General features: G+C 33.4%; 2 protein-coding genes across 2 annotated transcripts; both read left to right on the top strand.

Moving 5' to 3' along the window:
• The first annotated feature begins 16,331 nt into the window (after window positions 1–16,331).
• On the top strand, window positions 16,332–55,766 carry LOC133194114 (ATP-dependent translocase ABCB1-like). The gene is made up of 25 exons (XM_061330087.1): window positions 16,332–16,580; window positions 35,214–35,368; window positions 35,719–35,985; window positions 37,354–37,525; window positions 38,647–38,771; window positions 39,530–39,707; window positions 41,093–41,323; window positions 41,608–41,733; window positions 42,217–42,420; window positions 43,199–43,369; window positions 44,287–44,448; window positions 44,875–44,902; window positions 47,411–47,589; window positions 47,952–48,107; window positions 48,284–48,385; window positions 49,490–49,567; window positions 50,015–50,098; window positions 50,613–50,816; window positions 51,164–51,264; window positions 51,480–51,617; window positions 51,739–51,895; window positions 52,283–52,480; window positions 52,797–53,003; window positions 54,594–54,740; window positions 55,089–55,766. The coding sequence occupies exons 1-25, from the start codon at window positions 16,332–16,334 to the stop codon at window positions 55,287–55,289; spliced, it is 4,020 nt and encodes a 1,339-aa protein (XP_061186071.1). The 3' UTR covers window positions 55,290–55,766.
• Window positions 24,167–24,760, top strand: LOC133193861 (uncharacterized). Its single transcript, XM_061329780.1, has one exon. It carries the CDS (start codon window positions 24,167–24,169, stop codon window positions 24,758–24,760), a length of 594 nt encoding a protein of 197 aa, XP_061185764.1.
• Window positions 55,767–72,089: the final 16,323 nt, after the last annotated feature.

The raw sequence follows: 72,089 nt of genomic DNA, 5'->3' as shown, positions 1-72,089 counted from the left end.
CTTATGTGGAAGCATCCTGGGGGTAGTGCAGTTTCTAAATTGTTCAAATCAGGGCCCCCGGGGGTAGGGCGGGGCCACAATAGTGAATCCCAAGTTTTACATTGAAATATATAAGAAAAATCTTTAAAAATCTTCTTCTCAAGAACCATTGGACAAGAAAAGCTGAAACTTATGTGGAAGCATCCTGGGGGTAGTGCAGTTTCTATATTGTTCAAATCAGGACCCCCGGGGGGTAGGGCGGGACCACAATAGGGAATCCCAAGTTTTACATTGAAATATATAGGAAAAATCTTTAAAAATCTTCTTTTCAAGAACCACTTGGCCAAAAAAGCTGAAACTTATGTGGAAGCATCCTCAAGCAGTGTAAATTCTAAATTGTTCAAATCATGACCCCCAGGGGTAGGGCGGGGCCACAATAGGTATTTAACAAGGGGGAAATCTGGTAAAGAACAGCATGGCCAAAGTGTAACTCAGGTGAGCGATGTGACCCATGGGCCTTTTGTTTACCTTTTAACCCACGGCCCAATGTAGCCAGAGTTTGGCAAGACTTTCTCGCAAACATTTACATTAACCTATTCGACTGGTGTCCGTACAATCCATCTTTTTTCTCCTGTCGAACTCGCTACTCTCGACCAACTAAGCGCTGCCTTGTCGAAAAGTTGAATAATATATATCCCTATGAAAAAGATTAATGCACTTATGAACTCCATGCAGAGGAGAATCAAGGTTGTGACAGATGCGCGAGGTAGGCATAGGAGATAATGAGAATTTTCGATTTTCACTTTTGGGGGGTCTCGTCATTTGAGTTTCAATAAATCATGAATTTGAGTTTCAATAACTCATGAATTATCGGTCAAAATCGAATAAGATTTTGCTTACTTGTTGATAAAAGATGAGGTTAAATGTTAGATTACAATACTGGAAAGCACGTTCGAAGAGATAACATTAAATCACTTCAAAAGTTTACCCTGCGTTTCTTTTTCCTTTCAATATATATATACCTCATTGCCCTGTACGTCGGAGACCCAAAAAAACTTTAACCTCGGTCATAAATTTTTTTTTAAGTTTTTACTTTCAGAAAACGTTAAAATTTATCCTAAATTTGCACTAGAAAATATTCAAAAATATAGAACTCTTTTTATTAGGATTGAGAGTAAAGTCAGGACATACTAGATGGTTACAATATGACATGTGACATACCTGTACATGTGAATTAGCGCATCTCAACCAATATGACCCCCGAAAATGGGTGACCACAATTCTCTGAATTTGCTTGTTTTCTCCTGTGAAAAATTCCATATTGTGGACCAACCGTAGCTCAAAGGGGCCCTGGCTTTAGGTCTGACGACACGTTCCTCAAATGTCTGTATTGTATTTCTTCGTAATAAATCGAGAACTCTTTATCATTGTCATTCTCTTGTGATTTCTAAATTGTCAAAATGTATTAAAAGATAAGTATACCAAAAATTGTGATATTGGCAACTGAAAAGATTCCCAAAAAGAATATATAGGAAATACCGCTCTCTGGTACTGTAGTGCCTGGTAAGGTACCTTTTTTGTGAGGAAACTTGTTCAGTAGAAATACAACACAAATTCTTATGATAAATTATATCATTGAGAAACGTGTCGTCTGACGTTAACCAAACTTGAATCCACAAAATTTGGGGATGCATCAATATGATTAACATATCATACCCTACTCCGGGAGGGGTTGCTCGAGTGACGCAGTGTTAGAGCATTTGCTCTAGAGTCACGGAGAAAGGAGTTGATCCTTACGTTGCGGGTTCGAATCTTACTGCAGGACGAGGAGACCGGTCCTTCGGATGAGTTCGTGTAAACCGTGGTCCCATGTCGCAGTAAGTGCTGGCACGGAAAAGATTCCTTACTGCTCTAAGGCCGTAAGATCCGAATTCAGGTTAAAATTTGCAGCCCTCTTTCGGCAAATGATGGCATCTCAATATGAGTGAAAAGTTCTCGAAAGGGACGTTAAACAAACAAAATCTGGGAGGGGGAATGATTTGGATAAACTGGATATCCACACTGCATGAGATTGCATATCAATATGACTTATCATGGCCCTGAACATGTTTGAAACATAAAATAGATATTACATTACTTTTTCATCATTCAAACGGTTATGAAGAATAGAGACCTGGTCAATTCTTATTCAAGAATCATTTTTTAGCATACTTCAATGAAGATTGGGGAGTTTATGTAATACCCTCTGCGTCGGCGTCCCAGGTTAAAGTTTTTGAAGCATATTTCTTTTCAATTACTTCTATGCCTATAACTATAAGCCCTATGTTGACCAAACTTGCATGGATGATACACCTAAGGATGCACGCTACCAGGCTATCTTCGGATGCTGGATCTGACGTGCATTTTCTGTTTGGGTGACCTGGTTAAATTTTTGGAACATATCTCATTTCCAAGTAAATATAAGCCCTATATTGATCAAACTTGTATGGATGATACATCTAAGGATGCACACTACTGGATTTGCTTCGGATACTGGATCTGACCTACATTTTCCGGATGAGTGACCAGGTTAAAGTTTTTGGAGCAGAACTCGTTTCCAAGTAAATGTAAGTTCTTTGTTGACCAAACTTGCATGAATGATGCACACTACGGATGCTGGATCTGACCTATATTTTCCGGATGAGTGACCAAGTTAAAGTTTTTGGAGCAGATGTCGTTTCTAAGTAACTTTATAATATCCGGATGAGTGACCAGGTTAAAGTTTTTGGAGCAGATCTCATTTCCAAGTAACTTAAAGCCATATATTGATCAAACTTGTATGGATGGTACATCTAAGGATGCATACTTCTGCACTTGCTTCGGATGCTGGATCTGACCTACATTTTTTCGGATGAGATCTGAATATTAGTTCAAATCATTAAACTGAAATTATTTTTGAATAACAATAAAGACATTTGAAATTGTAAAACTACAGACAGACAACTATGGTTTGTGGAGCTACTATCATATTGAGTCTGTCTTGATACAACGCACTTTGAAAAATTACGCACTTTGAAAAAAAATTTCAAAGTGCGTTTAATTTGGGACTAAGTTAACGTACTTTGAAAAAAAAATTCTTTTCAAAGTGCGTTGATATCGACTATATTAACGCACTTTGAAAAAAAAATGTGCACAGCTTGGTAAATATTCTTGCAAATTTTAGGTATGATAAATAATTATTTGAACCTGGTTGGATAATTTTTCGATGATGACGTCACTTCAGGATCAGAAGATAGACGTTTTAAAGATTTGTAGGGGTTGTCTTGTTCCCAAAGGTTCTCGTAAATTATAAAAGGCATATGGAGGAATAATTGTTTAACAGCACAATTTCATTTCTTTTTTATTTTATTCAATCTGTAATAAGTTCGGTAGATGTAGGGGTCGATAAGTGACTTAAAGCATCGCATATTTCTTAAGGAAAAGGGAGCAATTATGATTTTTCCATACCATGAAAATGCGCTCTCTCTCTTTAATCTATCTATCTATCTATCTATCTATCTATCTATCTATCTATCTATCTATCTATCTATCTATCTATCCGTCTGTCCGTCTGTCTGTCTGTCTATTGTGAACATATATGAAACAATGGTTGACTCATTTATTAGTCACATTACTCACTCGACTGAAATTTTTTTCCCCGTTCAATAATAACTTTTTCTCAATAAAATCTTATAAACAAATATTTGGGTAGGGTAGATAAAGAAGTGGGCTGAGGGACCTTCTACCTGTCTTCTCCTCGTTCTCAAAGAGGGTAGATCAATTCATCAGTTTTTCGAAAAAAAAATGTAACAAAATAATGATGTTTATTACTCAAATCTAAGTCCAGAATTTTTGTTTTATACATATTTTTATCAAGGTGCGTTAAGTGTCTCCATGGTAAAAAATGTTGATGTACACTCTTAACGCACTTTGAAAAAAAATTTCAAAGTGCGTAATTTTTTCAAAGTGCGTTGCCACACTGCCTTTCTATGTATTGCCGGTGTAACGACGAATAATGACCCCCATAGAATAATTATTCGACGTCGAAAAATGACCCTTTTGCCCGTAGAAAAAGTGTCATCACCCTAAAAACATGCATACCCCACGTGAAGAAAAATGACCCCCGTAGAATATAAGGACCCCTTGTGAATTAAAGCTAATTAAAGTTGAAACTTTTATGGGGGCAAAATAAAAATAATAAATCCAAAGAGACCTGTTGGCCAAAATGCTCACTTGAGCTTCATTGGGAATAAATCGATGATATATTGATCTCATTACATTATACAATTATTGCTGTTTTTAAGGTCAATTCAATGATTCAGAATCTAGTGGAGGTGAAGATTTATCGAGTCCAAAGGACGAGGAGAGCATAGTTTTTCGATGGTAGAAAATCACTGATCGTCCTGACAGAAAAAAACAGCAATAATTATTTTATTATATAAATCAACGATTAAATTGATACAAATTGATTAAGCAGACATGTCAAGTTTCTTGTTTACATTTGCTCAAGTCCTAACCAAACACAGTGAAAGAATAGGAGTTAACATAAGCATAACCAGTATTAATTTTGCATTTGAAATCAAGTTTTGGTGCAATGTAGAAAAAATAAATGTAAGGCATAGCATCGAAAGGGTATATGGCGCATTATAAGAGGCAAAAAATACTTGTAGTTAAAAATATCTTTAATCAACCCCTCAAAAAGTGTATTGATGTAAGTGGGATTTTCTTTTACTCTACTGTATCCAAAAGTTGGGGACAGGACAACCAGACTTGCAAAGACCATTTTCAAAAGAAAAAAATACGTTCATGGAAATGGAAGGGGGTGGACACCCCATCCTTGATTCTATGTGCCTGAATGTTATGTTCATCTTGTTCACTCAAGTAGGATCGAGAGATTTTTTAACTATACTGTGTAAGAAAGAGGGGGTGGTTTCAAGACTTTCAATGAACATTTTCAAATTAGAAATTGCTAAAATTTACATTCAGAAAAGGGGGAACAATACCTCCCTCTTCTCCGATTCTTTGTGCTTGAATACTATGTTCACTTGAGTAGAATTCAGATGCAGGTGAAATAACTTTTCAGAATTGTTTTCAATCTATTTTTAGTTCAATGTAGGAAAAACAAATCCTTATAGATGTGTTCACCTTGAAGGTCAATAAAATAGTCTGTCTTTTATTATAAATTGAAAACATTAATCTACTTCAATATACACTGTATTGAAAATGTTTCCATATTGATTTGACAAATGTATCACTGTTTTAAAGTGGATTAAAAAATATTCCTCTTACATGTATGTATCCTATTCTCAGACGACCATGTTAACAGACTTAAATGTACATTACACTGAGATTCTCCTGTATTGCTTCTATATACTTGAAAAGAAATTCCCATAGAGTAGACCACTGTTTATAAATAAAATTGAATGCACATTATAAGATTGTATATATTTCAGACATGCAGAAATTTTATGTCCTCTTATATTTGTCACACCTGCTTCATATTTGAACGTTCTACTGACTATAGACGATAAAGACCAACAAACAACTAAATTGTCTGACAAACAAATGACTTCAGCCTTTTCTATTGTCAATTTTCCTTATTTATGAAGTGATATTCTGCAATCATTTGCATATAATGGTTACGTCTACCAACTTATTCGATACCCAAGAGCACGATTAATTTTTAAATCGAAGCAGGCTATTGACAGATACATGTAAGTTGATAATACAGGGGTTTCAACAACTTCGTTTAAAGTCAGCATTTCGTAGATTCAATGGTCGTATCAATGACCCTTTCAACAAATATAACCTATCATCGGGTCAATTGTTTGGCCCTTGTTTTTATACTAAATTCGACAACGGAATATTCCGTTTACCTGATTTATTCATAGCACTCACGGCGGGTGTGACGGTACAACAGGAGATGCTTACTATTTCTAGGCACCTGATCCCACCTCTGCAATTTTCGGGGGTCCTTTTTTATGCCCTGTTAACAAAATTGTACTGCTTGTGGATATTTTAAAATCATCACTGTTCGTTATCTTCACCATTTTTTTTATTAAGAAATATATATATCCAAAGTATGGCGTTCGCACGAGCTATTACGTCTTTTTCGATACATTCTACCTCATTTGCACGACTTTTTATGTCATTCAAAACATGCATATATATTACATTGCATAACTTTCCGTATTTATTTCTGAAAACTTATCTCATTCTTTTTTTCCTTCATTTTTCAAAAAAAGTTGATCCTACTCAAAGCATGCTGATTCCTTTGGGAGACATGTTTACCAATGAAAAGCCAGAACATCCCGCTTGTCTATTATTTAGCTATGAATGTCTATAAATAGTCAAATTACCAAATATGAAGCAAATGGAAGACAGTCATAAAGGGAAATTACGTTAACAGTTATAACCAATAGTAGCCATTTTGCGATTTTCAATATGTGCTGAGAACACAATAGGCTTTAAAGATAGAAATATGCAGGTAAATGTAATGCGGTTTTATTGCATTTTAATTGCGCGTTCGTCCAATGTTGGTCAAAAAGAGCATAAAGAAGAATATCAAATATTGAGGTTCAAACCTTGGCATCAATCACCCGTTATAAATTTTGTATCATGCACTCTGTTGGAAAGGGGGTCATTTTTCAACGGTGGTCAATTTTTTATAGGACGGACACATATAAAAATGACCCCTAGGGCTCTTTTTCTACAAAAAATTAAATTTTTCTACGGCTAGGGGGTCCTTTTTCAGCGACAAAAAATGACCTCCCGGTCATTATAAAAAAGAGCCCTAGGGGTCATTTTTTATATATATATATGTATGTCCTATAAAAGATTGACTCCCGTTGAAAAGTGACCCCTTTTCCAACAGAGTGATACAAAATTATAACAGGTGATTGATGCCAAGGTTTGATTGATTTATTGATTATATATTGATTTTCGTCCCATTCGAGAATTTTTCACTCATATAGAGACGTCACCATATACCGGTGAAGGGTTTCAAATTTAGACCTTTTCTCGGCACTCAGGGCCATTGAGCAGTTAGGGCTCTTTATCGTGCCAATGTCTTCCGTGACACGGAGCCTTGGTTTTTAAGGTCTCATCCGAATTAATGACCCACATCTTTCACTTCAAAGTTCTGAGCGCTTCTGAGTTGCTACCTATTTTTATTGACTTTGGTCAGTCGCAGCCGTGATTCAAACCTTCCGATCACGGAGCGAGCGCTCTACCTACTGAGCTACCGTGACGGCCGCCAAGGTTTAAACCTGTGTTTAATTCTTTTTTATGCCTTTTTATGACCAACACTGGACGAAAGCGCAATTAAAATGCAATAAAACATCATTACATTTACGTGCATATTTCTATCTTCTAAGGACTTAAGCCTATTGTGTTCTCAGCACATATTGAAAATCGCAAAAAATGGCTACTATTGGCTATAACTCTTAATGTAATCTCCTTTTATGACTGTCTTCCATTTGTTTCATACTTCGATATTGACTGATTAGAGACATTCATAGCTAAACAAGCATTCTGAGAGTATTGCATTAGCAATACAAGTCCCCTACCGGAAAGTGTAATATGGTTGCCGTCAAAAAATGAAAATGCCATAATTCCGTCAAAAATCCATGAAGTGGAACGCTATGCAAACTTGATTTATAACTCATTAAGGAAAATTCACATACCAAAAATCAGCTCAATATCTGCAAGCGTTTAGAACAAAATTTTGGAAAACCCTCAAAAGGTCGTAATTCCGTCAAAAATCATTGAAGCGGAACGAAATGCAAAGTTATTCTGTAACTCATCAAGATACACCCACATACCAAAAACTAGGTCAATATCTGCAAGCGTTTACAAAAAAAGTGCGGAAAACCAAGTGGGACAGACAGAGGAACAGCCAGACAGAAGGACAGACAGACTCAACCTATAGTCCCCTCCGGTTTCTCCGGTAGATGACTATTAACAGACAAGCGGGATGTTCTGGCTTTTTAATGGTAAACATGTCTCCCAAAAAATTCAGCATGCTTTGAATATGATCAACTTTTTAAAAAAAAAAATGAAGGAAAAAAATGAATGACATAAATTTTTGGAAATAAATACGGAAAGTTATGCAATGTTATGAATGTTATGAATAATAAGGTATACGAGACATTCCGTTGTCAAATTCAGAATAAAAACAAAGGCCAAACAATCGACTCAATTATAGGTTATATTTGTTGACAGGGTCATTGATAAGACCATTGAATTTACGAATGCTGACTTTAAACGAGGTTGTTGAAACCCTTGATATCCCCTTTTCCTTGATTTCATCTGAAAGCCCTTGTAATTTCACACAACTTTTCTTCTATCTGTCCTAACAAAATATTTTTAGTTTAAAAGTTATTATACAAAAAGCAACAAAATTTCATGAAAAAAAAATTCTTAAAATTTGCCATCAAATAGTATACAAATTTGAAAAGTTTAGACAATAATTTTAACAGTTGACACAACTACAATACGTTAGCTACATTTTCTTAAAATTTCCATGCATCTATCTTACGTACTTCCCGAGATCTCAGCCGGACAAGAGACCCTCCAAATATCAAAGAAAGGGCAATAACTCATAAATAAAGGCGTAATTCAAAAAATTGAAAATTTTAGGCCTTAACATAATGTATCTTTCCTGAAAGTTTCATAAAAATCAGGCAAAAAATCTCCGAGAAATCAGCTGACAAAAATTTGTGGAAAAAAAGAAACAGTAGAATAACAGAAGGGTCTTCCGAAGCGGAAGCTCGGAAGACCCTAATAAGAGACAGTAGAATAATAGTAGGGTCTTCCGAAAGGAAGCTTCGGAAGACCCTAATAATAAGAAACAGAGTAAAAACAATATGCTCCCATACTTCGTTTGGGGAACATAATTACAGACTATTTATACAAAGTTGTTTTATTCTGTGCTATATGTCATGTACGTTTTACTAAGTGCTCATTTTTGGAACATTCTCCATCTTAGACAGGTACCCTGACATTATTGACAACTGTTGTTTGGCATCCAATTGTGTTCTTCTGTCTGTCCCTCTGTAACCTTTGAACTCCAATTTGTAAGTTTTCAAAAAGTTTCTTAATATACACTGCATTTTGTATCGGTGGTGGTTGTGGTGAGGGGTTAATATGCAATGCAATTTTAAGGTTGAAATGGAAACATTGGTAACCCAGAATGTAAACAAAATAAATAAACTGAGAAAATTCAATAGAACGGAATGGTCTATGGAGTATAGACTATATGAATCTGCAAGCAATATTCTGCTTATTAGGCCCCGCCTCTTTATATGTGTTATATGTACCTTTAACTGAGCACTGTCATGAATATTTAGAACATACCAGAACTTTTCATATGATTAAAAGAAATTGCGAGGTGTTCAGAAAAGGTTTATATTAGTTCATCAAAATGATGCAAGCTTTTGCCATGTTTGCAGGGAATCAATTTATATCGATTTACTCGTATTTAGTGAAAAATCAGTAGAGGCGGTATATAATTTTTGTGTTATTACACTTGATACAAAATGTAATAAACAAAATGTAATAATTTCAGTTTATTACATGTTGCAACTTTATTACAATAAGGGTTGTGACACTCTGCTATAACCTTACAGAACAATGACTATGAATTATATCATAATTACTGTTTATAAATTTAGTAACATTTCATAAATTTTGTATAAAGGTATTAATATTAAATTGATAGTTTAGTTGAGTTTATGTGTTGAATGTATGGAGGAAGTCGTAACTATTAACCTATGATACAACATTCTAGTTTGTGAACCGAGTTATAAATAAACGTATAAACCTCTTGACAATAAATCACTGTTCATATTCGTTCCAACAGATAATTGTATTTTTTCCACCAATAGAACTTTTAGACTGGCTTTTCCTAAATATAAAATATAATTACAACTAGATACTTATTGCCTAGGCAATAACAGGTCTTCCGTTTTCTTGATTCTTTTGTCAATTGGTTTGAAAAAAAAAAGCTGAAACTGAAAAAAAAAATATTCTCCCAGCAGGGATCTAACTCAAAACCTTTGGTTTGTAAGGCAGGCACGCTAACCACTAGACCACGTATTCCGATGAAAATGGAGGTAGTAAATTAATTGTTTAGGAATAAATAGGAATAAAAGCACGTGTTCTTTTGTTTGTTATGGAATGTAGTGATCAGAATTGAATAGATTGAAAAGCACGATTGGTGTATAATGCAAATACAGATTTTCGGTTTAAAAAAATATTTGAGTTTGTCTATAATTGGAATGCATTGAGTTAATCATTCAGAGCCTATGATGCATTAGAACTGCAGTGTCGATTACAAATATATGAAAATGTCGGATCGGGTTCGGATGTGACTGAATATCCTGAAATAATAGGTAAGATTAAAATAAGCATCGCTGTGTGGGTTGAATTAAATGTAAGTAATAATTAAAATTTCATATATGCATTTTAGGAAGAAAAAGGTGTCAATGAGAGCGTGAAAATTTATTTGCTAGTAAAAAAATCCCTGTTTTCGACATTCATTCGATTAATATTAATTCTAAATAAAATTGAAATAAATTCCACATACTAGAGAAAGCAAGAATGCTTGGTGTTAAAATATCATATCATATCAAGAGAATCGAGTGCTATTCATAACAACTGAAGAAATAAGCGAGAAAAGCTTTAATTAATTTTTATGTTCATCGGCAGCTAAATTTCAGATACGAAAAAAGATGCAGTGTTTGCCGTTAACATTCATAATTTCTATATACTTCAGAGATTCACCATCAATTTTTCAGGAAACTTTCTTTCAGGTATCTTCTGCAAAACCCCGAAATTTCATGTCGATCCGAGTTGTTGTATGAGTTCTAGAGAAATATTCTAGGCTGATATTAATCTGACTTTTTTTTATTTTTTTATTTTTTTTTTTTTTTGGGAAGGGGAGGGGGGAAAGAGGAGTAAATTAATTATTGATTCTGACCTTTTGGTCAAAGGTCAAGGTCATCAAAGGTCAAGGTCAAAGGTCAAGATCAAAGGTCAAGGTCATTGAGAAAATCCCGGAAATAAATTTACTTTCTATGTTTTTTTTTTCTTACTTCATCAAGACTGAATTTACTCCAAACAAATAAAATGTTCATTCTACACCTAAATCATTCAAAACTGATTCTCCCTAAAAGTTTCCATGAAAAACTACTCATGTTTGAAACAACTTCCAGTTTTTCGGCCGGCACTTCCAGCGAAAATAATTTGCACGGTTTTAGTCTATCTAACATATGCATTATCCAAACATTTCTGTAAAAAGAAAAAAAAACTTGGAAAATTCACTTTTTTTTTGCATCAAGACGGAAACTGACGGCAACGTACGATTTTCACATGATGTAAAAAGACTGGTGACTGACTATCAGTCCTGAAGTTTTAGACTTCAGTCGTTCACTGGTGCTGAGCAATTAGGTGAATAAAATCTCATTTTGAGGGCAGGAAAATACGCAACCGGAAGTGAATTTTACTAAGATGTTTGACGTCAATCTAGACATCTGCAGTCTCAGTAACATATATACAAATCATTTAAAGAACTCTATCTATAAGCGATAGTATGGGAAAATCCAAAAATCCTATCATGTAGTTTTTCTCTTATAACCGGAAGTTGTTGTTTTTTGTTTCGGGTGGGACCAACACATATCAAGACTGTGAAAAAGATACAATTACATGATGCAAGTCTTATTCCAAAAGAGAAAAGTTGAAATTTTTGATTTCTTTGATCACTTCCTGTGACGACCGGAAGTGACGACTGACGCTCTTAACCCAAATGGTTTTGTCTACTCCTCAAGGTCTATTATTCATAAAAGTTTGGTTTCTAAATCTCTTACCGTTTCTGAGATCTCACTCCGACAATTTCTCATTTTGCGGACATCTAAACGCGCGACCGGAAGTGAATTTTACAAAGATATTTGACATTACTCTAGACATTTGCAGTCTTGATAACATATTTAAAAATCAGTTCAAATGCTTTATCTATAAAAAATATTTATGGGAAAGTAAAATACTCAAATTATATAGTTTTTCGCTTACAGCCGGAAGTTGACGTTTTCGTTTCCGCTGGGACTAACATATTTCGAAACTACAAATGAGATGCATTAAAGTGATGCAAAAAAAGATTCAAAAAAGAAAAGTTGAAATTTTCGATTTCTTTGATCACTTCCTGTGACGACCGGAAGTGACGGCTGACGCTCTTAACCCAAATGGTTTTGCCTACTCCTCAAGATCTATTAACCATATAAGTTTGGTGTCTTAATCTGTTACCGTTTCTGAGATATGACTGGGACAAAATATTTTTGAAAAAAACGGAAATCGGACATATCTGACGACCGGAAGTGAATTTTGAAAAAATGAAAAAAACGCCTGGGGGTATTTTCATTCTCTATCATCCCTGAAAATTTCAAGAAAATCCGTCCAGCCATCTCTGAGAAATCGCCCGGAAAAGAAAAGGGGAAAAAAAAAATAATAATAAAAAGAAACAGTAGAATCGCTATAAGGTCTTCCGTCTGAAACGGAAGACCTTAACTAGCAGATTGACTTATATACATTAATTTTATATATAATTACATGTATGTATTATCAATTACTTATTGCATACAGTTTTCTACCTATTTGATTTTAAGGATGGCTGAAGACAATTCACATGTATATACACATGTATATCTTGAATGACTGCAGGTGTAAGTCATTTAAGTTATAAATGTGATTAATTCTTCTCCCTATTGTGATGATTTAAATATTTCAAAGTCTTATTGTTACCTTAGCATCAAGGATCAACGTTTTGAAGGGAGTCACATTGCAGAGAGTGGTCACATGATATTTCGTTTTTAGGAAGGATATAAAGGAATGTCAAACCAATTGCATTTGCTTCGGTCCACTTAGTCAACTTTTTTTTGGTCACAAAAACTAACCTTCAAAACAACATAAAAGAGCTGAGTTAAACTAGGGCAAAAGGCAGATTCATCTTTACACTGAAAGATGTTATATTACCCTGATATTGTTTAATTTAGTGAGCATATTTAAGTGTTTTGTATATTTTTTTAAAACTGTACATAATGGTATGTTCCGTTAAAAAGTGAATATATGGAATTATCTCTCAACAGATTAATAAAGATATTAATTGGACATTATATTAGTTGGAATTTATTAAAATTTCCTAAAGGTAGGTTATTTTTGCACTTCATGTACTGTCTGTGCACAGGTGCACAGGTGCACGGCACCACAGATCAAGCTTCATTGAACATACTGTAGGATAAGATTAAGTGGGCTTGATATCTAAATAAGCAAATTTTTTCCCATTAATTTTTAATTTGGATTTTTTGTGTTCAGAAATCATATTAAATATATTCAATATAATATTATGTTGCAGAAAGATGTCAAACACTGATCATGCTGATAGCAAAAGTTGTTAATGATTTTTTTTTTAAATGTTAATAAATTGATAGGAAAATTCACTGATGGCAAGTTGGATTATGTGTTTAAGGTAGTCTGTATCATCCAGACGTTTGCGTTTACCTCGGAGGTAAACGCAAACGTCTGGATGATACAGACTAGTGTTTAAGGAAGCAAGGCGTCACGTGATCGACTCATGTGATGTTTAAAAAAAGAAGATTTACGGTAACCATTTCCGGAATAACAGCTGAATAAGGAGCGTGATTATGATTACGCCCATGACAAAAGATCTTCGTGGCAATATTTTTAAAGCAGAGAAAGAATAATATAAAGATGTGATGTTGCAGAGTGTTGGTGAGCGTCGACGCAGACTTTTTTTTATCCCTGTGTTTTTTTTTTCGTTTCGGCACGTCTATCTTTTGTCGTAGTTCTGAACACTGAAATCTATTTCATGAATAAATTTAATTCATATCTGAATCTTTATGTCCTCTAGTTTTATTTAAAATATTAGAATTTTATTTGAGATCGGTTTCTTTCCTATAGGATCTACATCTATGAATCGATATTCATTTCCTAGAAGCTTCAGACGGCGTGATTTTCTCAGTGATTATAATGAATATAGGCCTATATGGATCGACAGATAAATGAATGCGATTTTCATATATACGTGTATATAGACCAGTTTGAGGCCGCATGCTGGACATGAACGTATTTTTAAAAATATCGCAGAGGAAATTGTTTTCCTCTGTAAGATCTTCTCTAGCATTTCAACTCTTACATCGACCATGCAAACATTGAATCGTCGGCACATTATTGCGTAAACATTTAATTGTTGTGGTAAAATGTTTTATTCGTCGTATTTTGTAAAAAATTGAAATTTAACACACTTCTTCTGACAGAAAAAAAGTTTCTTTTTGCAAGTTTTCACAAATCTAGCAAAAAACACGTGTAAGAATGACAGACGAAACTAAAAGAGGTTAATTCTGACAATCGAGGTACTACGGAGGTACCAGGTATACCAGAGAGAGAAAATTATTTTGAGCATATTACATTTATATAAAAAAAAAAACATTTCAACTCTTCATGCTCACGGGAATATATTTGAAAAATGAATTTGATTTTTTAAAATTCACGAGGACATAAACAAAGACGTTTCACCTCAGCATATTTAATGAACCGCGTGAGCATGAAGCGCAAATTTATAAATGTCATTGAAACAAAACAGTTTGCACTATAGTTTTGACGTCAAGTGTGGCATTATGGCGTCACAATGGAGATATGTAGGCTTACCTTGTTCATGAAAAAATGAATTATTTTCTAACTTGCAATGAATCTGAAGGAAAAATATTTGCAAAATGTAAATATTAAATAGCAAATCATAAACTTTGTCAAATAAGATAATAGTTAGGATTTTTATATACGGTATATATTGCAGGTACAAGTTCTCTGAAATAACCTATTCATTCAATGTATTCAAGTGACTCCCCCCCCCCTTTCCGATTCCAAGTCACAGTGCAGAGAACTCGATGAGTGTTCAGAGCATGAACAATTTGGCCCTTAGACCACTGTGCACTGGTTTAGAATGTATATACATCTACGTATTTATTATATATTAACGGAATGAATATTTCGGAGATAGGGAAATAAAAAAAATATGCATATTGTTGTTTTTTGTGTACATTATACTTATATCATTCTGCTCTACGTATAAAATGAGCAACCACTACAAGATTTTCAGGAAAAAATATTTATTAATCTATACATATTTTCTATAGTTTTTAACAGATTATGCATATTAAAGGTTCAGCAACAAACCATCAGATTAAAATTTATGAAATCTTTTAATATTTTAGGAAGGGGGGCGGGTATTGAAATGCATGTAGCTTAAAAAAGAATGTGATGACCCCACTTCATATTTTAACCGTAAGTCACTTAGAATAATTGTTACAAAATGTATTAATTTTAGGAAAATTCATTGGGCAATTTTTTGTCAAGACGTTGAAAACTGCTCTTGGGGTGAAAATATTACTGAAAATTTACAATGACTACTCCCCACAGCAACTGTGGCATTAATACATCTATCAATAGTTTCCGATACAATTTTTATTTCCGATGAATATAAAGCATATTATTTAATATCTGGTGAAAATTATTTAATTTGTTTCAATTTTGATACCTGTATGGCATAATTAAAAATTCACTACATAAATATCAAAATATTGAAAAACGGTGGTTACCATGGCAACCATATCTTCCTTTTAACCCTGATGACCATGGTTGAAATTTTCATATTATGATACCATTAACGTAAGGCAAATTATATGTAAAAATGAGAAAAATTCATAGAGCGGATTTTTTTCATGTACCCTTGCAATCTCTTCCTTAAATATGGAAAAAAAAAATAATTTAACATTTTATGACTTATGAATGTTAAGATTGTTCAATCTACTACACATGCGTCAGTCTTGTCATTTGCTTATCATTTGAAGATGTGAAATGGAAAAGCAGAGATCGTATAATGTTATATTTGAAGAATTTAAGACCCTCTCAGCATTTATATATCATTCCTTATTTTACAGGAATCATCGAAGTAAGACCTTGAAGTGTTAGCAGCAATAAGCCTTGTGTCCCTGATAAAGAGGATTTATATGCATTCATTTGTCTACAGTGGAATTTGCTATATTCATCTATTGAGGGAGGAAAATCAATCGATTTAAAGATTTTTAAAAAGTGAAAATAAATTGAATTGTGGTCAAGACTTTATTAAAAAGAAATCTGCCATGTTTATAGAGGAAAATTTTGAAGAGGACCTCCTACATTTTATGAACAACTGATTTCACAGATTTAATTAAGAAAAATTTTCATCTGTGTAGGCTACATCTAAACTGTGTGTCAGTCAGTTCATGATGGAGAGGCAAGATACACAAATGTCTACATTGACAACCAATGATGTCATCATGAACACTGAAAAAATGGTGAATCCCAATGGTTTGTCAATGCAAAATGGACATGCTGTAAATGGGCATCGGGAGAAGGGTATTCCTGAACCAGAGAGAGGCCAGAACAAAGTAACCATTAACCCTGATGTTGAGGTGAAGACAGTCAAAAAGAGCAGTGGGAAGGAGAAAACACAACACATTGGATTCTTTCAGCTGGTAGGTCTTAAATCATTGACACAAAACACAACCACCCTGATGAGAGCTACATTGATGCACAGTCACACAGAAGCAGTAAAATTATCTGCGTTATTGGAAAACGTTGAACTTTTTTTTTAATGTCAGTTGTTACATAATGATGAAAAAAAAATCAGAAAGGAGAAAATAGTTTCTGTTGAATATTTTTAAACCTACAAAAATTTTCGAGCTTTCTATTGAATGTGAATTGTTACATAATGATGTAAAAAAAATTCAGAAAGGAAGAAATAGTTTTTGTTGAATATTTTTAAACCTGGACCCATAATCTTGCTAACCAGCAAGTGGGTTTTGCTGAAGTGAGGATTGTATGAAAATTAATATGGCTTGAGTGATGAAATTTCCAAAGATTTTATCAAATTTCTTATAAGATAATACTGTAGAAGCACAAATTTTCATGGGGATAAAATTTTGTTGATTTGTCGTCTAAGAAGGTTTCGTGGGCATTAAAATTCGTTGTTTCGAAAATAACCCTATTCTGTATATAGTCATATAAAAATTTCGTGTTGGATTTTATTTCGTTGAAAATTATTGACAACGAAATAAACAAATGCAATTACAGGGAGATAACTCTTATGAATCACTTAAGCGTTTGAAACCGGTGAAATTTAAACAAGCAATATACTAAGCATTCAATCGCTAATGAATTTCGTCTGTCAAACACATGACATGAGACATGAACATGATGATGGGAACACACAAAGAAATCATATAACAATTTAAAAGTGCAGGAATCTCGGAAGAATTTAGCGGACATTTCTAGCGGACAAATGTAAGGCGTTTAGCGTGATGCACGATTGATGACCCAATAAAAGAGGACTATAGTAAGTTTATTTTCAATACGGAACTGCGCAAGTTGCATAGTTATTCAAGTCAGCAGGAGCAAAGAATCAGATGAATTGTAAATCACGCACTTCACCGCTTCACTTAAACATGTTAAATGACATCACGAACGAAAGAAAGAATAGATGTGGGAGCATCGATATCCTGTTAGTGTTACACTCTGCATGGTCTATGCAGTATGCACTCCGAACAGAGAAGAGAAGTCACGGATCATTTGACAGTTTGATATCTACAGTTGCATCAGACAGGTAATTATTTAACTGTTAATTTTAAGTATTTGTAGTTCATAATCTCGTATTACAACAACGAATTACGGAAAGTTGTCAATGACCTAAACGGACATAAACAATAATGAATGAACAGATCAGGGTGCATGTTAATCCGAGATTCCTCTGACTTTAAATCCTGCTTTTATCTGTTTATACATGTATTACAACATGTGCAGCGAATCTCGGATTAGGTGTATGTGACTGAAATCCCACAATGTTTAAAAAGTTGTCATCCAACTTTTTTTAAAAAAAAATCTCTCACTCTCTCTCTCTCTCTCTCAATTTTTTTTTTATTAAATCAGGAAAGCATTTCATCATTTTTTTTAATGAAATAGTTTGAATTATTGATTGACACATTATTTTTTTTTTCACTGAAAATTAGTTCTTATTGAAAAAAAGGTCTGGAGCCCAAATCCATTAAAAAAAATATCTGTCTTGAATGCAGTATATAAACAAATAAATGTTCTTCTCTTTTAGTCAAAACATACAAAGTAATATTTAATATGCTGCACATGGATTTTCTCCCTAGATAGATTTTAGTATGAATTTTATCATAAACTTTTATAATCTCAGAGGATTTAAAAGTAGGTTAAAAAGAGGGGGGGGGGTTAAAGTTATAAAGTCTTGGGCTCAGTATCAAGATATTTTCAAAACGTTTCCTAATATGCACTGGCTAGATATATGTTCCAGTATTGATTAATAAGTTTTACTGATTGCTAACTGCTAAGCTCAGTTGATTGTCCTACTCTGAATTTTGGTTCTTTCAAAATAAATACATGGTTAGTTGGTACATGTACATGTAAATACAAGTCTTTTTTTCAATTTTTATTTTATCATTTTTATTTATTTTTTGTTTAAGTTTGAAGTAACCTTTGATGCGGGCTTATAGAGACAGCTGGTACAGGTTGGTACAGGTGAGCTTTTCTAGAGTAGTTTGTATTTTTTTTTCCTCACCAAGTGATACATTAGTATAATGTGGATCAGGCCCGTAGGAAGCAATTTCAGTTTGGGGTGTGTGTGTGTATGGGGGGGGGGGGGTGTACAACAAAACCCAAACATTTTCAGTTTGGGAGAGCGATGTAGTAGCTATGTTTTCTATAGTATTCTATATATATGCAAAATTATTTGGGGGGAGGGCAAACCTCCCCCCCCCCCCCCAGTTCCTACGGCCGTGTGGATAGATTTAATTAGAATGAATTGTTTTAATGAGGGCCTGGGAATACTTTCTGTAAATGAAGTTCTATTTTTATTAATATCTCATTTTTTAAATTAAAAAAATCCAGATTATGCATGACTATTTATGAATAATCTTAGGGTGTGTTTTACAAAATAAACTCATCAGGCTTATATCATTGCATTTATTCAATTCAATCTATAGAAATGTATACATTTTTTTAATAATAGTTGTACCATTATTAGTTATAAAGTGAGGATGTTGGAAATTCATTCATTTTATCTTTTTTTCATTCCTTTCATTATTTGAAAATGAACACACAATTTCAGATTTATATGGCAGGGTTTGACACTAAGCCACGTCCGACCGACCCAGTCTAGTAAATGAGTGGTCCGGTGTCGCATAATATTTGGTCCGCCTCGTTTAAAGGTCCGGGGGGACCTAATACGATAACATATAAGGTCCGCCTTTTATAAGAAAAGGTCCGGCCCGTATAAGAAAAGGTCCGCCTTAGTTTAAAGGTCCGGGTGGTGCAAAAATGTTTTAATCTTGACTTAAACACATAAAATTAAAGAGAGTTTGTTTACATCATATGGAGAAAGATTAAGGATTAACCCTTGCTGTTGTGTTTATTTTTTTGTACAATGTATCTCTTAGGGCAGGAATTGCTACTCCATGTTTAGTGTGCTTTTAGCAATACTGTTTAGGGCAATGATTTAAAAAAAATGTCGCATTTATTGGATTTGTGTTTGTTTTTCCCCAGCATTTGCTTTATGTAAATTAGGACGATTAAAGGTGTGAAATCTGCCGGTGTGTATAGGCAATAAAACAATGGGGGTGTGAAGTATACCTGACAGGTACCCGCAGGTAGAGCCCGCGGCAGATAGCAATGACAATGTAATGGTCATGTGTTTGCTTTAAACCAATAGATATGAATTCTCTATTTTAATAAATTATGCTGAAGAACAAATTATAATACTGTTATGATATTCATGCGTACACATCAAAATTCTAATATATATAATTATATATAGTCTATTTTTATTACAATATTTAAAGAAATTTCTTATTCCAAGTGTAGAGTTTAATACTAAGACCAATAAAAAATAAAAGTATGTATATGCTTCCCTTTAGTTTTAACAATTAACTTGTTTTCAGTTTATAATATTTTGCCCTTTATTTGTGGATAGGGTAATATATAGCCTAATGTTGTATTCGATCTATATTTACTGCAGAAACAAAATACATGTAATGTTAAAGCTTAAAACAGGTAACTCAATGTTGAAGACATATACATCAGATTTAAAGTATAATCATGGTTTGGATTCAATTCTTTCTTATAAAAATATTACTCTTCCTCGTCATAATGAACTACATATGAAATAATGTTTCATTTTTGTATTTTTTTTTTTTTGCCAAAAGAAAAAGAAAGAAAAAGAAATTACACATTTTACTGTGACTACATGTATAATAGACAGACTGTGGGATAATCTAGCAGGCTGTATTGCATGACCGATTAAAATTTGAAATCATTATTGGAAAATATTTTCTTTTATTACTGACATGAAGCATTTTGGGCAAAGTTGAATGTCCAGTTCTATATACAAGTCATTTATGTATCTCACGTCTGTATGAACGGGGGAAGGGGGAGGGAACATCAGTTGATCCTCTTCCTTTTTTTGCGTATCAAAGAATTTCTATTTTCTACATTAATTTGTGGAATAAACCCCCCCCCCCCCCAATGCACCCAGAAATATACTGACTGACTGTTTCTGGGGACGTAGTCAAGCGTGCGTCACATTTCCCATTTCAAGCTACATGATATGTACATTTTCGTGATGTCGACTAGAAGCGTTTCAGTCTAGTTTTAAATCAAAAATATATTTCTTTTATAAAACGCTGATTATTTATGATTATTTATTTTATTCATTTATGGAAAGTGGCAACTTACGGTTATCCGGAGAAAAAAAGGTAATTCATGGGATTTTCCATCATGAGAGTCCAAGCTGCAGACAGCTCAGTATTACGTTACGCTACAACTCCATACCAAGTAGCCCTGGAGAATTGACACTGTATGGAGTATGACTGAGAGTCATACTCTCCGGGAACTACTTTCCCTGCGAATAATGATATGGAGTAATACTGAGCTGTCTGGAGCTTGATTGAGAGTGATCTCCCGTGTAGAATTTTACGCATTATAATAAAAGGTCCGCCCTCTATATTTCAGATATCTTACTATTAAAAGGTGAAAATTTTGAACAGGGTTTATTTTCGTAGCATAAAAACTAGAGAAAGAGGCAGGGCGAACCTTAAAACGCAGTATAATAAAAGGTCCGCCCTCTGTATTTCAGATATTGTACTGTTACAAGGCGAAAATTTTGAACAGGGTTTATTTTCGTAGCATACAAACTAGAGAAAGAGACAGGGCGGACCTTAAAACGCAGTGACGTTACGCACGGTGTTGGTGACGCTTTGAATTGATTTTCCTTCTAATGAGAATATCGGCATGCATTACTCTATAATTGTGTAAATAAATAATACCTCTTGAGTACTTTGCTTCAAAATAAATTAGAAAATCTTTTGAAACTCGGAAATATGTCATTATTTTTTATTTTATCTACATTAAGATATTAATACCTTTGATATTTATGCATAGACACACATGTAGACTGGTAACGTTTGAGGCATATACTCAAAATTGTAATACATATATGAGCGATTTATAAAATTGTAATATTGATAGTTTTTATATCAGTCGGCGGGAAAAAGCATCGTCTTTATGACATCATAAGTAATTTGACGTAAAAATCGTTAGATCTGAGTGAATACGCCCTTTAACGCATGAAGATAGAAGGTAGACTTCGGAAAAAAAAGAGGGGATAAATTCAAAGTTTGATCAGGTAAGGGTGTTTATGGAGATGTGTTGTATATTTTTAAAGTACTGGAAATTTGATTTACACAAATATCTATCAAAAACAGATGCTTACAAGAGTTCTTGAAAAATTTTAGGTTCATTTTTAAATCCTTTTCAAACGTTTTAGCATTTATTTGAAACTCATATCATATAAAACCCCTATGTCACGTTATGTTTTTTTTTAAACATTGTGATTCCATATAATCCTTACTGTTTGATTTTTTTAGTCCGTCGTATAAATTTCAGAAAAAATATGCAATTTAATTCTGAAAGGAGTGTATCAAGGATCTGCTTAAACATTATTTTATGAATTTCAATGCATAAAAATAGCTCATGTGGAATTTCGCATGTTTTTACTTGTCCGTCACAGGAAATCTTTCACGGTTTCATGGCGTCTCATAATATAAACTAGCCCTATTTAGTCCAAGTTTATAAGACTTATTTATATTTCAATTCCTATTATTTTACTCATGGTCTATAATCTCCTACTATGCTTTTTATTAATTGGTTCCAAAACGTTTTTTGTCTCAAAATATGATACGAAATTCTAACTGAATCTCTGTCTACTCAAATGTCCTCGACAGTGTTTCTAATGTTTTTTCTGTGATTTTAAATGCTATGGTACCGAACTCGTACTCTTTGAAAACAATTATTTCAAACACTTGATAAGTTTTCAAAAAAACTCTTTATTCTCTAAAAATTATACCCATATTAGACTTTCCTGTTCCTTTGTTTTGCAACAGAAATGATATTCAATGAATTAATGAAGAAGTTTAATTGTTCTACTAATTTGTCTATCTACAGGATTTTGACGTGATCTGCACTTATGACGTCTCGCGACAAAAAAGCGCAGATGTTCACGGTTTAGATTCACCTTAATTAAGACACATCAACACATTCATTGTTAAACCCAGAAAATTGTAAATGGAGGGGATGCACAAAATGAAAGGGGGAGGGGGGGGGGGTAGAGGGAATTCACAACCTGACTGCTTAGACAGTTTTTACAGTCTACATCCCATTTACATTTCCTTTTCCTCTTTGGGAGACATGGGAAAGTTTTAAGACTTACAATTCATCAGTACATACTAATTTTTATGAAGGCTTTTGTTCATTTCTCAAGTGTAGTTTTGTCTGCAAAAAGATGGAGGTGGTGGTGGTGGGTGGGTGGGGGGTTCTGACCACTCCTCTGGATCCGCCCTTGGAATGACGCACATGTTACGTATACAGTATGATTATAAACAGATAACGATATGGGACAAACTTTAAATTTTAAAAAATCGGAACAATACGTGGTATGTATATTTTTTTTTTATATTGCCAATTACCGTCGGCAAATTGAATTCAAATACCGAAAATTTCTGCTATCTAAATCAAATATGAATTTGATTACATTAGATATAAATGTATGTTTTTGCTGAATTGTGGCAAATGAACAGTTTATAAGGGGTTATTGTATACAGTTGTCATAGACAATATGAAGGGAGCGAATCAAAGAAATACATGTATAGCTTTCATTAAAAGGTAATCAATTTAAAACAACAATATATTATGCATACCAGCGCAATTTTTCATGTCGACAAAACTAAGGCCTATATACTAATTCTTCAGTGTGTTTTAAGAAAAAGAAATGGTGTTATCAATGTTGAATTGCTAGCAACGCTCCCGTCCCGTTCGATTCAGTACGATATACAGAGATGCAGAATCGGCTTTAAAAAGTTTAGGGAGGGGGGTAAAAAGTATCAAATTAAGACAATTTTTAGGACAGAAAAATTCGACGAGAACAAAAAATGTTTTGGAAATAAAGTATATTATTATCATTCAAAAACATGCATTAGTAAAGGGAAGAAAATAGTTTCTCTCTCTCTTTTATTCAGTCTTTTACATTAAAATATTTCGGGGTGAAGTCTCCTCAGAGACCCCATTTTAATCCGCGACAGGTGTGCCTACGGCTCTTTGGATTGGATAGCATAGATATTATACATTAAAATTAAGGATTACATTTTTTTTTTTAAAGAATTAAAAAAAAAAGAATAAAAAAACCCTTATTTTTTTTCTAAACATATTTGGTAAATTTAATCTTCTTGGCTCTAAACAAAATTGATCTAAAAGTATTCCTTATTTTTCCCCTTGTTGGGGGGTGGGGTAATCTTAAATGATATTGTTTCACATGTACCTAAAAGAGGACCCCCAGCCATTATGTTGTCTATGAAACATTCAATAATAAATTCAAATTTCATTCCTTATTGGATGACATATGTATAGATATATTGTATGATAACTATTTTTATCGTTCCTTAATATATTAGTTTACATATAAATTATAAAATTTGTATCATATATTGGTACAGGTATGTCAAATTGCTCAACGATCAAAGAAAAGAGAGAGGAAATACGCAGAGAACAAAAGAGAAAATGGAAACAAAAACAAAAATTATTGAGACCAGCAAAGGAGTTGTCTCAATCTATAGCTGCTGTAAAGAAGAGGCAGCAGAGAGAGAGGCTTGCTCGGAAAAAAGAGGAAGAACGTGAAAAAAGACAACAAGCTACAGAAAGAAAGCGGAAAAGTAGGGCAGTCCTTAAGAGTAAACAGATTCAAGAGAAATTAAAGAAGGAAGAAAAACGCAAGAAAAACACAGAGAAACAAAGACGATGGCGAGAAAAGAAAAAAATACTCAAGCAACACAATCTTCCGCTCACACAAGAGGAACAACAAATATTTCAAAATAAAATGAGCAAATCCCGTGCAATAAGAAAGTTAAAGGAAGCTCTTCCTAGGACACCTCTAAAACGTATTGCAATTGTAAAGGCGTACTTGTCCTCAAAGAAATCACCCACGGTTAAGGAACTACAGCGTAGAAAGGTTGTACCATCACCGGAAGAACGCAAAGAATTGGAAATGAATGAATCGGTTATACAGGATGTGAAATCTTTCTTAATTCGGTGAAATTTAAGAGGAGTGATAAGTCGCGGGAAGTCGTCGACATTCTAGCTGCATCTGTATCAGGACCATTAGTTCAAAAATCGAGGGCCAAAGTTGACCTTGCGAGAAAACTCGGAATGCCAGTTAGAAGGATCTCAAAGGGTGTTCGAATCCGACAACGAGTTTTGCATTCAGAACAATCATCCTTTGAGTTTACAAAAAGGAAAACAAGGTCAGATAAACTAACTGAAGAAGTTCAAAAAACAGTATATGATTTTTGGTGTCTACCTGAAAATTCGCGGCACACTGGAAATAAAACTGATGTCAAGCGTGTCCGAATAGGTCCAAAAACTTACTGTAGCCATGCTATTCAAATTCTAGAAAAAACACAGAGTGAACTGTTCATGTCTTTTAACCAACATTATCCTGAAATTCAGATTTCACAGAGAACAATTGAAAAATGTAAGCCATATTTTGTCCGATCTGCAAGGAAAAAGGATAGAACAACATGCTGCTGCAGGTATCATCTAGAGAGCAAGTTTTTGTTCAACGCTTTCAAGGCACGTAGAAATCAGTTGGCAAACGATGGGTTGCTGGACGAAAACACATTTAAGGTTTACAAAACAATTTCGGAATTATGTGAAGATACGATGTGCCATACGGAGGATGGAAATTTACATTTGAAAGACTGTTTAGAAAGAAGCTGTGAAAAATGCGGTGTTCATTTGCTGAAATTTTGTGACGCTGAATTAGATATGTGTGACGATTCGCCAGATGTAAACTGGAAAAAATTCGAGTATGTTGACATCAAAACAAAAAATGGCACCAAGAAGAAACTGACATTGGTAGACAAAATAACAAAGTCCGGTGAGATGATAAAGTATTTTAAGAAGGTGTTGGGGTTTTTCCCAGGTCATCATTTCAGGGCCAAATGGCAAACGGATCAGCTGAAAAATCTTGCCGAAAACTTACCGGAAAACGAATGTTTAACAGTTCATGATTTCTCGGAAAACTACCGATGTAGTGAGCAGATTGAAATCCAGTCAAACTATTTTCAACGAACTGAGGTTTCCATTCACATTTCACTGATTTATAGACATGCTATTTTAGAAGTTGACGGTGTATCGAGCACCCCCGATGACCCTTATATTATTTGTGAACATTTTTTTCTTATTTCTCCTGACGAAAAGCACGACCATCATTTTGTTAAATGTGTTCAGAAATTGATATCTGAATATTTGCAGTCCATCAATTACCCGCTCTCTACAATGCATGAGTTTTGTGACGGATGTCAAAGCCAATATAAAAGCAGGAACTGTTTGGGAAATCTCGTTCATTCCGTTGACGAGCTTGGATATCAGAAAATGATACGAAATTATTTTGAAAGTAGCCATGGTAAAGGACCACAGGATGCAGCGGGAGGTTTACTTAAGAACCAAGCTGATATGGCTGTTATCCGCGGGAAAGCTCAAATAAGATCTGCGCTTGATTTATTTAATTTTGCAGAGGCTAATCTCAGGACACCGCGATCTCATGCCTGCAAAAGAAGAATATTTCGATATATTGAAGAAATCCCGAGGTTTGAAGAGAACTTTCAGCCAATTAAAGGAATTCGAGCCGTACATCGAGCAGAAACATCTAAAGACGGGAAAATCATATTACGTAATATGTCGTGTTACTGCGACAGTTGTCTAGAAGGGGAAAAGTGTGAAAATTTACCTCAAGTTGGACTTTCCAAAGAAATGAAAATGAAGTCGAATAGCGAATCTACACATCAGGATCCTGACATTTCTGAGGAAGAATATACCGAGGCAGAAACACTCTCAGATTTTATTACTGAAGGAACAGTGTTTGCTGTTCTGTGCACAGGGGATGACGACAATGACTTTTATCTTTTACAAGCCACATCAAAGAGCAAAACTCTACGGAAAGCCAAAACAGACAAGTGGGGTGGATCGTTTGTTGCAGGGTCAACAGTCATCCACGGAAAATATTTTGCTAAAAAGGAAAACTCAATCTTGGACTATAAGCTAATAAAACGCCCAGTAGCCATGGTTCCAAGTGCATCTGTACTGTTTATATGCCAAAATGTATCTATACAAAACGAAATTCTTCACCTAACCGAAGAGGAAAATGAAGATATCCTGGAATGCGTCGATTTGTGCGTGTTAACACACTAAATTGATATTAAATGGCATCTAAATATTTTTTAGAATTGATTTCAAACCTGTATTTTTAACAAATTTAAAGAAAGTTAATTAATACGGTAAAGAACAGTTTTGCCTGTTTTTGACATGAACGTTTTTCACGCTACATAATAAACATATTCACTCATTAAACTTCCAGTTTCTTTTCATTTTATTTTATTTTATTTTTTTACTTTTAACATAGAAATGGATTTAAGGGAACTCTAAATTCTAATGAAAACGTTTTTTTTTACTTTGAGATCTTTTATATAAACGTGTAGATACTTCAATTTCAACAAGGGTACTAGTACCTAGCTACAACATTCACCAAGAAAAAATATATAAAGATGTTTAAAGAAAATGAAGTATTCGCTCATGTTTACGTACATGCAATTAATGTATTCAGGGTTTTTTTGGTCAATATTACTTTCATTTTATTTCAAATTGTGTCATTTACTGAAGATTTCCATTTATTCCAACTTACATAAAAGGGCAGATCACTTTAAATTCATAAAACATATGGATTAGAACTCTTCAGTATGCAGTTAAACCTTTATGAAAGTTTTACTAAGTCGCTGATTGATATGAGTAATTTTTACGTCCCGTTTACGTGACGTTAAACGTCATTTATAACGTTACCAAATGTGACACCAACACCGTGCGTAACGTCAGTATATTTAAAGGTCCGCCCTCTATAATTCAGATGTCTTACTGTTAGAAAGCAAACATTTTGGACAGGGTTTATTTCCGTAAAATAAAAACTAGTCAAAATGGCAGGGCGGACCTTAAAACGCAGTATAATAAAAGGTCCGCCCTCTGCTTTTCTGATATCGTACTATTACATTCTGTACTGAAGCGTACTGAGTATTTCCTATGGTGGATAATAAAGCCGGGGTTGTTTCTTCCAAGCTCGCTGCATGTCATTTCCGAAATTTTGCATTGCATTTCCGACATTTTTTGTTTTCATTTTAGAATACAATCAACACTAAGTCTAGTAAAAATACAAAGTTTAGTAATAAAATGCAATAATTTCAATAATAAAACAATCAATTTTTGATCACCAAATTTTAATGCCCACTGAATTATATGTGTTTGAAAGCACCGAAAAACAGAATCCCCTCAACTTTGATTACTTTATTCCCTCAAACATAGTTTCTGTATGTCATAAATTCTGTCTTAACCTTTCTGATCTCAAATTCAGTCTGATTATCTTGATTTGAAAAGATGAACAAAAATTCACAACTTACACTTACATGTGTCCGAGGATAAAATCATCATAAGATTCTTTTAAATATAAGCAGAACTTATTATTTGGAAATCAATGAATTATTCTTGATTTATTCTTTAATTTTTTTTATAAGGGAAATTTCAATTTTGTTTTCATTGCCGGAAAAGTACTTTATGATGATAAATGTCAGAGATGAAAATTTTAAAACGTCAGAAATGAAAACTACAAAAATGTAGGGAATGAAATAAACAATATTTAAAAAAAAATTCCGGAAATAAAATCCTATGCTAGGCTCCTTTTCCAAAAGGGGGAGGGGTCTTTAAACCCAAGCTCGTTTTTCCGGGAAAAAATATTAATGCGGGAGGAAAGTATACAACATCAGTACTTTTTAAACTATTTGACATGTATTAGCATAATTTTGCTATACCCCACCCACCAAATGTACAACACCACCATTTCAAATCTTTTCCATTTGGGGGGGGGGGGGGTTATTCCTTAAAATGTTCAACTCGATTGACTTTGATTTTGCCAATTAACGCACATCTTCCTTAACCAGTGTTAACCCCGGGGTAATATCAAGTAGAATGAAATAATCGTTAGTCTTTAACTGGATAAGAAACGATGGTTATAAAAACACGGGGGATATGCGACTTCAAGTTTCGTCAGGTGAGACAATAGGCCTACCCCCCAAAGCACAGACATGTTGTTTTAACAACAACGGGATAGGCTAGTACACCGTAACACAAGTCCCTGTCACAGTGACCCTCCAATTATTTTATAGTTAGGTACAATATGAATTGTAAGAATTACGCATAATTATTATTAATGATATAATGAAATATCTTTCGAAAGATATGAAAATTCTTTTTGGGAAGTGGAAGTCGAACGTTGTTAGGAAAGAGACTGTTACAGTAATGAAATGATCATTGTTGGACTTACGAACACCATATACTGAACAATGTGCCAGTGAAGGTATGCGTATTATATATATGTATTTTTTTTTATTTTGCAATGATAATATTGATATCACTTAAACTATAAAAGACACATGTCGTACATGATTTTCCCATAAGGTAACTCGATCAACAGATCTTTGCATCTTTATATTTTTTGTTTTGTGCACTATCTGTGAGGTATGCATGGTATGTACTACGATAAGGAGCTAACAGTTAATCAGTGCTAACATCAAATTTTGAATAATTTTTGATAGATAATTTGAGGTTTTGTACCGAGATATATCATAGTATTAGAAAATAATTTAATATAATTAATTAAAATTGGCTAACGAAATCCAGTAACTAGCGAGATATCGCAAGACTTGATCCTTTTAGTATATATACAATATGTACATACATGTACATGTACGTCCCTGGAACTCCATTTTGCTGGGAGGGACACTTTTATAACAACTATACCTTAAATAATTTAAAAAGATTAATAAATCAAATTAATTCTGAATCAATAAAGGAGAAAAATCTGCATATTAAACCGAAGGCGGACCTTTTATTATAGAGGCAGGCCGGACCTTATATGTTATCGTATTAGGTCCCCCCGGACCTTTAAAAGAGGCGGACCAAATATTATGCGACACCGGTCGTGTAAAATGTTCGTGAACTAGACCGACTGGTCGTGTGGATGAAATAAATATTAACCCTCATTTCAGTCTTTAAAATAAATACACTACAAAGATTTTACAGAAATTTTCTTATATGTTTGATTGTAAACACAGCCATCGCTCTGTTTAAAGTTGAACACGACTCATAAATAGACCATTTTCGATAATACTATCTACGATATCAGAACCGGGTAATACCCTTCGCATTCGCTACACCTGACTGCTTTATTATCACAGGTATCGGCGTGGAATGGTGACTTGTTCGAGCTGGTTTTCTTCCATTACCTTTGTTTACATTCTATTGCAGTTACATGTATTTGTGTTTGTTTGTATACTGCACTACTGACCTGTGCAACTGCAGTAAGTTTCTTTGGTATCTTACTCTCCTGCGGTAGAAGAAGTACACAGTTACTTTTTGTTGCCACCGAGTGTTGTGTAGCATACGTCCATCTATACCTGTGTCGACTGATTACACTGAACACTGACAAAAGTGAGCGGCTTTATATAGGGGCCCTCAGAAATAGTGAGAGAACAATCGAATATGGTGGACAAATTCCTTTTAAGAATCGTGTTCAGCTTAAAGAAAACTTCCTCGCATGATACTATCGCTATTTTAGCCCAGCTGTAATAGACAAGTCGTGATCGAAGCTAGCTTTTACAGTTCAGTATCAATTGGTATGAATATATTCTTTAATTTATTTATATTTAGGGTAATTATTTGATTAAAGTTCGGTGAATGGTCTTTAAGGCATATAATATTCACATGTCCCGCTAATCCCGATTCAATGGCCTGCGACCTATAGAACAGTCTGTCAAAATATTTATCATTGAGTATGGTCTCGAAACTTTTTTCATTGTCATGATTACAACTAGCAGATTCGTTATCTGTTCGTTTTTGTTCGTTATTTCCATATTTCCAAGTTTGGTCAGGGCTAGCGATTTTATGGTCAGGGCTAGTAAAAATTATGGGAAGTAGCCCGACTTGTCTAGTACTCATAAAAGTTAATGTCAAACCCTGTATGGATCATTTATTGGAAAAGAATTAGAAAAAGTACTTCAGTTCTTGCTTAGAAGATCTGTGCCATCTATCATAGTAAAGACCATTATATTCCAGTTCATAAATGTTCAAGAAAGTTGAATGGATCGAGCAAAAGTATGGAACCAGATATGCCAATACCAGTGGCCCAGGATTTGGAGGAGAGTGGTTACCCAATAAATGTTATCCATGGAAACAATGATTCCACAACAACATTCTTTTACAAGCTGTTTTTCTTATATATGTAAAAAATAAGAGTCTGAGATTATTACAGTACATTGCTTCTCCATCTTTGAATTTGTATTCAGACTAATTCAGTAAAATTAATGTATGCATCAGAGATATTAATTGAAGGCGGTATATGTCTGCTTAACAGGTTTCTATGTAGCATTCAAAAAGTATTTGTAAAGTTTCATATAAATTGTTGTAGCAAAATATCCATAAATAATGGACAGAATATATATCTGTGTTATTATGGCATTGTTATTTTTTTCATGTTCTTGTCCAATATTCATGACAGTGTATTACAATAACTTTGCAGAATTATACAATTTGACTGATATCGGAAGTACTTGCACTGTAAATTCATTAAAATATGAATTTGTAACTTAAAATCCAGTGTTATTGTTTTCTTACATACAGCTGCATTTATCCAGAATCTGGAACTGATCAAAGTCGACCTCATGGTGCAGTGGTTAGAGCGTTTGCTCTAGAATCATGGAGGAAGGGGTTGATCTTTGCATTGCGGGTTCGAATTCCACTGCCGGACTTGGAGATCGGTCCTTCAGATGAGACCGTATAAACCGAAGTCCCGGATCGCAGTATTTGCTGGCACGAAAAGATCCCTCACTGCTCAATGACCATAAGTGTCGACTACTGGTCTAAATTTGCTGTTTTTATTGGTTTAAACTTGTTTTCCAACAGCTGAATATTAAGAAACCAAGATGAACAAATACATGTATGCACCTCAAGCATGTTTATAAATACAATGTACATGTATTTCTAAAAGGTGTTGAAACATAATTCCATTGAATATTTCATCAATATTGTAAACGGTGCTTTAAGTAGGACATGTACATGTATACCAAGAGTCTTTCCATGAAATGATTATTTATTAGCGTTGAAGGAGTATTTTTGTAGTCAATTTTCTACCCAAAAATTTTTTTCGATAAAATTTAGGTTGACGAGTACACTTTCTCAAAATCGTATCAAAATTTACTTCTAAAATGCAGAAAAAGTCTGATTTTTATGTACAAAACCCGTTATATAGCCTCTGTTTCCATGGAAACGGTGTTGGGGACATATATATTTTTCTAGTTCATTGTAATGAAAATGATCCAGTTAACAATTTTTTGTATTTTCGTGGAATCGGTAGATATGGAAAATGGTGATTTTTACTTTTTTGTTACCATGGCAACGGTTTCACTTTATTAAGGAAAATTGAAAAATCCTCTATTTTATCCAAATTTTTAAATTTCAAATAACAGAAATAAAAATTTAAGACAAATTATGCATAAAATATAATAATTCATTCCATTTTATTTGTTTTAATATGAAAAAATATGAAATAAATCAATTTTCTTTATTGAAACTAATTAAACATGTAAAACGTCAAAATACCTCAAATTTGGCGGCTTTTACCCAAAAACGAGACTGGCAATATCTTTTGAAATTATGTTAAATGATGAAGCTATTCTTCCCAAATAAATTGATATATGAAACAAGTACAATTAAAAAAGATCAAAATTTGGAGGGGGTCGCAAACCTGACCTTAAATCCCAAACGAATATTTCTGCTTTTACAGTATACAATTATGGACTTCAGTGTAGGTCAATATGTGGTTATCAGGACCAATATCAAATGATATTGATTGAAGACACAGAAAGTGATATCATCCAAGCTTGCGAGTTCGCTACCATTTTCTGTGAGGTCAATATCATTTGACATGGGTCCTTATAACCACATATTGACCATTCACAGTCCATAATAGTTATATTATATAATCACTCAAATTGAATAATCTGGCACAGTCTTAACTTAACAGACTTGGCTGTCATTAAGTCACAATGATAAAAACATGATTCTCGTATTATAATGTCACGTTCTACGTAACGGGTGCATCAGCTGAACGATGAGTCATGCGATATCATATTCCGTGGATGCACTTTCCCGTCTATATCACAAAAGGATGAATATCGTGTGGCATCCTTTCAGCCAATGATGTATACATATTGTAAACCCATGTATACATATTGGTTTAATGAACAAAAGTGAATCAGGAATTTTTGATTTCTCAAAATTTTATTCATTCATTTAGATACATGTGTACACAGTGTATACCCAGATAGCAAGCTTACGTTGGGCCAACGCAAGCCCAACGGTGAAAATTGCGTTGGCCCTCTGTCAGTTTTATGCGTTGGCCCAACATCATCTTGCTCATCGGCCCTACGTTCAACCAACATGTTGGCTCGATGTTGGGCCAACATCCGATGGTTGGTTATCTGGCATTGGCCCAACAATGGCCCAACGTTTAACTTCCTGTTGGCCCAATGTTGGTTCAATGTTTTTTTAAAGCTAAGAATGAATGTTGAACCAACGTTGGCCCCACGTTCTATAAACATGTTGGCAAATGATCGGCAATTGAATTATTTTAGTTCAACAATATGAATTCCTGTAACCTTTTTATTTCCATAATTACGAGTAAAACACAATTGATTGAATAAATCCTGCATGGTAAATTATCTTGTTCCTCAAACAAATGTTCTATTTTTTTGTCACTCCTATGGAATGAAATCAACAGAGGGAAATAAAGGTAGTTCAATGTTTTCTTAAGTCTATCCCATATCACTTCAGTCACTATATAATATTCCTCTAGAATAAGAGTCCCAGTGTTCAAATTGGTGAAACTTTGGAATGTTCTCCTGCCCATATTACTTCTGAACCATTCACTCCTTTTTTCTTGTTCATGTTATTTTTTCTTTGTCTGTAAAATCCATTTCTCTCACACTGATAATTGAGATAAATCACTCACTGTCCATTACATTCCAAACATCAATGGTCTTGTAACACAAAGGGTTTTCTCCCCACCAGATGCTATAAATGATATGAAAAATATATCAGTTTAATCCGTTCAAAAATGATGTCACTTACTACTTATAAGTTATAACTAAAAGAGTAAATATACATGTACATGCATATTTTGAAAATTGCAATTCTTGAATAACTTGTTCAACTTTACAAACTATGCTCAAGTTAAAACTTTCACAGAGATAAAATTCAATCAATCACAACTAAAACGACTATACTTACATTTGAAGGGCTAAAACAATCCATTTTCTCTGTCTTGCGATTCAAAACGGACACGCACATGTATATGCTTTGTTCAATGTTGCAAGTGATAAGATGTGACCACTCCGAGTTTACGAAACAGAGCTGATTAGGATGCCTGTTTCCTAGGAAACCGGCCAGTCACCTGCTGAGCCAGTGGATTTCACCACTGACCTAATTATTTGGAGCTCTAAAATTCAGCACTTTAAGTTCCATGATGCTAAATATAGAATCTAGAAAATTATATTCTGTGCACAATAATTAAAACTTCTACATGTATTTGCAATGGTCTCGGACACAAATTACAAATATAAATCAGTATTAAAAATCTTATTTTCATAAATTAGGTTCTGGAATAATTTTTCATTTTTATTTACACACACACTGTAAATTATTAATAAATGGGCTATTAAGATAATACATTGTTCATAATATTTTAACGAAAGATAGATGTCTCTATTGAAAGAAGCTTAATTGGTTCTAAAAGATACAAATTTAATATGTGTAATTAACAGATCACCAACATGTATATTTAATTAAAGTTGATTTTATCCCAATATTCACTCCGTTGAACCAACGCTGGGCCAACGTTGAAAGCCATATCAATACCTCATTATAATCAAAATTTACTACGTTGGGCCAACATTGGACCAACATTACATGCCCAACACACATTTCATGTGTTTCATGTCAACATTACTTGGTTGGACCTACGTTGGGCCAACATCAAATGCCCAACATATAATGGTCATGTTTTATGCCAACATTTACTACAATGGACCAACATTGGCCCAACATCGCATACCCAACACCGATGGACCAGCTTTCACGCCAACATATCATCCATTGGGCCAATGTTGGGCCAACATTTACCACCCAACGCCAACACTATACCAACCTACCAACCATCAACCAACGTTGGCCCGATGTAGTCTTGCTATCTGGGTATATCCTTAAATATATATTGGCCATTTCTGAATATACAAAGTTGAACATGTTGAAAGCATATATTTTAGAAAGATATCTTGATCATGCAAAAGGATCGATGTACAATGAAAAATTCTGTTTTTTGATTTCCTTTCTAGTTCCGATATGGCAGTGCCTTTGACAAGTTTATATTGGTCGTTGGGATTCTGTGTGCCATGGGCAGTGGTTGTGCCCCTCCTATCAACTTTTTTGTGTATGGAGAGCTAGCAAATACATTTATTCTGTACGATGTCGCTCATAAAATAAACTTCAGGTAAGAAACTCTGTCTGAATTGTAAACCATTACCTGACAGTACTAATCATGCGCTTTCTTAGCATATACACAAAATATTTATGATAAATTTTGAAAAATAAATATAGTTTTAACGAAGAAAAAAAAGGGGTGAGCAGTTTTCATCATCTCTGAGATTAACATACATGTACGTACTTTCATTCAACATTTTCAAGAATGCCTTTCATTATCAGTACATGTAAGACCATTTTATGTTTTTCAGATTGACCTGACATATTGAGGAAAAATTCAGCAGTTTTAGTTAATAAAATACATATAGTGATACTAGAATTGAGTAGAATTTTAATTTAATCTTTTTTAAACTTTTGTAGCAATACAAACCAGACTCTGTTATTTGATCGAGAAGCTCTACAAAACAGCCTGAATCTTCTAGACATAGCCAAGGAGTATGCTCTGTACTTCAGCCTTATTGCCATAGGTGCCTTTGTTTTAGGCTATTGCAGCATCTTTTGTTTCACGCTGTCAGCAGAGAGTCAGATCCGAGTCATTAGAAAGGTTTTCTTTCGCTCTATAATGCGACAGGACATGGAGTGGTTCGATACACATGAGAGCAGTGAACTCAGTACAAGATTTTCAGAGTAAGTATTGTAGGTTTTTCAATATCATTACATCATAAAGACAGGATTTAATTAATAAGTACCTTTTGGGTTAGGGGCTTGTGCACTTTTATTAAGGAATTTTTACATGAAATGTATAAAATTAGAAGACTGCATTAATTTCTTTTGTAATTTCTTGTTAAATCATCAGAATGTAACTAATTTAAAAATGATTTCGAAAACTAATGTAAGAATTTTCACAATTCAAAGTCTCATCAAATACAAAATTTAAATCCATTTACATACATGGTTTATGGAGCCACATTTACATATGTAGGTAGGAAATGTTTTCTGAAATTTAATGTGAGGGTGGGAATTTTTGTAGTGGGACTGGTCATAATTTTTACAGGAAAGAGATTTTAGGACATTAAATCCTAAAGAGATCACAAAGAGCTAGGTTCACTTTATGCATAAAATGGCCCTGTCCTTATATAAATTAATTGACTATCACCCTCTGTCCCATTTCATATATCAAAATAAAGTAGAGACTTGGTGCTTTCATTTCCTGTAACAAAATTTCTTTTTGAGAATCCAGGTATTGAAAAACAGGCTTTGAGAAGATGCAATGTTCTTGAATTTTGCAGAAAACATGCGAATTTGACTACCTTCAGCAAAGAATTAAAATATGAGCACAGCCCACGATCCAAAAATGAAAACATGTTTTGTCATCTTCAGAAACAGATCTTTCATTATTTAATTGCATATTTTGGATCAGAGGTTGTGCTCTATATGAAATATTAAAAAAAATACCTCAACTTTTGGACATTTTTAAGGGAATTTACAGAATATGGGAAAAATGACGCATTTTATGATGTCATAATGCATTGACTAGAGAGAAAATTACGTCATGTTCAATAGATACACGGTCACCAAGGGTCCAAATTATAAATACTGCATTTTCAACAAAACCTGAGCAGTTTCGATTTTTTAGAAATTATCAGGGCCAAAAAAAGGCCCTAAGTGGCTTTTGCTCTTTATAAGATAAATAAATATCAGTGTAGTAATTTTAATGGTATATTTACATGTACGTGTCCAGATGTCTGATCAGTACTTCAAATAACTACAATATTATGATCATGTACAGGCATCTACAGTATTGTGTATCGTGCACGTGTTATGGCAGAGTGTTTTTATTTGTTAATCATTAATTAGGTGCTTTTGTATAACAAATATCAATGTGATGTGCTATAACATGAAAATCTGGACACAGTAAAAGAAAGAGGCTATTTACCAAATTGACTACTAAATTAAGATTACGTATATAATTTAAACAATAGTTGATACAGAGTCTCTTACAACTGTAAAATATGATGTTAATACCAATATAACATTTCTTCAATAACATTGAAGGGACATGCATCTAATCTATGATGGCATTGGAGATAAAGTGGCCACCTTTGTCCAGTGGACCACCACGTTCCTGATATCTTTTGTCATCGCTTTTGTGTCTGGTTGGAAACTGGCTCTGGCCACCGTGGCATTTTGTCCATTGATTATTCTTGTAGGGGGGACTTTAACCAAGGTGAGAATATATATGAACAATATGAATTAAGTTGGTGACTCTAGTGAACTTTGTAACTTTCATGAACATGAGATCTGCTTTTTTTTTGGGTGCATAACTTGTTTCTATGGAGGAAAGCTTTATTCTTTAATACAATGTATTTACATTTTCAAATGTTCTTCTCCCAGATAAAACTACAAATAAGGAAATAGCTTTATTTCTTCATAAAGCCATTTGTTCATCACATTACAGAACTGCCTTCTCGCTGTGAATGGCTTAGTCATACACGAGTCGAGGCTTGCAGACTTTTAATTCCTAATTTTCTTATTGAATAAAAAAAAATAACCATCAATTTTTTATTGAATAAATGTATAAATATATAGAATAATTGTCTGGGATTTTTTGTTTTAATGTTCTATGTCATTCAAGGAGTTTGCTCAATGAAAAAAAATATAGTTAAAGATATCACATTCCTATTGCTGCCTTATGTAAATTCATGCAAGGACACTATTAATGTTTACAGGTAGCTGGATTATCATCTCATTTTGTCACTGATGAAAGTATTCATATTGTAAATGAAGAATAATAATATGAGAGGGCCATGCATTGAATCCTCTGGGATAATTTATCTTGCCTGCTTCAGAAAATCTAGACGTTTATCTTTATCTCTCACATTATGATTAATTATTACCTCTGCAAGTGATATCATTCTGAAGTTAAGGTCAAGAGGGTGATGTTTCCATTCACTATTAAAGTTTGGCATTTTATAAAATGCATTTTTTACTGCCTTTTGTAAATTAACATGATTAACAAGGGTACTATTAATTACCCACAGGCAGTTGGATAATAACCTTTTATGATCTTGACTGGTATACTCTTAAGGGCCCCAAATTGGTTTCAATAAATATGTACACTGTATAACCTTATTTGTCAATTAGGAAATATCTTTAAATTTCATAATTACAGTTGCTGTTTCACACAGTCTTCTTCATATATTTAAAATTTCATCTTATTTTTTTTTTTCTTTATCAAATTATCATTAATTCATTCCTTAAACTGCACCCTTAGATGCATATCCATTTGCAGGGCTCTTGCTGATTGGTCAGTTTTCTAGTCGTGATTTATTTAAATTTGCATTTCAGTGGGTACGTAATTTATCTATGGAGGAATCACAGGCATACGCTAGCGCTGGCTCAGTGGCTGAGGAGGTCTTCTCTTCCATTAGAACTGTGACTGCCTTCAATGGTCAGGAAAAAGAGTGTAAACGGTAAACAGAAAGTTGAAGCAAAGCTTATCAATAGGGTCAGAACAATAGTAGAACTTCACGGGACGAAGAAAATACTTCAAGATATCTGAGGAATCGAGATATCCAGGGTAAAATACTTAAGAAATAAGCACTTGGGACTTCACAATCATTTCAACATTTCCATGGTATTCAAGATATCCATGTTCGAGATAATGGAGTTCAACTGTAGCATACCTTTCTAAGTCAGTATTTTATACAAAGTTCATATGTAAGAATTTTAAGGATCTAGAGTGATGAATATTGACTGCTTGTCATTTATTTATAAATTTGTGGTAAATACAATCATTATGTAGACTGATACCGTACTCGGAATTTTCTTAAAGGTAATGAATATAATCAATAGATCAAAGCTAGGTTTCAAACATACAAGAGTCGAATTTTATCTCAATTTGGTACTGAAAAAACATATTGTTCTCATGGGATTCAAGATATTAGGGTTAAAATAAAAGAGGAAAAAGTGTTGTGGACTTCCACTTCCCTTGATATATCCATGGTATTTGAGATACCAATGTTTGAAATACAGTTCGTCCGATTCTGTAGTTTAAAAAAGTAAGATATCAGAATTTGATGAGGGTTCGAGATTAAATTTTATAACTTATACATTATGATTTTTTAGCTGGTAGTACATTAGAGAGAATTTAGAGTCCATGTTTATTAAATATTTCCAACAGAATAATTTTTAAAGTTAAAAGACTGCATTTTAAAATTGTTTATGACAGGTACAATTTGAACCTTATGGATGCCAAGAATAACTCTGCTAAAAAAGGTCTAGTCCTTGGGCTCGCACTCAGTGCTTTTTGGTTCCTGATTTACAGCGCCTCTAGTGTGGCATTCTACTATGGTGTCAAACTCATGCAAGACCCAGATGAAGGGTTTGATCCTGGCAAAACTTTAACAGTAAGTAAATGTGATCAAGTCTTATAGAATACATGTAAAGCCTACCCAGTATTTTGAAAATAACAAAAATATCATGATTATGAAAGTATGAAAGAATTTAAGCTCTGATTTAAGAATGACAATGAATTGGGAGGGGGAACAAAATCCTGAAGAAATGGTAATTTTGGAGGCTGCCTAAAAGGGGATGTCAAATTATAATCAGTAAAGCCATACATGTTGACTCTACCGCTTTAAGTGGAACTCAGTCTACCACTCTGTTTTACTCAATCTCCTGCCTACCGCTTTTCTACAAAATCCGTTTTGGTTCACTTGGGTAGTCATTTTTGAAACCACTATGTCATAAAATCTCTTTTCTTTTTAAGATATTATGTGATTTGACAGAGAGCACACAAACACTTTTTTTGTACCAATGTTTACATGGATTTCAAGCATGTGATTGACAACAACAGATGCACACATCTCTGTGATTACATTGGTTACAATAAATTTCGTCAAAATCCCCACCAAAAAAAAGTGGAGACAGTATTCTAGAATCTGGATGAAAACTGTTTACTTCATTCTCAAAATATAAAAGGGAAGCAGCATTTTTCGATCATCATTTGCTCTATTTGGCAACTAAATGGACATTGACAGTTATTTCTTCCAGGCTATATCAACAAAGATCACTCCTCAGAATGCTAATTAAAGCAGCCACTCAAAGCTATTGTGTTGAGCATAGAAAATATTTATTTATATACTTTATGTAAATAGTGTTTTTGTCAACTTCTTTGCAGTTGATATTTGATCTTAATTATTGCAGTAGTCATTTCAGGCCATATTTGTTGTATATATATATATATATATATATATATATATATATATATATATATATATATATATATATATATATATATATATACAGTCAAATCTCGTTATCTTGAACTTGATAGGACCGAGAAAAAACTTCGAGATATGCATGGGTTCGAGATATTGAGGGTAAAATACTTTTTTAAAAAAGGGCTTGGGACATTCCAATCACTTCGACATATCCATTATATTCAAGATGTCCGTGTTCGAGATACCGTAGTTTAACTGTATATTGTCTCAAAATTGAAATTAAAACACCATGTGGAATGCTACCTCCTCTGAGGTCTGAATTTCCTTCTTTTTCATCACAGTAGGCTAACATGTATGGTAAATTAAAGCATCCCGACTTTTATTCCTGTCAGCCTTGTAATGAAGAAGTTAAACTATGTGTGGTAAAATAAAGATTGTCAAAATAATTACATTTACTTGAACTAAAATACTAAGTTTGACAAAGTTTTGATTATGTGATGATTTTTAGGTCTGAATTTAATTTTTAAAAAAGCACTAATGTCTGACGGCTTTATAAAATTTATTAACAGGTCTTTCTAGGAGTTATGATTGGTTCCATGTCCTTGGGTCACGCATTCCCTACACTGGAGGTCATTGCCAATGCTCGAGGAGCAGCCACCAAAGTGTTCTCTATCATTGAACAAAAATCAAAAATAAATTATGAAGTAAACGAGGGCATGCGCAAGAATATGGATGAAATGGAGGGAACTATATCACTCAAGAATGTACATTTCCGGTACCCAGCAAGGCCAGACATTCCAGTATGTCTAATAAAGTTTTCAATTTACAGAGATGTTTAAACCCTATCATGCCTATGTGTGTCTGAGGAATCAGTTGTTTACATTGATTCTTAACGTTACATTTGTAACAGATGTATGTACATTAAATTGCATAAGGTCTTGATAATTGTGAATGTTACAGATGTCTATAACATGTGTTCTGGTTTCTTATGGCACAAATGAGAGAGAGAGTATGGTTTTAATGTACAGAAGTAGAGATATTTGTAAAATATATACATCAAGATGAAATTCTTTTATCCCCGCAGATTTTACGTGGTGTGAATTTAGAGGTCCAGCAAGGACAGACGGTGGCCCTGGTGGGGTCCTCGGGCTGTGGTAAAAGTACCATTATACAACTCGTACAGAGATTCTACGACCCAGAGGAGGGGCAGGTAACTCTCACAAAAAAATGTACCATTATACAATTAGAGGTCGATGACACAGAGAAGGGGCAGGTAACTCTCACAAAAGTACCATTATACAACTAGTACAGAGATTTTTCGATCCAGAGGAAGGGCAGGTAACTCTCATAAAAATACCATAATGATTATACAGCTGGTACAGAGTCAGAGTGTCTACAACCCAGAGGAAATTCAAGATATTTAGGATAGGATACTTAAAAAAAAAGTGCTTGAGTCTTCTTATAAATTAATTAGTTTGACATACCAATGGTATTCAAGATATCAATGTTTGAGATGCCAAAGTTCTACTGTATTAATGTCTACCTTTAAATCTGTACCTGTAGATTTCATTTAAATTGTACATCTCTGCATTGTTATTCTATCTAGCTGTTGAATGTTAATCTCTTAATGAAAAAAACCCTTCTGTTTATATTCTCGGAATACAGTACATTTCATTTAATCATCTTTCTATAGGTGTGTGTAGATGGGTGTGATGTTCGGGACATGAACGTGAACTGGCTCCGTAAACAGATCGGAGTTGTTAGTCAGGAACCAGTTCTGTTTGCTACAACCATCGCCGAAAATATCCGTTATGGTCGAATGGATGTCACGCAGGGTGAAATGGAGCAGGCAGCTAAAGAGGCTAATGCCGAAACATTTATCAAAGAACTTCCTCAGGTCAGGGTCTGCTTTACTTACGTTTTTGTCTATTTGATTTTTATGCATGATTTTTTTTAAATGAATTGAAAAAAGATTTCGGAAAACAAAAATGTTTGCTGATTACTTAAATCGTTGAATATTATAAAGAATGTATTGTCAGACATGCATGTTTGAGTCAAATAGATAAAGGTGTATAAATAGTTTTATATTGAATGTAAAGATTATCAACTAAATGAAAATTTCTACTACCACAACTGAGTCTTTGTCAAAATTGTGTCCATTTTTGTGAAGGAAATTTATACCAATGAATGTTAAAATTGTTGAATGAAACATTTTGGAAAGAATGAAAATCTCTTCCTTTAAAATAAGGAGAGAGACTAAGTCTGCAGTACATCATCTTGTTCCTTGTTTAAAAAAAAAATACTGCTCTGCAGTTGAAACTACTAAATCTTAAGTATTGCTCCGCAGTAGAAATTACTAAATCTTAAGTATATATTGCTCCGCAGTAGAAATTACTAAATCTTGAGTACTGCTCTGCAGTTGAAATCACTAAATCTTAAGTATTGCTCCGCAGTAGAAATTACTAAATCTTAAGTATTGCTCCGCAGTAGAAATTACTAAATCTTGAGTACTGCTCTGCAGTAGAAATTACTAAATCTTAAGTATTGCTCCGCAGTAGAAATTACTAAATCTTGAGTACTGCTCTGCAGTAGAAATTATTTAATCTTGAGTACTGCTCTGCATTAAAAATTACTAAATATTGAGTACTGTTCTGATGTTGAAATTTGTGTTCCAGGGATATGAAACATTGGTTGGAGATAGAGGGGCCCAGCTCAGTGGGGGACAGAAGCAGAGGATCGCAATAGCCAGGGCCCTCGTTAGGAATCCCAAAATCTTACTGTTAGATGAAGCCACGTCAGCGCTGGATAATGAGAGCGAGGCTGTGGTACAGAAGGCCCTTGAAAAGGTTTGGAAAGAATTGACATTTGTTAATAACATATGAATTCATTGGATCATCATAAAATTATGTAATGGAAGAGAAATGTAGATCATAACAAGTGAAAGAAATCAAAAAATGTTTGGTATTAATATGGGATCATAAGTACATGAATTGGACCATTACTTATCTAACACATTTGAAGTATAAATATTATATAGATGTACATGTATGTACTGTTATCATAAAATAAGTCTTTATGTTGAATTGTCTTGCACCTGTTAATTAAACGATAAAATGCTTTCTTTGGTTGTTAGTACGGGAATTAATGTCGCAGCTGTTGCAGAAAATATACATAACCCGCTTACGCGGGTTATGTAATTTTTTTTCTGCAACAGCTTCAACGTTAATTCCCGTACAAACAAGCAAAGAAAGACATTCTATTGTTTATATTTATATCTGTACAAATAATCATTTGAAGTAGGATTTAGTAGATGAAATAGTGTAATATTGATATGCATGTCATTGTACGTTTCATTAATGAAACAGCCACTGCTCAAGAATTCTGTATAGGTGATATACTATAATTGCTGTTTACTGACTGATAAACGGCACTGGTCTTTTAAGAAATAAAGGAGATAATATTCAGTGGATGAAATTTAATGTAATCATTTCCTTCAGACAGAAGTATGCAGGACAACAGTAGTTGTTGATTTGTTTTTTGTTGTTGTCTTGCTTCTGTTAATAATGTAATCATTTCCTTCAAACAGAAGAAGACAGGACAACAATAGTTGTTGATTTCTTTATGTTTTGTTTTGCTCCTGTTAATAAATGTAACCATTTCCTTCAGACAGAAGAAGGCAGGACAACAATAGTTGTTGATTTCTTTGCGTTGTGTTGTCTCTTTCCTGTTAGTGATGTAATCCTTTTGTTTTCGTTTTCCTTAGGCAGAAGTAGGCAGGACAACCATAGTTGTAGCTCATCGTCTGACAACAGTGAGGAACGCTGATGTCATCTTCAGTATGGCTGATGGTCAGATACAAGAGAGGGGAAATCACCAAGAGTTAATGGCCAGAAAGGGACTGTATTACACACTGGTCAACTTACAGGTCAGTTTAAATTACTGTGCAAGTCTTTTTTACCGTGTGGTATTATACACTATGTATGTGGCCACAATTTTTTGGCGGTTATTTGTAACAGCGTAGTTAAAATACATTAAAGGCATATAGTGAAAATCAAAGAAATCCATCTAATTTCCAACCTCTAGATTGAACAGAAATTGTGATTTTGCAGAATAATGACCCCATGGGAAAAAGTATGTTTAGCAGTTTATTACTGACTGCATATTTGGTCAGTAACACTGATCTATTTGTACAAGTCCAGGAAAAGTGAATTTGGCAATTTTGGCAATTTTTAACACAGTAGTCCTTCATTTTGCATTTATTATACAGTATAGTTTCCAAAAAGAGTGTTTAAGATATACATGTACACGTGCTCCTTGTTTATAGCCTTACAATCTGATTGTTTTCCTACAGTCTCAAAGTCAGGAAGAGGCAGAAGAAGGTATGAGAAGTATAATCTGTAATTTTCACATTTAATTCATAATCTTCACAAATATTTCATTGATCTCACTTCTCTAGTAAAAGAAGACAAATATTCATTCAAATTGGTCATTGATTTTCTTTTTTTAAGTTACAACAGTCAAATTTGTTGGTAATTGAGTAGGCTCACTAACTAGATTTCCAATCTTTTAAAACATGTATGTGTAGAAAGTTTGCAGCGAGATTTAAAATATAGAAATTACATTTGTGTCGTAAAACTTGTCATATTCGTAGGAAGGAAATACTGTACGTGTACATAAATTGACGTATTCAAAATTTATCGCAATCACTGAGTATTAAGTGGTTGGCGTAATCATGAATTAATTAAAACCGTCCACGCTGTATATTGTATTTATCAAGGATTTATTAACGGTATTCATGAATTAGCGCATTATTGTCAGCGCCAAAGCTGCTAAAATATGAGGCCCGCTTTTTTAAGTACACATACAGTACTTGATGCATGGTTCCAAATGGCCACAAATATGCACCAAATGCACAACATTTTTTTGAAAGCTCAGTTGTGTCATGAAGACTAAATTCATTCTTCCAGTGTAGTGCATTTTTGAAGCATATTTTATCTAGGATTTCTACCAAATGGTCTGACTTTTGTATAAATTTTTAGCACAATAAAATAAGTATAATTATGCAAGGCATATGTTTCAATCCACTAAAATCAAACATTTATAGGACTGAGATGGATTAAACCAGGCATTGCAATAATGCTGTAAAGATTATAAAATACTAGGACAAAATACTTTAAATTTGAACCTCCTTTGGTAGACATTTTCTAAACTTCATTTTGAATTTCTGATAAGTTGCAATTTCATTGGGAAAAAGTTCACCTAAAGCTAGTTTGTTTCACAATCTGGCTTGGGTGAACACAGAGAGAGGTAAGTGTTTATACATTATGTTTCTTGTTGTAGCTTGTGATGGCATGATGGCTGGTTATGATATAGTTTAAATCAAATCTTCAAGAAAGCTTGATTGTGTGGAAAATTGATAGAGATGTCTGTGTAATTAGAAAATTAGTACATGTACCAATAAAATATTCTGGATAATTGTTTTTAACTCAAATTATGGATTGAAATAAATTCAACAAATTGCACAATAAAGTTTTCTGATAGAATTTTTGTAAAAAAATATTTACTGTAGATATCACAACATGTTATGCATTCAACATGCAATTCCTTTAAAGTTAAACTAAAAAATACGCGTTAATTAGATCGGTCTTTGGAGAAATTGAAAAATCAATCGTATTGAAGCAGAAGACTTAAATCTCTAGAATTGATTCATTTCTGACAATTTTCCATATGAAATGTTTTGTATATAGAGAACCTCCTTTTGTGCTTTATGTTGACGATCCCCTGCTATATGTGCTGTAGCAAGATGAATCTGCATGTCAAGTTAAATTTACTGTGCTGAAAGTTGGCATGAACAATAGTTACCTCTCATTGTACTTTGAAGATGATGTGGTATATGTTGTTCTAGCATGGGAAATGGTTATTAAGGGCAAAAATGTTGATTGATGAGGCAAAGTAATTAAGCAGGGATATGTTGCATGAAAATTGGAATATTTTGCATCCATACACTATTTCATTAAGGAGTTTACAATTAACGTACACACAATCGGTATATTGAATGATGTTTCTTGCATGGTAGAATTTTGCATTTGATAACTTTGAAGAATTTTTACTTCAGCAATATATCTTTAGTTTTCTTAAAGTGAATGGTTATTGAAGATTCACTTGTGCAGTCATATATTCTACATGATGTTTGCATTTGCATGTTGTAGAAATAATCAAAACTTGACAGCTGTCCCTATCACAGCAAACATCTGAGCACTTCAAAAAAGAATCTAGCACAAGAAATTACCTGGAGTAGTAGGGGCACTTCATTTTAGAAGCCAATGCACTTAGATTACTAGCAATTGACAATTAAGCATGAGATTTAAATTTTTGATAGAGAAATCAGCACAAATATTTTGATCCTAATAAATAAAGGTTAATTGAATAGTGAAAAGTTTGGGTTTTTTTAAAGATTATTTCTGGGCAACCAACAATCTTTTAAAGTTTGATTTTGAAAGTATTAGAAAAAAAATATTGATCAGACTTATTTCTGCTTTCTAATTAGATGGTAAGTTAAAAAGGGAATTCAAAGTGTAATTGATCTTGAACATATTCAACATGTAAGTTGGATTAATATGACCATGTATTGTAAACCAAAGACCTTTTTAAAACTTTCCATAATTCTGATTTTTTTCCATGGAGTCTCTTCATCATATTGACCAAACTTGCCCTTAATCATTTCTGGGTGAGAAAAGATTCTCCCACTATGTTAATTACTTGGAAGGGGCAATTCAAATTCTTTTAGATATAGGAAAAAGTTGTAGGATCACAATGAATCAAGATTTCTTGATGTCTAAGTTTATCCTAAATTGAAAATGTCATTTTCATCTTTTAATATTGAACAGTGGTTGAGGAACTGGAGCATGAAATGTTTGATGAAGGGGAACCGGACGAACATGCAGCTTTGATGCAGAAGGTCAAAGGTCAGAATGGTCTGTCGTATGATAGACAGATGTCATCAGTTAGTGGTCACAGTGCCATCAGTCATCATGACGTCACGGACGGAAAAGCTGAAGGGGAGGAGGCGAGTTATTTTTAGCTTGAAGCAGTTTTTCTGATGGACATTTGTCAGTTGTTCATAGTAATGTTGTTATTATCATATGCTGTTTAAAATTTCGCATTTAAGTCTTTTTTTTCTGGAATTCATTTGTAAAGAACCTTGCACAAAGCAAATTTCATGCAGCTTTCACTGGCTATATTGTAACAGTTCTAAAGTAGTAGTAGGGTTTTCAAAAAGACAAAAATCCCAAATGTGATTAAGTATGTTTGAAATGTTCAAATGTTTGAAACTTAGGAATCTATATATATATATTGTTGATAAGTACATTATTAAACACATTAATTTTGCATTATATGTGATGTTATGTTTTTACTCACTGATGACAGGAGGAAACAGAAAATGATATACCTCTTGTTCCGATAGGAAAAATCATGAAGATGAACTCGTCTGAGTGGTTATACATTACATTAGGCAGTATAAGTTCTGTGATAGTGGGGGCTTTCCAGCCAGCATTTGCATTCCTGATGGCAGAATTCCTGAAAGTAAGACATGCTGTGGAATCATTTTAATTTGTGTTGCTCAATATTTTTGGGCAGTGAAAATATATGTATAATGTTTTTAGTGATCATTATAAAAAAGAAGGAAATTCAATGCAGAATTTGTTTAATGTGTTTATATTCAGTCATTCACTATTCATTGAGTGTCTGTAATTTTTCAGGTTTTTTCAATGACTGTAGATGAACAGAATGAAATCATTGGTGTATTAGTTGGCATCATCATGGGTGTAGCTGTCTTTACTGCATTACTCAGGCTTACTTTGGTAATAAATAATACTTAATTCAGTATTTTCTTTTTTTATAAAAATGATTTCCTTTTGAATAAAGAAAAAAGAATAGTGTTGATTATATAGTGATAGCAGGAACAAAGGGAAGTCAGAACAGAATAATAACTTGTTAGAAATTAAACAAGGGAGGCTATGATCTAGGGATTTGAAAAGAATTGAGCCTCTGATGAAAGGAAGTATATAAAAAGAGGGTGGAAGGATAGAAGTTTGAAAGGATAATATGGCAAGGAACAGAAATTGGAGGAAAGTCGCAAGGAGTAGGGTCATGTGGGCAGGGGGATAGACTAGGACGGACCATCATGGTGAAGAGGGCATGTTACGTAGGACATAAATTTTGGAAAGAAACAGGTGATCAGGATAGGAGGATAGCCAGGCCAGGTGACAGAAATAGCACCTGTTCCCACCTCTGGTGTTTCCAGGGGGTCATTTGTTCCTGATTTACTTTGTGTACTGGATGTATGAGATTGATCACTGTGATCTTCACCTTTTACAAGACCAAATATAGAGAAAGGAATGAAGGGGGAGGGGATGGGGAGGGGTAGAGTGGGTTTAAGTGTTATGTGATGGGGAAACATGAGAAATCTAATTACTGTGGATTCATCAATTTTCGTTGGCATCAATTTTCGTGTATTTTGTAAAACAGACGTTTTCGAGGATACGTAATTTCGTGGACAAAAGTATTGCCTATACAAATGAATAGCATATTTCGTAAATCAATGAACATTTAATTTCGTGGATCTGCCCAACAACGAAATCCTCGAAAATTGGTGCTCAACGAATATTGATGAAACCACAGTACTTACTTGTAGTAAGTTTGATAATGTGGCATATAGAATTATTGGGAAGGGTAGAAGGGATATAGGTGCTAGTAGATGTAGGTAAGCCTGACTGTATATCCACAAGTAAGTAGATATTTTCTTTATGGAAAACTTATTCCTAGCAACTTTTTCCACCATTAAGAGCTCTTCTGTATTTTCATGAATGTAATTTAAGTTTGTTTTTTTTCAACAGGTTCAATCTATGATTAATAAATGAAATAGTTTTTAACTGTAAGCTTATATTTCTTTCTCTCTTTTGCAGTCCATTTGCTTTGTGAAAGCTGGTTCTGATTTAACATTGAGGATGAGAAAATTGGCATTCAAATCCATAGTGTGGCAGGTATGAAAATCTGTTACTACTTCTACATGTATATATTAAATACGACTGTCTATAGAAACAAAGACAAATTTTTGTTCAAACCTGGGTGAATGCCATCAGTATAATTCAGTTTTAGTCTCTGGCAAAATGACTCACTGAAAAATTGGAACCTATTGTAAAAAAATAAAAAAAAAAAAAAAAAATTATGAGATGAATTGAATTTAATGAGGCAACGGGTTGTGGTTGTTATTTAATTATTATTGTTGTTGAGACCCATAGGTTTTCATCTGCTCCCACTGCTACAAGTCTGGTTTGTAGAATTGGGAGCAGATCAAAACCCATGGTTCGCAACGATGCTAACATAAATCATTGGTAAAAATCTGTGAAACTCAATAAAGTACATAAACTACATGTTCTTGACAAGGAGTACGTCTGCAGAACTTAAGGAAATTTTGTTTTCTTTTGAAGGATGTAGGCTTCTTTGATAGCCATGAGAATCGTGTTGGTGCTCTGACCACAAGACTAGCTAGTGATGCTGCTCTTGTTCAAGGGGTAGGTTATTTTTCCATATGATATGAAAACTTAAATATAACCAAGAATTAACCACAAGGGTAAACTGCAAGATTTTTCACCATATCGAATATTAATTTATAGACAGTCAACCTCATAATCTCAAACTCAATAGGACCAAGAAAAACGTTGAGATCATAACAGAAGGTTCTAGATGTTGAAGTTAAAATTCAATATGAAAATAATAGTTGGGACTTCCAATTCACTTCGACATATTCATGGTAATCAAGATATAAGAGTTTGTTATCTGAAGTTCAACTGTATTATTGAAATGATTGTACCTTATAAAATATGAAATTGCTTTTTTAAATCCTGATTTCTCTAATTGTTCTTTGGTAGTTAAATTCTTCAATGAATAGTCAAGTCTCTAGACATAAGAACTTGGCTCACCTTACTCAGTCATAAGGCCATTATTACTTTACAGAATTGCTTTGCCTGCAAGTCAATTTCCCAACTATTTGTCAATGAATGAAATGATGTATTTTTTTTATTGTAGGCCACAGGAACAAAGATAGGCCAGGTATTGGAGTCTGTTGCTGTTCTCACCACTGCCCTTATAGTGGCCTTTATATACAGCTGGAACCTTACCCTGGTCATACTAGCCTTCATGCCCCTGATGATGGGGGTAGGGGTCATGCAGTCTAAACTTGTGGCTGGTTTTGCCAAGGGGGATAAAAAAGCTATGGAAGAAGCTGGAAAGGTGAGAAAGATTGACCTAATTTAAATATTGTGGATGGGCAAATTTTCTTAACACTGGATATTTTTTTGGTATTAATGTTGAAGATAAAATAGCTCACAAATTTTGGTTATTGTAACAGTTTTTACATTATCTTTAATTATACAAATGTCCACAGATACAATATTTTCTTGAGCAGACAGTCAGACTGTCTTGCATAATTACAGAAAAATAAAGGTCAACTGCAAGTGAATAAAAGATGATTTAAAGTATTTTCCAAAATTCATGTAAAACAATTTGTCCTGAAGCATTTATAATAACTTCTGTGACTAAGAGTACGCCAGTATTCATAAGTCTTTATAATTGAACAGGTGTGTACAGAAGCCATAGACAATGTGAGAACTGTCGTATCACTCACAAGGGAGAAAACTTTTGTTGACGAGTACTCTACTCATGTTGACAGCATTTATAAGTAAGTTAAGGAAAAAATAAAATAAAATTGTAGTTTGTTTTACATAAACTGTTTACATTATTTATTGGAATTATGCTGTACATGTATCAGTAAAACTCTGAACTTTGTACTTGAAGGAAATGAAAAAAAATTCAAGTATTTAATTCAAAGAAACTTTTTTGTTTCTCGATCTCTCTTTGAATATTTGGCATATATGTATGCTTTGTTATCAATAGATCAGGTATAAAGCGAGCTGCTTTGTTTGGTCTTGTGTTTGCCACTTCCCAGAGTATTATCTACTTCTCCTATGCAGCATCGTTTGCCTATGGTGCCTATTTAGTGACTCAGGGACTAGCATTCCAGGATGTGTTCAGGTAAAGATCCCCTTCCGTTCTCACCCTAAAGAGCTATACTCCACAGGAAAAGAAATGAAAGTTATGATTGCAGTATAGTGTCTGATTGTTCTTCTGTACCTGGAACTTTTGCTATGTTTAGGGTATTTGGTGCTATCATATTTGGTGGGATGCATGTTGGAAGAACTGGTTCCAGTGCACCAGATTTTACAAAGGGAAGGCGAGCAGCAACCAGATTATTTTCTATCATTGAAAGGGAACCAGTGATTGATGCAAAAAAAGAAGAAGGGGAAAAACCAGTAAGGGGTTTCTTGAGAAAACAAAAAAAGTATTAGAAGAATGCTATAAGATTTTTTGTTTTGTTTCCTCACATCCTTTGTAAAGACCAAAAATGTTGACTGGTTAGTTTACCTCAGGTAAATTTAAGTGAGAGGTGGAGCTTTATCTAAACTGGAGTGAAGCTCTAAGAAATATGATACTTTCCATTTTTCAACTGAATGAAACACAAAATATCAATGATGTGCAATGTATGTACATGTCACAGTTCCTCAGTTCAGTCATGCAAATAATTTTTTATGGCATTTATTCAATCAAAACCCATTGTTTACTAATTTTAGATTTTAGGTTTTGTAATTTAAATTATCTTTGATGTCTTCATTTTCAAAGAAGTAAAAATTTTTTCAAAGGAATCCTTTACTGGAGCGATCGAGCTGAACGATGTCCACTTTACCTATCCCTCTCGACCTGATGTGAAAGTTTTAGAGGGCTTAAGTCTGTCTGTAAAACCTGGTGAAACCTTTGCTCTAGTTGGCACAAGTGGTTGTGGTAAAAGCACCACTGTTCAACTGGTAGAACGGTTTTATGATCCAAGCAGTGGCTCAGTGGTAAGTGGTCGGCAGAAAAAAATGCTGCTTTGCAAATTTTTTTTTTTTTTTTGTGAAACATACTTTAAGGGGGGTTGCTTGTAGAAAAAGTAAAAGAAAAAAAAACACTAGCAAAGATAATAAGAGTAAATAAAAATTCACTTAATATTCTGCTTTTTAGCTCATGTGAGCTGAAAGCTCAAGTGAGCTTTCTTAAATGCAAGTTAAGTTATCTTGTTGAGATTGAGTTCACTGTAATAGTTTAAGCTGAAGCAATTTTGCAAACAAAAGAACCATAATATTCCACTCGCATTTAATGCTTGAAGTTGATTTTCAGATGGTGGACAATTTTGACCTAAAATCACTGAATCTTAACTGGTTAAGGTCACAAATAGGGATTGTTTCACAAGAACCCATGTTGTTCGACACCAGTATTGCAGAAAACATAGCATATGGGGATAACTCCAGAGAGGTTCCAATGGATGAAATCATCAGCTCTGCCAGAAATGCAAACATCCATGGCTTTATTGAAAGCTTACCTCATGTGAGTTTGGTTTTAATTTTAAAAGATATTTGAGAATCATAAAACTATATGTACACAGTGTTTCTGTCAATGCAAATATCTGCGTAATATGCGCATAAAAATTACTTATTACCCCTAAAACATCGACAAAAAGGTCGTTATCATCATATGACACAGAAGAAAAACAAAAACAAATTTTTAAAATGTTCTCTAATGGAGCCAGTTTAAATAATCTGCATTTGAAGTTTCTAGGAATAAGTCATTGGTTTAATTTCCAAGTGGCATTGATTGCAAAAAGCATATCAATGTCAACAATCTATTAAAATTTTCGAACAAGCTAACTTATTGTTAACAAAACGAGAATTCAGAATTTAAAAAAGTTATCTGACATTAGCTTATCTATTTCAATTTGGCTTGGTCAAAAAGGCTGAAGATTCTAATAAAAAGGTCAGCGAAGTTCAGATAATTAATGAACTGTTTTACAAAACAACTTTCAGATGTTGCCTCATGAGTGACATTAATCCGAGATTCTTCTGACTCTAACCCCTGCTTTTATATTTTGAAATGTGCACATGTCACAATACAAAAGCAGGGGTTAGAGTCAGAGGAATCTCAGATTAGAGTGAGGTGTGTACTCCAAGAAACCCAAATCGATAGAATGTGTAAATAAAACATATGTACAATTATTTTTAACTTTCATATTTTTGAAGATAAAATTATGAAGTAAGAAGGCATATTAGCTAGTATAACATCTGAAAGCAAAATCGGACTATATTTTTACCCTTTTGACTCCCGAAAGTTTACTTCAATAGAGACAAAATGACCCTTGGTTTTCAAAATTTGAAACACTGGTACATTGTACATGACAGCATGGGACTACTCTGGCTTTTGTTTGTCTTTGTAAAAGTTAACCCAAAAAGTCTGAGATTTATTCATAGGTTGATGTTTCTGTTTTTGTTTTCATACGTGTATAATTGCTTAAATGCGAAAATTATCCAATGTGTATAGTAAAACTTGTTTCGTACGAACATGGATATATAGCAAAGGTCTATGTATGGTAAACACTTTTTTTGCCCCCGTAAGATCCAATTTTTTAAAAAAAAAGAACAAATATATAAGATCTTAGAATTTGAAATGCTTAACTGAGTAAATTTTCTAAAGCACCTTTTATTTCTTAATGAAGATGTAACTTAACAGAAAACTTTATTTCTTTAAGATATCACTTGTATTTAATACTTCCCTGAATAAAGTCTGAAGTCACCTTTGAAGAAAAATGTGTATCCATCTGAATTGTAAATTTGCTACATATACTTTAATGAATTCACTATACAGATAAAACAAGTTACTGATATACTGTAGATACTAAATTTTCGCGACACCTTATTTTCATGATGTAGCATTTACTCTTTATTAGCGAGACAAAATTTTCACGAATTGTGGTTACTGCTGTATATAAAAATATACACGAGATTGATATTTTCGCGAAGCACATTGGTTCGCTTAATTATGCTAAAATAGAGTTTTCACAAATAAAAAGTGATTTACAGTAGCAAAGGTTTTACCGTATAATTAATTAACTGTAATTTTTTTATATTGTCATTTGTATTGTAGGGTTATGAAACAAATGTCGGAGATAAGGGCACACAACTCTCAGGGGGTCAGAAACAGCGAATTGCTATTGCACGAGCACTTATCAGAAATCCAAAAATTTTACTCCTGGATGAAGCCACATCAGCATTAGATACTGAGAGTGAAAGGGTATCAATATAAACATATTAATTTTTTTATATTTGAATTATATCAGGTAACTGTATGAACAATTTTGAGATATATGTAACATGTACAAGGTATAAACAAAGAGAATGTATGTGACAATTTGATCATTATATCTATGTCATACAACCTCAGATATGTACATCTTAATAACCATGTAAATGTTCACATATTTATTTAGAGAATACAGAGGTTTATAAATTTCCCAGCTGATGTAAAGCTGTTGTACCAAGCTGATCTCTGATAATTTGACTTCATCAAACAACTGTTTCATCCCGAGAATCTAATTTTGTGAAAAAGTGTATTCAAAACATGAACACCGTCTTATTTCAGATTGTTCAAGAAGCCTTAGATAAAGCTAGAGAGGGCCGAACATGTGTTGTGATCGCACATAGACTGTCTACGATTCAGAATGCTGATAAGATCGCCATTATACATAAAGGACATGTTGTAGAACTAGGGAGCCACTCAGAATTATTAACAAAGAAAGGTGTCTACTGGAAACTCTGCCAGCATAATGTCAAGAAAAGCTGAATCAATCATTGTACTTAATTGCTGACAGAATGTTTTGATGAGTTAAATGACTGAGTGTGTATAATGATAATGCCACCCTATACTGAGTTATTATGGAAGATGGAGGAATTTTTGTGATAAATATATTATGGGAACCATATTATATACCAATTTTGAAATGACCAAAATTTTTAATCAAAAACTATTTCATTATCATTCTGATATGTTTGCAAATTAAGATTTGAGCTTCATAGATCTTGTTATGTACAATGTATGTACAATGTATATCATTTTGAACAAAATCTAATTGTTTTAAATTCTGTCTGTTGTGCTGGACACATGAACCTATTGCCATTTTCTTTTTATATGTTTTTATTGTCCTTTTATCTAATTTATTTAATTTTTTTGTAGCCAGATATCATTGAGTTGACATTAAAAGTATATGTATTTTAATCAGTTCTCTCCCCCCCCCCCTTTTTTTTTTTGCTAAATTGCCATTTAACCTATAAAAAAAAAATCCCATAATTTTTTCTTTAAAATTGCACAGAATTGCAAAATTTAAAAAAAATACTATACTAATCTAAAAGTTATAAATGTAAAAATTAAATGGGAGAAATTTCAAAGTGTATAAATTAAGATGTCTTCTCTTTAAACATTAATTTTGAATTTTTAAAATGAAAATTTTTATGTTGATTGAGATACATGTGTGAGTGAGTGCATGTATTAATGTAGGATGCCTTTTGCAGAGTGAAAGCTGGCTTTAAGACTTGGCCTCTAAATGTTTAACAGAATAAAGCCTTTGTGTAGTCTGTTAAGTGATAAGTCTTTTTTGTTAAAATCTTTTTATTCTTGTTTTTGTCCTGTCTGTCTGTTTGTCTGTTTATCTGTTTGTCTGTCTGTTGTCAACTTTAACCTTGCCCATAACTTTTGATTGGTTGGAGCTATGACTTTCATATTTCACATGTGTATTCCTTGTGACAAGACCTTTCTTGGGGTACCATCATATTTGACCTTTTGACCTTTACCTTGGAGTTTGACCCACTTTTGCAAAATTTTATGAGACTTTAACCTTGGCCATAACTTCTGAACAGTTGGTGCTTGGGATTTCAAACTTCACATGTGTATTCTTTGTGACAAGGCCTTCCTTTGGATACCAACAACTTTGACCTTGACCTTGGAGTTTGACCCACTTTTGAAAAACTTTAACCTTGGCCATAACTTTTGAACAGTTGGTGCTTTGGTTTTCAAACTTCACTTGTGTATTCCTTGTGACAAGACCTTCCTTTGAATACCAACCACTTTGACCTTTTGACCTTGACCTAGGGGTTTGACCCACTTTTGAAAAACTTTAACCTTGGCCAAAACTTTTGAATGGTTGATGCTAGGGCTTTCATACTTCACATATGTAATCCTTGTGACAAGACCTTCCTTTGAATACCAACCACTTTGACCCTTTGACCTTGACATAGGAGTTTGACCTACTTTTGTAAAACTTTAACCTTGGCCATAACTTTTGAATGGTTGATGCTAGGGCTTTCATACTTCACATATGTAATCCTTGTGACAAGACCTTCCTTTGAATACCAACCACTTTGACCCTTTGACCTTGACATAGGAGTTTGACCTACTTTTGTAAAACTTTAACCTTGGCCATAACTTTTGAATGGTTGATGCTAGGGCTTTCATACTTCACATATGTAATCCTTGTGACAAGACCTTCCTTTGAATACCAACCACTTTGACCCTTTGACCTTGACATAGGAGTTTGACCTACCTTTGTAAAACTTTAACCTTGGCCATAACTTTTGAATGGTTGATGCTAGGGCTTTCATACTTCACATATGTAATCCTTGTGACAAGACCTTCCTTTGGATACCAACCACTTTGACCCTTTGACCTTGACATAGGTATTTGATCTACTTTCGAAAAACTTTAACCTTGGCCATAACTTTTGAAAGGTTGGTGCTAGGGCTTTCATACTTTACATATGTAATCCTTGTGACAAGACCTTCCTTTGGATGCCAACAACTTTGACCTTGACCTTGATGTTTTACTTACTTTTAAAAAAAACTTTAACCTTCACCATAACTTTTGAACAATTGCAGCTAGGGCTTTCAAATTTAACATTTTTTATCTTTTGGCCTGGATTTTGACTTGCATTTGAGAAACTTTAACCTTCGCCATAAGCTGCCATACGGGGGCATCAGTGTTTCACAAACACATCGTGTTTAACATGTTTTTTTCCCTCTCGATCAACAGGTACATTCAATATCTGAGAGCAATTTTTACAGCTCAGAATTTTATATAATAGGTCTGCCTGTTCACATGTTTTTTTTTGTTTTTGACAATTCAGATTCTTTCTCAGAATGCAAACATTTTTATTTTAAAGTTAATCACGTTACAAGCATTGTATGATTTTTTTTTTAAACTTGTTTCTTTAATACATTTATAATCAAAGTTTGTACCACAGATGCATATATAAAAAAAATTCCTATCAGTTCAACCTTTGTATTTTAATGTCTTGTGTAACATTCTAATGATCTGTTTTGCATTTCGAAAATTTTGTAAACAAAAAAAAATACATAAGTTATATCTAAGTTTGATTGAGAGATGGCTTTAAAACTGATGATTGTGGAAGGACAAGTAATCAAATATAAATTATCTGGAAAGCTCCCTCTCTGTTGAGATTACAGTACATGTAGGTGCAATAAAACAAGTAGTGTCCATCAAAGAGTACAAAGTTAACTACAGAACAAGTATAAGTTAAACTGCTACTTGGTTAATCCTATACAGAAACATTTAACAGAGTAAATAAGTAGAAATGAAATTTTATTTTGTTCATAAATGTTTAGGAACATATGTCCTCAATTTATTTACTGTTAGACTTGATTTAGCATTTTACAAATATGTTAGAATTGTCTTGATTAGTTTTTCAAAGTTTATATCCAATTGATGGCTTTGATTACCAGGGATATTTAAGTTTTGAAAAGCTTATTTATTATTACCTCCTCTAATGGCAAAAACATCATAACCAATTAGCTGTGAAATAATCTGTGTACTGATAAAATTAGTTTCTTGAAACAAAAGCAAATTGCTCCATGTTTGAGTGACATTTGAGAACAAATTTATTTAGAATATACTGTAGATTCCTAAATATACGCGAAGAATAAATTATCGCGTAATTACGCGAGAAGCACCACTCGTGAAATAAAATTACTCGCTTTTATTTTTATAGTGCTTTAATGTATGGAAAATCTCTAGATAAATCAACGATTCGCAAATTATTGTTCTCGCGATTTGACGCCCTTTGGCCATTTCGCGATATTAAGTACTCGCGTAAAATAAGGAATCTACAGTAATTTAAAACATGTTCATAGCAAAGTGCCAGGGATGAGCAATTTTGCCTCGTTATAAGCATGATTTATTATATCCATTTAGTTTAGTTTACAATCTGATTTAACCCAACGGGAATGAAAATCACTTTGCTATTAGTCTGAATTCATTATAAGTGTGTTTGCTATAAGCGTGTTTTACTGTATCGTGTGTTTGTAATTGTAAATTAAGTTCATATGCAATTCATTATACCCCCACTCCGAAGGAGAGGGTGGTATACTGTTTTTCCCTTGTGTGTCTGTCTGTCTGTCTGTCCGTCTGTCTGTCCATAACCAATTTTGGTCGCAGTTTTCTCAGCAACTACTCATTGCAGATGCTTGAAATTTTAGCACAATCTTTGTTTAGGCATGCCATATAGTGGGATTCATTTTTGTACGAATTCGATGTCAACTTCCTGTTTATCCGTGCGTCCGTCCGTACCATACACAACAAATTTTGGTCGTAGTTTTCTCAGCAACTACTCATCGTGGATGCTTGAAATTTTAGCACAATCTTTGTTTAGGCATGCCATATGGTGGGATTCATTTTTGTGCGAATCTGATGTCAACTTCCTGTTTATCCGTGCGTCTAACCGTACCATACATAACAAATTTTGGTCGTAGTTTTCTCAGCAACTACTCATCGCAGAAGCTTGAAATTTTAACACGCTCTTTGTTTAGGCATGCCATATGGTGGGATTCATCATTTTTGTACAAATCTGATGTCTACTTCCTGTTTATTCGTGTGTCTGTCCGTATCATACATAACAAGTTTTGGTCATAGTTTTCTCAGCAACTACTCTTCGTTGATGCTTGAAATTTTAGCACAATCTTTGTTTAGGCATGCCATATGGTGGGATTCATTTTTGTACGAATCTGATGTTAACTTCCAGTTAATCCGTGTGTCTGTCAGTACCATACATAACAAATTTTGGTCGTAGTTTTCTCAGCAACTACTCATCGCAGATGCTGGAAATTTAAGCACAATCTTGTTTAGGCATGCCATATAATGGGATTAATTTTGGTACAAATCCAATGTCAACCTCCTTTTTATCCCTGCACCTGTCCGTACCATACATAACAAATTTTGGTTGCAGTTTTCTCAGCAACTACTCATCGCAGGTGCTTGAAATCTTAACACAATGTTTGTTTAGGCATGCCATATGTTGGGATTCATTTATTACTAATCCATTGTCAATTTCCTTATTATCACTGTGTTTGTCCATAAATGAACTTGTGTATTCACATCAGAGCGGGGGTATTATTAGTGAGCATTGGTTCACAGACTTCTTGTTTGTACATGTGTACCAGTATTTAAAGGATAAGATAGATATGGAAATTGTAATGACATTACAAATATTAAAAGTTACTAATAAATATATACTACATGCAAGGATGTTTAGAGGTCTGAAGAAAAACCATCATGTACTTGATTGGTAAATGAGTAACTGGTCAATCATCTGATTTGACAACACTTAATTAAAACAACCTGCACAACTTGAAGAATGACAACAGTTTATGGTTTATGGATGGAATTTGCGACTCAGTTTTTCGTACAATATATTGTATGTATATTTATTGAACATGCATATATATTTTAAAATGCATGTAGATGTTTGGTTTTTTTTCCTTCATATTTTAATGTCTTTGTAATTTCAAGTTTTTTATGTTAAGTAAACATTTTTTTCTGTGTTTTCCTTATTATTGAGATACATAGATTCATAATATTTTCAACTTTTCTCTGACGATCAAGATATTTTTTTCTTTATTGTTGATATATTTATTTTATTATGTACATTTTCAACTGAGATGTATTCAGTCTGTTCTCTGTGCTGTTGTTTATTGACAAAGGCATCTTTAATGGTTGTTACTATTTATTCTATTATACAAGTAATGGTAAAATAAAACTGTTACATGGATTTATTGTTATTCAAAAATTGAAAATTCCTTCACAGAGTATGACTACCCAACGTTTGTCCAACATTCACTTGTAAAATTCCTGCCCTGTTTTGTGGTACTAATATACATTGCCTCCCTTATCATAAGATTTTTTTACTTAAAACTTCCATAAACTGCTGTTTTATACATGTAAACTTCAGACTCTTTGCTGAAATTTGATACTGTAAAATAAAATTGCATTATACTTATTTATTTTAGTATATGGGGACATTATATATATATATATATATATATATATATATATATATATATATATATATATATATATATATATATATATATATATATATATCATTGTTCTGAACGTCGGAGACAAAAAATACTTTAACCTTGGTCATAATTTTTAAAGTTTGACTTTCAGAAAACTTTAAAAATGATCGTAAATTTGCACCAGAAAATATTCAAAAATATGTAACTTTTTTATTAGGATTGAGAGCCAAGTCGAGACGTACTGGATGGTTACAATATGACATACATGTACATGTGAATTAGTGCATCTCAACCAATATGACCCCCGAAAATGGGTGATCACATTTCTCTGAATTTGCTTGTTTTCTCTTTGCTATGAAAAATGCTATATTGTGGATCAACCTTAGCTCAAAGCTTAAGGGGCCCTGGCTTAAGGTATGACAACACATTCCTCAAATTGTTTTGTATCTCTTCGTAATAAATCGAAAACTATTATTATTGTCATTCTCTTGTGATATCTGAATTGTTTTCAAAATGTCTTAAAAGATAAGTATACCAAAAATTGTGATATTAGCAACTTAAAAGATTGCCAAAAGGAATATCTAGGAAATACCGCTCTCTGGTTATCTTGCACAAATTTATGCATGGTAAAGTACCTCAATTTTTTATGAGGAAACTTGTTAAGTAGCAATACATCAATGACAAATTCTCAGGAAAAATTATATTATTGAGGAACGTGTCGTCTGACCTTAACCAAAAATTGAATCAACACAATACGTTCGCGAACTAATTGAATTACTTCCATAAAAAGAAATAAAATTAGGTTTTAGTGTTCATTATTTTTTAAAGTAGTCCTCTCCGATTTTAATGCACATTTGCCTTCGTTCTGCCCATGCGCGAATCACGTAATCCAGGCGGTCACGTGACATGCTCTTTAGAGTTCTGTTCACAGAATCTGAAAGATTTTTTCGAGTCTTAAATTTCTTATCATGCAAGTTATTTTTTAAAACAAAAACAGTCCATTTGTCAGAAATGGCCAAATCTCGGAAATAGGATGGATGGATAAGGATATCCTTTTCCAGAATGAGCATTGTGACCATCACAACCCGCGTTCTCTGTCTTAGGAACGTCGTTTATCCAATATGGATATAGTATGGGCGCCTACTTTTTATCATATCTGATATGTTTAAAGTCTAAAGTAAACGATTATTTAGGGGTTTAAGAATTATATTATTGTTAAGATATTCAACTATTTTTCTAACTGTAACTTGTCGATCTTTCATATCAAATTGATCTACTAAGGACACATCTGTACCTCAGCTTGCTTTCACTTGGCAACAAAACAAACATAATTTTTAACCACCTCCCTTCCTTCACTAAAACAGTCAATCCAATTATTGATTGAACCTCTGGCAAGTCTTTTGTCTTCATAATCCTTGTACAAAATATTATATGCTACTGCAAAGAAATTTCCAAGAAATACGTTAAACTTTACAGCCGTTCGTTGCTCGAGTACGACTGAGTGAACCATTTTTTTGTAACAAGTCACCTACATATTGACGTCATTTTCACATTGTGACGTCACAAACATCTAGCAAAACATTACATAGCATCTGCTATTTATAGGGCATATGTATGACTATATGTGTGTCAAATTTCATTCTGATCTGAATTGTGGTTTTGTAGTTATAGAGATAGTTCGCGAACTTTTTGATCACCCCTCGTATGTGGGTGCATCAATATGATTAACATAACATACCCTACTCTGTGAGGGTTCGCTCGCTTCACGCAGTGGTTAGAGCATTTGCTCTAGAGTTGCGGAGTACTGAAGGAGTTGATCTTTATGTCGCGAGTTCGAACCTTACTGCAGGATGTGGAGATCGGCCCTTCGGATGAAACAGTATAAACCTTGATCCCGTGTGGCAGTAGTTGCTGGCACGAAAAAGATCCTATTTCACTGTGCGAAGGCTGTAAGTGCCGAGTACAGGGTCAAAATTTGAAGCTCTCCACCGGCAAGTGGTGGTGTCTCAATGTGAGTGAAAAATTCTCCAAAGGGATGTTAAACAAACAAAAAATTCCTGGAGTAGGTATGATTTGGATAAACTTGAATCCACACTGCATGAGATTGCATATCAATATGACTAATCACGGCCCTGAACTTGCTTGGAGCATAAAATAAATTTTACATTACTTTTCCGTCGGTCATGAAGAGTGGAGACCTGTTCAATTCATATTTTAAAAAAATTTCATGGCTTCAATATACTAGTTCCCCTTTTCCTCTAATTTTGATTAACTGTCAATTTTAAAAATATATATCAAAACCATTCAATAAAATGAATCAAATGTGCTGTAGATGACATTACTGACAACTTTACTTAAGAAAATTATCTTTTCCGTGAATTTTGAAAATTGAGAAATATATTGTATCAGAGCCAGGATTGTCCGTGCCTTGTATGCCCTCTCTCTTTTTCGACACTTCCATCTGTAAAATTTACACTTAAATCTGTAAATTTAATGTCTACATTTTACACTTAAAAATGTAAAAAGCTAGGTTCACTTTATGTATAAAATGGCCCTGTCCATTTTCCAATTAATTGGTCAAGACACTATGTCTCATTTCAAACACGTTTATAAAGTAGACACTTATAATTAGTGCTTTCATTTTCTATAAAAAAGTTTCTTCTCAAAATGCAAGTATTAACTTAAAAGTAAAAGGCTATTTGAAATTGCAATTTTGCAGAAAATAGTGTTTTTGAGTACCTTTAGAGAGGAATTAAGAACACCTCGATCCAAAAAAAATTAAACTGTTTTATAATCTTCAGAAATGGTTCTTCAGTTGTATAATAGCACATTTCGGATCAAAGGATGGACTGAATGCAAAATATTTCAAAACAGTTCAAACATTTGACAATGTTTGAAAAAAAAATTAAGAATTTTGGAAAAATGACACCATTCATGACGCCAGAATGCATAGACGAATGAGAAAAGTACGTTATTTTCAATAGATATGCAGTCACAAAGGGTCCAAGTAATATTTAATGTATCTTTAAAAAACGGAACAGTTTGATTTTTCAGATATTCACAGGGCCAAGAAGGGCCCTGGGTGAACCTTGCTCTTTGACTTTTTAATCTGTAAAATTTATACTGTACATTAAGGGGTAAAATTGACATATAAATGTGTAAAATATATTAAAATTGGCACTTAAATTTGTAAAATTTACACTTTAATTCGAATTTTACATTTTAATCTGTACATTTTACAGATTAAAATATAGATTTTACACTTAAAAGGGCTGAGACATAGATTTGAAGCTAAACTTTTCTAAATAATATCAAGACTTGTATGTTGCTAGAGCATTCCGCACCGAAATATATCAAAGTCTGTTTAGAAACTTCTTTTATCTGGAAATTATTAAAACTACGAATTTCGGGACGCGTTTGATTGGCACATATCCTTGCACTTTCACAAAGTAAACTTTATCCATCATACTTAAGAAAAGTAGAAATTTTGTTGTGTATAAGTAAACGATATAAAAACTTTAATCCATAAAGTTCATAGTAGAAATGCAAGAAAGCAAAACCAACTCTCCAGTACTATCAGTCCGTGCTCAGTGATGTGTGCAGACTTAGCAAATCGAACACATCCGGTAAAACGTAAACACTATCAATAACAGAGCTTGTGCTCTATTTACAAACACAGGTGTTTCACGTAATGTTATGAAGAATGTCGTTGTCATTTAATTTTCTTGGAATATTCATGTTAGTTCAAATTATTAAACTGAAGTTAATTTTGAATAACAATAGACATTTAAAATTGTAAGCAAATCAGCTGTATCGAGGCCCCTTTAATCTGTAATTTTTTTACTTTATATTGTGTAAAATTTATAACGATCACTACAATTTAAACTGAATATTTCACACACTCAATCAAATACACTGTGTTTCGTTCAATACACAGGAAGGCAGACTCAATATGATAGTAACTACACATACCATAATTGTCTGTCTGTCTGTTAACTTTTCACTTTTTTAATTTTTTTTATCCAGAACCATTGAACCATTGTCAACCAAACTTTATAGCCACTCAATATCCATGGGAAAAGGTAATTTAATATTGCTGGCCATGCCTACCCCCATCCTCCAAGGGGAGATAATTAAAAAAAAATAAAGATAATAAAAGCTTATTAAAATTAGTGTGATACTTTTTATTTTTTAATCTGTAATTTTTATACTTTAATCTGTAAATTTTAAGTATTAAACTGTGTATTTTACACTAAATAATGAGGAAATTTTAATCTGTAGAACTACACTTTAAACTGTAAATTTACAGTTTGTTCTGGATATTTTACACTTTAATTTGTAAAATCTATACTTTAATTGGAAAACTTCACACCATAATCTTAATTTTAGTTTACTTTAATCTGTAAAACGTACACTTTTCTTCTTAAATACTTCAATTTATTCTGTAAAACTACAAACAGACAACGATGGTATGTGGAACTACTATCATATTGAGTCTGCCTTCCTGTTTATTGCCGGAAACACAGTGTATTTGATTGATGTTTTTCAGAAATGATAACCGCTGAGGTAATGTATTGTAGTGGACATCTATAAATAACACGGAAGAATTACAGAAGGTTAATAATCAAAATGAGCTTGCATGTGTCTAATACAGTGTGTCTAATTTGTGTCTAATGTGTCTAATTTAGACATCAATTTCAAATCCTGCTTGTAAATAGAGAAAAAAAATAAATGAACGTCTTGTATGTGTGTCAAAGGATAAAAAAAAAGTTACAAGTACTACTTTTACTCTAAAAAGGTCTGAGTTACGTCTTACTCTAATTTCCTCAATTATTAATTGATTGCTCATCGAGATTATTTATCGAGAAGTAAATGTCTCGATTAAAAGAAAACATAGTTTTTTTCTTTCTTATTAGAATGCTCCAGGCGTTGAATTTGTTTTTTTTTTTCGTTAAATGTTCCGTGAAAAGAATGTCAACAATTGTATTAAATACAACGATCTAAGTGTCATCAAAAGTTCACACTGTCCTTGATAGCTAACCATCACCATGCATAATTAATTCTAAAGAAAAGAAGTAGAACAATAAATAAAGAATAAATCTCAAAAATGGCAAATAAACAAATAAATATATTTATATATAATTAAAGAGAATTAGCATAGAAAATTAAAAGGCATTAAGTTCAGACAATCTCATATTCTGTAATTCCATTACTAGTATGAAACAAAGAATATAAAATAATTAAGATTACGACTAATTGCTTTTAAGAATATCACTAGAATATCAACAGTCACGTTTAAAGTCATCATTTCATAATGGTCGATACAATGATCTTGTCAACAAATACAATCTATCATTAAGTTATATGCTGACTGACGTGTTTATACTAATTGTTAGGCCATTTTTTACACACTAAATTGCCCACTGATTTATCTGTTATTTCCCGATCATGACAAGGAGCACACCGCGGGTGTGACCGGTCGGCAGGGAATGTTCACTCCTCCATGGCATCTGATCCCACCTCTGATGTTTTTGGAGCTCCTTGTTTGCTCTAGATCTGCTCCCAATTTGTAATGTTTTAATGGACTTTGAGCTTCAATACTGTTCGTTATCTCCATATTCCATTTCAATTGGTTTTCGCGTATACATGGATATAGCATCTGTCAACTGGTAATAAATAAGAGAGCATGCTCATATTTTCGTGTTTCTACATAGGTCTGAGGCTCAACCAAAACAATTTGAATCAGCTATCAAACTTACATTTTCGTCAATATCATCTTCGTAATATTTTTAATTGATACTTATTTCTCTTAAACCAAGTTTGTCTTTTTTTAAATCTAGCAATAAGCATAATTTTGACCCTATTTGGTAGCGTGGTAATGAAGAGTTTATAATGACTCCATCTTACCGATATCTGTGCCTTTTCTTCAAGGAAGGGCATTTTAACAAAACAAAATCAGAAGGTTAGTAATCAGAATTCAATTACTGCTGTGCCTAAAAGAGACCTGCTTGTCAATAGACATAAATGAATCGAAAAATGGTTGAAGAATATGTGTTGAAGACTATAAAAGCAAATTAACCGAAACCCGGTACGATTTAAAAAAAAAATCTCTTTTCTTTGAATCTAAACCTGTTGCAGGCATCTTCTTAAGCTATAACAAAAAAAAATGTTTCATGAAAAATGTTAAATACAGCTGCATGTGTTTGGGTTTTATGTCATTGAAAGTTCAAGGTGTCCTTGATATTTAAACCATCATTAGAGTTCATTATAAAAAGGAACAAAATAAATAAAAAGATATCATTTAATGTGTTAGCGACAGAGAAATACATTATATATAACTAAAAGAACATAAATATATACATTGCATTGGATAGATCGCCCTCTAAACGTCAAAGATCCAAGTTCACCCGTGGTCATAGAACCCCCGACAAACTTCATTGGTTTTTTATGGGTTTGCTTCTCATTTAGAATCATAAGCAACTTTTATAAGTTGACATAAAATTTAAGGAGGGAGTAATAAAGTGACACCTAAAAGCAGGTTTTTTTGTTACACTAAGGCTTAATGATTGGTCAAAAGATAAAAAAAAACAAACAAACAAGATTTGTAGTTCTCCAAACGATTTCATGACAGTCATCCCATGAAATAATGAATGAAGCTTGTCAGAGGTCTCACCAATATGGACTCAGACCCTTGACGTTTTAAGGCTATGGATGGTACTTAACAAGCAAAACAGTTCAAATTAACAATACGTTCAGATTCCGATCATCAGAAATCGAACAATTGTATTTAAGATGTCGCTTAAATTCCTCCATTTAGTTCTTACTTATACAAAAGTACAACATCAACTGATTAATCGCTGATAAATAAGAAAGTATGCTCATGTTGTGATGTTTCTGTAAAGGTTCTTAGCTCAACCAAAACAATTGGGAATTACTCTATCAAACTTTGTATATGATAAAGAAGGTTCCTTTAATCCTCCATTTATTTTTTTAAATCTTGCATTAAGGAATAGAGCTCCACTCTTCTTTCTATTCTCTGTAAAGAAAAAATGAATGAACGAAATCAGATGTAAGTTTCCTACTTGTAAGTCTCAAAAATAGAAATAGATTAGATGACATCACATATTGTAATAATAATAATAATGATATATATATATATATATATATATATATATATATATATATATATATATATATATATATATATATATATATATATATATATATATATATATATATATATATATATAAAGATCATGTTTCAAATTCAAGCATCGGATTAAGAAATTGGGGTGTGCATATATAACCGAAATCTTTCTTTACTTCACATCCACATGAATTCTACGTGCATGATTATTTCATCCATATCATGTTTTACATATATAACAGTACATATCGTAAAGAAAAGGGAAAGAACAGGTTGTTATACAGTTTGTTGTGAATTTTTTTCACTATAGAACGTCTTATCCGTCGTCAGAGAGGGACTGGAAACATTTCTAATCAACCATGACGATGACGTTGGCGCGTAACAACGCCACGTCAAGACTGGGCTATTCATCCTGCCATCTGTGTAATCGCCACTTACGACCTATGAAACCACTATTACAGTAGGCAATCATAATCGTTACATTTACCCAAAAATTGAAAGAAACCCTTTGCGCGAATTTGGTTTGTGAGCTCGTCAACTTTACGTCAGTGTTCCTCTCAATCGCGCGCGTGTGCGCCTATGCCTAATTTTTCAGCATGTTAATCCACGACCCAATGTAGCCAGAGTTTGTCAAGACTTTCTCAGAAACATTCACATTAACCTATTCGACTGGTGTCCGTGCAATCCATCCTTTTTCTCCAGTCGGACATCTGTGGGACTAATTAGACGGTATGATTTAAAGGCGTCGGAATGTTTAAGCTACTCTCGACCAACTGAGCACTGCCTTTTCGAAAGGGTTGAATAATATTTCTATGAGAAAGATAAATGCACTTATGAACTCCGTGCAGAGGAGAATTAAGGTTGTGATAGATCAGCGAGGAAGGCATAGGAGATAATGAGAATTTTCGATTTTCACTTTTGGGGAGTACCATCATTTGAGTTTCAATAACTCATGAATTATCGGTCAAAATCAAATGAGATTTTGCTTACTTATTGATAAAAGATGAGTTTAACTGTTAAATTACAATACTGGAAAATACTTTCGAAAAGATAACATTAAATCACTTCAAAATTTTACCCTGCTTTTCTTTTTTCCTTTCAATATATATACCTCATTGTTCTGCACGTCGGAGCCCAAAAATACCTTTAACCTCGGTCATAATTTTTTAAGTTTGACTTTCAGAAAACATTAAAATTAATCATACATTTGCACCAGAAAAAAAATTCAGAAATATATAACTCTTTTTATTAGGATTGCAAGTCTGGACATACTAGATGGTTACAAAATGACATACCTGTACACGTGACCATACATGTGAATTGGTTCATCTCAACCAATATGACCCCCGAAAATGGGTGACCACAATTCTCTAAAATTGCTTGTTTTCTCCTTAGTCCTATGAAAAAATTCCATGTTGAGGACCAAACGTAGCTAAAAGGGGCTCTGGCTTTAAGTCTGACGATACGTTCCTTAAATGTCTGTATTGTATCTCTTCGTAATAAATCGAAAACTCTTTATAATTGTCATTCTCTTGTGATTTCTAAATTGTCAAAATGTTTTAAAAGATAAGTATACCAAAAATTGTGATATTGGCAATTGAAAAGATTGCCAAAAGGAATATATAGGAAATACCGCTCTCTGGTATCTTGCACAAATTTATGCCTGGTAAGGTACCTTTTTTGTGAGGAAACTTGTTAAGTAGAAATACAACAATGACAAATTCTTAGGATAAATTATATTATTGAGGAACGTGTTGTCTGTCCTTAACCAAACTTGAATCCACACAATTTCGCATCAATGTTAAGGCGTACTACGAAGAAATCAACGGAATACGAACGTGCTCAAATACATACCTATTTAAACCAAATTTATTCCCGAAAAAGTTCCCGAAAGGGACGTTAAACAAACAAAATCTGGGAGGGGGAATGGTTTGAATAAACTGGAATCCACACTGCGTGAGACTGCATATCAATATAACTTATCATGGCCCTGAACATGTTTGAAACATAGAATAGATATCACATTACTTTTTCATCATTCAAACGGTTATGAAGAATGGAGACCTGGTCAGTTCGTATTCAACAATCACATTTTAGCATACTTCAATGAAGTTGGGGGAGTTTATGCAATATCCTCGGCGTCGGCGTCCCAGGTTAAAGTTTTTGGAGCAGTTTTCTTTTCAAGTACTTTTATGCCCTATATTAATCAGAGATGCATGTAGGATGCTTCTAGTGTGTTTCATTGTACCAGTCAAGGTTTCAGATGCTGCAATTTCAGCTAAAGAATGGCCGGTTAATGTTTTTGGAGCGGGTTGAAGTTTCTCATTTCCAAATAACTATTAGCCCTATGTTGACCAAACTTGCATGGATGATACACCTAAGGATTCACGCTACCAGGCTATCTTCGGTTGTTGGATCTGACGTACATTTTCTGTTTGAGTGACCAGGTTAAATTTTGGAACAAATCTCATTTCCAGGTAAATACAAGCCCTATATTGACCAAACATGTAAAGATGATACATGTAAGGGTGCACACTACTGGATTTGCTTCGGATACTGAATCTGACCTACATTTTCCGGATTAGTGACCAGTTAAAGTTTTTGGAGCAGATCTCGTTTCTAAGTAGCTATATATTATCCGGATGAGTGACCAGGCTAAAGTTTTTGGAGCAGATCTCATTCCCAGTAACTTTAAGCCCTATATTGACCAAACTTGTATGGATGCTACATCTAAGGATGCATACTTCTGCACTTACTTCGGATGCTGGATCTAACCTAAATATTTCGGATGAGATCTGAATATTCATGTTAGTTCAAATCATTAAACTGAAGTTATTTTTGAATAACAATAGACATTTAAAATTGTAAAACTATCGAAAGACAATCATGGTATGTGGAGCTACTATCATATTGAGTCTGTCTTGTTAGAACACTCTTTGAAAAATTACGCACTTTGAAAAAAAATTCAAGGTGCGTTAAATTTGGGACTAAGTTAACGTACTTTGAAAAAAAATTTCTTTTCAAAGTGCGTTAATATCGACTATATTAACGCACTTTGAAAAAAAATGTTCACAGCTTGCTCAATATTCTTGCAAATTTTAGGTATGATAAATAATTATTTGAACCTGATTGGATAATTTTTCGGTGATGACGTCACTTCAGGATCAGAGGGTAGACGTTTTAAAGATTTGTAGGGGTTTTCTTGTTCTCAAAGGTTCTCGTAAATTATAGAAGGCAAATGGAGGAATAATTGTTTAATACCACAATTTCATTTCTTTTTTATTATATTAAATCTGTAATAAGTTCGGTAGATGTAGGGGTCGATAAGTGACTTAAAGCATCGCATATTTCTTAGGGAAAAGGGAGCAATTATGTTTTTCCATACTATGAAAATGCTCTTTCTCTCTTTAATCTATCTACCTATCAATCTATTATATATTTATTTATCTCTCCCTCTCTCTATTGTGAACATATATGAAACAATGGTTGACTTCTTTATTGGTAGTAAAAAATATAAACCTGAATTAGTGACGTTACTCACTCGACTGAAATTTTTTCCCCGTTCAATAATAACTTTTTCTCAATAAAATCTTATAAACATATATTTGGGTAGCAAAGATAAAGAAATGGACTGAGGGACCTTCTACCTGTCTTCTCCTCGTTCTCGTTGAGGGTGTATCAATTCATCAGTTTTTCGAGAAAAAAAAATCACAAAATAATGCTGTTTATTACTCAAATCTAAGAATTTTTGTTTTATATTTATTTTTTTCAAAGTGCGTTAAGTGTCTCCATGATAAATGTTGATGTACACTCTTAACGCACTTTGAAAACAAATTTCAAAGTGCGTTGATTTTTTCCCAAATTTAACCCACTTTGAAAATTTTTTTCAAAGTGCGTTGGTTTTGTCCCAAATTTAACGCACTTTGAAAAAAAAATTTCAAAGTGCGTAATTTTGTCATAGTGCGTTGGCATACTGCCTTCCTATGTATTGCCGGAAACACAGTGTATTTGATTGATGTTTTTCCACAGAAATGATTACCACTGAGGTAATTTATGATAGTGGACCTCTATAAATAGCACTAAAAAATTACAGAAGGTTAATAATCAAAATGAGTTTGCATGGGTCTAATATAA

The sequence above is a fragment of the Saccostrea echinata genome, unplaced genomic scaffold (assembly GCF_033153115.1).
Source record: "Saccostrea echinata isolate AGI-Se365-2 ecotype Australia unplaced genomic scaffold, CSIRO_AGI_Sech_v1 ptg000028l, whole genome shotgun sequence".
Classification (NCBI taxonomy): domain Eukaryota; kingdom Metazoa; phylum Mollusca; class Bivalvia; order Ostreida; family Ostreidae; genus Saccostrea; species Saccostrea echinata.
The sequence above is the reverse complement of the archived record's forward strand: the minus strand, read 5'-3'. Positions and strand labels throughout refer to the sequence as shown.

What these genes read in the sequence shown, in the direction of transcription:
- LOC133193861 (XM_061329780.1), top strand. Translation starts at nt 24,167, where the DNA reads ATGTCAAATTGCTCAACGATCAAAGAAAAGAGAGAGGAAATACGCAGA.
- LOC133194114 (XM_061330087.1), top strand. Translation starts at nt 16,332, where the DNA reads ATGGAGAGGCAAGATACACAAATGTCTACATTGACAACCAATGATGTC. An exon ending in ACATTGGATTCTTTCAGCTG is followed by an intron (nt 16,581 to 35,213) that starts GTAGGTCTTAAA and finishes TTTCCTTTCTAG; the next exon opens with TTCCGATATGGCAGTGCCTT. An exon ending in ATCCAAGCAGTGGCTCAGTG is followed by an intron (nt 52,481 to 52,796) that starts GTAAGTGGTCGG and finishes GTTGATTTTCAG; the next exon opens with ATGGTGGACAATTTTGACCT.